We start from the raw sequence: 72,089 nt of genomic DNA, 5'->3' as shown, positions 1-72,089 counted from the left end.
TTGTCAGCCCAAGCCTGGATATTGTCCAGGTCTTGCTGCTTTTGCACATGGACTGCTTCAGTATCTGAGGAGTCACAACTGGTGCTGAACATTGTGCAATCATCAGCGAACATCCCCACTTCCGACCTTATGATGGAAGGAAAGTCATTAATGAAGCAGCTGAAAATGGTTGGGCCTAGGACACTAATTTGAGGAATGCCTGCAGTGATGTCCTGGAGCTGAGATGACTGACCTCTAACAACTATAACCATCTTCCTTTGTGCTAGTATGACTCCAACCAGTGGAGAGATTTCCCCCTGAATTACTATCACCGACAAGAGAGAGTCTAACCATTGTCCCTTGACTTCCAATGGCATTACTATTGCTGAATCCCCCACTGTCAACATGCTGGCAGTTACCATTGACCAGAAACTGAACTGGGCTAGCCATATAAATACTGTGGCTGCAAGAGCAGGTCAGAGGCTAGGAATCCTGTGACAAGATAACTCACCTCTTGGCTCCTCAAAGCGTGTCCACAATCTGCAAGGCACAAGTCAAGAGTGTGATGGAACACTTCCACCATTGACTCCAGTTTTGATAGGGCTCCTTGATGCCACACTCTTGTCAAATACTGCCTTGATGTCAAAGGCAGTCACTCTCACCTCATCTCTGGAGTTTAGATCTTTTGTTCTTGTTTGTACCAAGGCTGTAATGAGATTAGGAGCTGAGTGGCCCTGGAGGAACCCAAGCTAAGCATCAGTGAGCAGGTCATTTCTAAGCAAGTGCCACTTGATAGCACTGTTGATGATTCCTTCCATTGATTTCCTGATGATTGAGAGTAGACTGATGGGGTGGTAATTAGCTGGATTTGTCCTGCTTTTTGTGTACAGGATATGCCTGGGCAATTTTCCACATTGCTGGGTAGATGCCAGTGTTATAGCTGTACTGGAAAGCTTGGCTAGGGATGCAGCAAGTTCTGGAGCATAAGTCTTCAGTACTATTGCTGAAATATTGTCAGGGCCCATAGCCTCTGAAGTATCCAGTGCCTTCAGCCATTTCTTGATATCAGGTGGAGTGAATCAAATTGGCTGAAGACTGGCATCTATGAGTGGATCATCCACTCGGCATTTCTGGCTGAAGATTGTAGCTTCAGCCTTATCTTTTGCACTAACGTGCTGGGCTTCCCCATCATAGAGGATGGGGATATTTGTAGAGCCTCCTCCTCCAGTGAGTTGTCTAATTGTCCACCATCATTCACGAATGGATGTGGCAGGATTGCAGAGCTTAGGTCTGATCCGTTGGTTGTGAAATCGCTTAGCTCTGTTTATCACTTGCTGTTTGGCATACAGGTAGTCCTGCTTTGCAGCTTCACCAGGTTGACACCTCATTTTTAGGTGGTGCTCCTGGCATGCCCTCCTGCACTCTTCATTGAACCAGGGTTGATCCCCTGACTTGTAGAGTGGGAAATATGCCAGGCCATGAGGTTACCGATTGTGGTTGAGTGCAATTCTGCTGCTGCTGATGGCCCACAGCATCTCATGGTTGTCCAGTCTTGAGCTGCCAACCCTGATTGAAATCTATCCCATTTAGCCTGGTGGTCGTGCCACACAACACGATGGAGGGTATCCTCAATGTGAAAATGAGACTTCATCTCCACAATGACTGTGCGGTGGTAATTCCTATCGATGCTGTCATGGACAGATGCATCAGCAGCATGCAGGTTGGTGAGGATGAGGTCAAATATGTTTTTCCCTCTTGTTGATTCCCTCACCACATGCCGCAGACCCAGTCTGGCAGCTCTGTCCATTCAGACTCCGCCAGCAGTAGTGGTGCTATTGAGCCACTTTTGGTGATGGGCATTGAAGTACCTCACCCAGAGTGCATTCTGCACTCTTGCCACCCTCAGTGCTTCCTCTAAGTGGTGTTCAACATGGAGGAACACTGATTCATCAACTTGGGGAAGTGGGGGAGGTGGGGAGGGATGCAGTATGTGCTCATCAGCAGAAAGTTTCCTTGCCCATGTTTGACCTGATGCCATGAGACTCCATGGGGTCCAAAGTTAATGTTGAGCACTCCCAGGGCAACTCTCTCCCAACTGTATACCACTGTGCAGTCACTTCTGCTGGGTCTGTCCTACCGGAGATACAGGACATACCCAGGAATGGTGGTGTCTGGGACATTATCTTAAGGTATAATTCCTTAAGGTAAGAGTATGATTATGTCAGGCTGTTGCTTGACTAGTCTGTGAGACAGCTCTGCCAATTTTGGCACATGCCCCCAGATGTTAGTAAGGAAGACTTTGCAGGGTCAAAGGGGCTGAGTTTGCCGTTGTCCTATGATGAGATGCTGAGTACATTGGGTCTATTCACTCTGGAGTTTAGAAGAATGAGAGACAATCTCATTGAAATGTACTAGATTCTGAAGGTGCTTGATAGGGTATTCACTGAGAAATTGTTACCGCTGGTCAGGGAACATAAACCATGGAGGCACAGTCTCCCGATCAGTGGCCAATCATTTAGGGCTGAGGTGAGGTAAAATTACTTCACTCAAATGGTTGTGAATCTTTGAAATTTTCTGCCCCGGAGAATTGTGGATGCTCCATTATTGAACGTATTTAAGGCTGGGATAGACAAATTTTTGGCCTCTCCAGGATCAAGGGATATGGGGAATGGCAGGGAAGTAGAGTTGAAGCCCAAGATCAGCCATGATTATACTGAATGGTGGGGCAGGCTTGATGGGCCATATGGTCTACTCCTGCTCCTATTTCTTGTGTTCTTGTGGAAGCTGCTTTATGTCAGCAGCATCAATCATAAAATCATCCAGTCCTCCCATTATACTTAAATATGCCATGACACTGTTTGTTATGCAATTAATCTTTAATATTTTGAAATATTTTATTTAGTGAAAATAGGAAGGGCTACATGCCTGGTGGTTTAAGAGTACTCTATTGTATAGTGTTGGTCCATAAGGTTTAATCCTTGCCCTAACTGATCTCCACTAGGCCAATAGATGGGGTGCTACAATTCTGCTTGTGATTCAGTTTATTGGGAGTAATTTTCAATTTCACCTGGCTGGTAATGTGGCAGGGCAGATTGTCCAGTTTTTCAATCGAAGCTGTGCGCCTTTCATCCAATTGGTTTCAATGGAATAAAACTCAGTTGAGCTTTAGATTGTTTGAGTGATCCATTCAGCCACATTTCCACCAGGCAGTTAAGTTGAAAATTACTCCCAGTGACATCTTTTAGAAAAATGAATTGATGTGAATTGGAGAAGAAGGATTCAATCTTATTTGCCTGTGGGCCTTCTATGATCCTAGCCTTTTCAAATCTATTGTTGAGGCTCATCCATAAACAATAGTGACTGAAACAAAGCAACGTTGAGCTGCTGGCAACAACAGCAAGGCTCAGTGGCTAGAGGGTGAGGCCTGAAATTCGGAAAGCGAAAATAAAGCAAGAATGATCAGGTGAGAGATTGTTATGATGTTGACATTGTCCTTCACCTTTGGAATCTGGGTTCAAAGTCAGCTTTGATAAATAGACCAAAAAGTCTCCTCCAACAGGGCCCATGACAAAACAAGTTTTGGCAATTTCAACCTAGTTCCTAATAAAGATATAAACAGAAAATGTTGGAAACATGAAGCGCGTCATACACATTCCATGGATTCTCTCTCCACGGATGTTGCCTGATCTGCTGAGTATTTCCACCAGTCTCTGTTAATATTTCAAATTCTGCAATATTTTGTCTTTATTTTAGTTCCTTTTGGAGGTGAATATGAAAACAAAGCTCCCCAAAGCAGAATACAAATCTGTGGGCCGGGATTGGGATTAGACGTAGGTGGGCGTGCGATCCGCTGTTTCAGTTCCTACCCTGAGCTATTTTCAATTAGGGCAGCTCAAAATTGGATTGCCTGCCCAGAGGTGGGCAGCCAATTAAGACCAATTATTGTAAATTAAGCCCCATTCCTGCACCAACTGTGGCAATGTGGGTAATTCACATCAACTTGAGCCACGTCCAGCTCAACATGGTGGGCTCAGGACTGGAGGGGGCTTGAAAGTACTAGCAACGAACAACCTCCACTAAACACATCATGACCACTGCAGTCACCAGCCATCCCCTGGAAGCAGTGCCCCTTCAGAGTCATGGCCGAGCAATTGTGGTTTTTTTTGAAATGTAAAAATCAACTTACCTTCATCTCCCTTTCCGTGCAGCTCCCACTTTAGCCAGTGGGGCTACCAATCTCTGAGTATTGGAAAGCCTCCTATTGGCCCACCAGTGCTGGGAGTCCGACCTGCATTCCTAATTGGCTGGTGATCCCACTCCCTGGCCTTTATTTGGCTGGAGCATTGAAGATCGTAGAGGTATTTCACGCAGTGCAGTGTCAGGACCCCAGGACCAGCCCCATTTCTGGTTCTCGGCCTCTGATTGAAAATCCAGCCATGGTCTCAGAGACCCGCCTCTTGCTAGCTGATGTTTTAAATAGAGAATTCTTGGTGTTAGTCTTAAATATCTGGGGTTGCAATTAATGCTTAAAATGCTGCCAATGATTAATCTCTTTAGTGTACTTGTGCATTGTTGGGGCCACAAATATACCAACTCATCAATCAGCTGGTGCTTAAGGTAAAGCTCAGCAATGCCATGGGCTGGATTTTGCTGGATCATGGTAACTTGCAGAGATCATTATTGCCCTTTTAATATATTTATCAAAATATATTTTTATCATCATATAAATGCAAGTTATAAAACATGAACAGTGATTTGAATATTTCATTACTTGAAATATATAAAAAATACATACATACATAATATATATGATATATATATATTACATACACTTTGAGTCTGTACTGGTGATACAATGCATCTTATAATTTTTTACTGGCCATTATAGTTATGATTGCTTGAAACGGAAGTCATACAACATTCGATGTTAAATGAGAAACTTTAAAGGTGTCATTTAACAAATGACACTCCTGACACCGAGCTTCACCCGCTGGCAGCAAGTATCAGGAACCTGCATCAGCAGCATCAATCATAAAATCACCCATTCTTATCATCCCCTTAGACTTAAATATGTCAGGACTCTGTTTGTTACGGAATTAATCTTTAATATTTTTTAAACATAATATTTAAGTAATAATAGGTGGGACTACATTTCCCAGATAGCTTAATGGGTAAATACATTATTATATATCACGGAATCACAGAATTGTTACGGTGTAGAAGGAGGCCACTTAGCCCATCATGTCTGCACCAGTTCTCCAAATGAGCATTATGACTTAGTGCCATCCTCCTGCCTTTTCCCCGTAGCCTTGCACATTGTTTCTATTCAAATAATCGTCTAATGTACTCTTGAATGCCTCGATTGGATTTGCCTCCACCACACTTCCAAACAGTGCATTCTAGACTCAAACCACTCACTGAAGAAGTTTTTTTCTTATATCACATTTGTTTCTTTTGCAAATCACTTTAAATCTGTGCCCTCTTGTTCTCAATCCCTTTACAGGTGGGAATTGTTTCTCCCTATCCACTCTGTCCAGCCCCCTCATGATTCTGAACACCTCTATCAAATCTCCCCTTAGCCTTCTGCTCTCCAAGGAGCACTGTTCCAGCCTCTCCAATCTATCTTCATAGCTGAAGTTTCTTATCCCTGGAACCATTCTTGTAAACCTCTTCTGCAATCTCTCCCCATGTGTTCACATTGTTCCTATAGTGTGGTGCCCAGAACTATACACAATACTGAGGTCTAACTAGTGTCTTATATGAACTCAGCATAACCTCTGTGCTCTTGTACTCTATGCCCCTATCAATAAAGCCCAGGATATTGTATGCTTTATTAACTGCTCTCTCCACCTGCCCTGCCACCTTCAATGATCTATACGCATATACACCCAGGTCGCTCTGTTCCTGTACCCCCTTGAGAACTGTACCCCTTATTTTATATTGTCTCTCCATGTTCTTCCTACCAAAATGCATCACCTCACATTTCTCCGCATTAAACTTCATCTGCCACCTATCTGTCCATTTCACCAACTTACCTGTGTCCTTTTGAAGTTCTACACTGTCCTCCTCACAATTTACAATACTTCCAAGTTTTGTACAATTTAGTATAATACTAAATGATACAATAAGATTGGTTTGACCCTTTCCAGTGTCCTTCAACTCTGAACTTGCTACAAGTGTGCCCTGATAACAATGTGGCAAGGACAACAGGGCATCTTGGACCTTAGTAAATGATGGCTGCCGACCTCACCTCACCTGATTTTACTTTTGATTGAAGTCAATGGAAAAGAAAATCGGGTGGAGTGTATTCAGGGCGACTGATTCACTAACACATTTTGCGGTCTTGCCAAAGTTAAATTTTACCCCAATGTATCGAAATGTAAGCAGTAACAGTTTAGTATCTTTGGAACGGTTGATGTAAAACAAGTATTGGTGAAGGAGTTAATCTTTCCAATTTCTTCTCTTTCAGCAAATAAACTTTGAGAAAATAAGCGCTGAGTAAAAATTAAAGATTGCAACAGTAAGCCTGTTTATATTATGTTGATTGGACACTTCATAGACACACCTTTGTGATACAGGTCCTGTAAAACTCGGAATTTTTTTGAAGATAAAAGGTAGAAATTAATGTTGCACCCATTTTCCAGACAGAAAACAAGAGCAAAACGTACATATTTCTCATGGTAATGTCCCTTACCCCAAGGATGCCGGAAATATGTATAACCCCATGTTGGATCAGGCAATTTATCAGCTGTCCCTGGCAGTCGCCTGAACAGACATTCAGCTCCTTGCATGTGACAATGAGGAAACTAATACCTGTTTTAGGGCTTGGCTGCTAAACTGGGCCTAAAAGGCAGGTGCTGGACCTGGCTTTCTAAATGCAGCCTCTAGCATGCAGTCATCACCAAAATAGTAAATAATTATGTTTAGCTGCTAAACTGAAGCCAGAAAGAGCAGGGGATTTCTCCAATTCCTCAGCAGTCCTGAGGCCAGAGCCCCTTGTGTTGTCCTTGTGTCCCATCACTTGTGAGGTTTCGGTGAGGCAGGTGATCCAAAACTGATCCCTTGGAAATTGGTGGTTTCCCTCTGCAGAGTTGACAAGCACTGAGGATCGACCAAAGTTTTCAAATGATGCCTGAGGTCAAATTTAGGACGAGACTTGGGTGGTTGGTTAGAATTAGCGGCGTTTGCAGCTGAAAACAACGCATAACCAATTTCTAGCCCCAAATTCCAGCTCCTAGACGGCTCTGTGCCTCAGTGAGATTATGAAGCGCACACTCGCACGCATGCGTGAAGTTCGCGCTCGCCTTCCTCCCCCTGCCTGCACAGGTAACGCTGAGTGCTGCTGCTCACGTTTCATGCTGCGGTGGGCCTTAATTGGCCCGCCAGTGTGAAATCGCCTTCCAGCCTCAATCACAAGTGGTGGTCGGCTTCTTGACCACCATCCCCACTTCATCTCCGCCGAGCCTGCCTGACAATGGGCTAAATTCTGCCCGAAGAGTTTAAAAAAAATAAAGAAATTAAAAATGCTATAAACATGCCCCTGATATCTTATTATTAAAATTTTTAATTTTAAATTTTATTTTTATTTGCTTTAGGAAACCTCATCCCACCCGTGGATGAGGTTTCCTAAAAAGTGCAAATGCTGCTTGGCCTTTTCGCCTGCCAGTCAACTATAAGGTTAGATGGGCAGCACAAAATTCTATTTCATTGCTCCTTTAATGGCCTTAACAGGCTTTTTAATTGTCAGCGGGCGTGCTGCCGACTCCGGTGCGCGCCCACCGAATGAAATATCGCACGACTGCTTGTTGACGTCAGGACACTTGCCCAATGGCAACACACGTCATTTTACACTTGAGCGGGTTGGGCGCATGCCCGTCCGCCAAGCTAAAAATTTTGCTCTATGTTATTCATTACTTTTGTGTTTTAGTTCTCAATGATCTCATTCTTACAGGCCACACAATCACTGGCTTTTGTTAGTACAATATAATTTTCAAATTTAACACTTTACTATGAAATCTAAAATAGTTTTGTAACTTGCTTTTGATATATTTATAAAAAGTTATATTGAAATTAACCAATGTAAATGATGTATACTATGATGTGATCACATACCATTTGGCAGAATGGCTCATATGTGTACTATGATATATGAAAGAGAATAATGGAAACTGTATCCTTATCATTTTTCATTCACTCATGTAAAACATCTGGAGCAACAGCCTGAAATCTATCAATTAGTTATTTTGCAGTTTGACACTTTAGTATGTTGTAGATCTCTGCTGGAAGGATTAGACCGATGTATTGCCAAGCTTCTGTGATAATATGGGTTATTGTTCATATCCTGGGTCTGCTGCATTTTGTGATTTTGTTTGATCATCATTTAATTTTCAAAGTGTCTATTCTTTTTATGTAGACTTCAATATGACTTTGAGAACTGTTATGTGATGTTTTATTCTTTCCCTTGGGTTGAACTTTACTACATTTGACATAGGTTAGAATTTTTGATCGAATTGCCTGTCTGATTCAAGCATTTGATGGCTCATTTCCTATTTTTCTTGTATTTTAATGTTATGTCTGTTCTTGGGAACAAATTTCAACTTTAAAGGGGCCATAAATGGGTGTAATGGATCATCTGCCAATTAAACATGCTGTTTGTTTTGTCTTTTCATTAAAATCACTGGAAAAGTGATGAAAAATGAGCAGCCAATCCAAGACCATCTTTCTTGCACCCCTGGAAATTTTGTAATTGAAAGTATGATGGATTATGCAATATAGCCTGGTTTGAGGTGATGGCCCATTTCCATCTATAGAACTACTTCCATATTCAAGTGCCAAGAGTCACAATTTTTTTTGTGCAAGGTCTGTGAAATGGCAACATTGCATGCCTGAAGGATCTGGTAAACTGCCTTGCAGTTATTTCTTTTGTATTAAATTTCATACCATGGAGGTGAAATTCAATTTCAATAAGTGCACAAATGGATTGTAGTGGATTGGTCTGTATGCGCTCAACTTCAACAGAAAGAAAAATCAAGTGTGATATGCAACAGGGCCAATCCACTGCCACCTGTTTTCTGTCCTCATAAAGTTGAATTTCAAACATGCCAACACCAACCCTTTTAGTTGATTTTGATGGTGTTATGTGTTGAGCTATATCCCACATAGTCGAGGGCCATGAATCATATCTTGTTCTGCTGTTATTGTTGGAAGCTTCTCGTCCTCTAAAAGGAATTTGTATTCAATTTTGTAGAGTATAATAAGTTTCCTGCAGGAGGATGGTGAGCAGACTGCCAAGTTAGAGATTAAAAGATCAAGGTAATCACTGCTGCAGAGGTTCTGTTCTGTTGGTATTCATTTTTGAATTCTATTACTGCTGCCAGCATTCTCTGTTGAGATTGAAGTTCATGGAGTGGGCAATATTAAAACAGTTACCGTTGATGCGTTATGAGGGTTTCTATAGAACTGAGATATTGGGATATTTGTAGTCTTTTGTTATTGATAAGACAGAAAGTAGTCAAAAGTACTGAGACAGATACATATATCTGTAGAATATAGTGTGCCTCAGGATAAAAAAAGTACTGAATGTCAAAAAAAGAGTGCAAGAAATAAACCGCCAATCTTTCTTCCACAACCATACTTTGAATTGCACCTTAACTATTTAAATAGAGTTATAGAGGTGGGAGTTAAATTCCTATTTTAATAACAGGATAATATCCTTGTTGCCTTTAATTAAGAATGCTCCAAAAATAGTCACATTTCCAGAAACAACATCTTTCACAGTCACACGTTCCTATTTCTCATTAAGAAATGTTTTGCCCTGAGGAATTTTGAGAACCATAACCACCAGTCAAAAGTGAATCAGCTAAAACCAGTACCACACATTGGTTGAGAGATGTGCAAACATCAGCCTGTGTACATCTAAAATGCCCTGATAAAAGGAGTGGGAGAAAGAAAGAAGCAGTGCAACTTTTGAATGGCAGTGCATTTAATAACAGCCAGTTCCTCTTCTATAGTATAGCAAACAAATGAAGTCATAGTGAAACTGTGTAAGAGTTCTTTTTAACTACACAGGAGGGAACAGCAAAGAGTAGAAATGCAGTCATTATCAGAGTTTCCATTGTTGATGGGACAGACAGGTATTTCTGTAACAGTCATTGTGAGTCAAGTATGGTGCCAGTTAAAGATCAATACAGAGAGGGTGCAGGATATTCTGCAGGGGAAAAGGAGTGAGCCACAAGTTGTGGTACATATCGGTACCCATGACATAGAGATGGCAGCTATTGAGGTCCTACAGACAGATTTTCAGGAGCTAGGGAGGAAGTTAAAAAGGCAGACATCAAAAGGTAGTAATCTCTGAGCTAGTCAGAGTAGGAATAGGAAGATAAGAGAAATTAATACTTATAAGTCACCTGGTCCAGATGCTTGGCATCCCAGGTTGCTAAAGGAAGTGAGAATGCAGGTATGGAAAGGCTTGAGTTAATTAAGGAAAGCCTGTACAAATTTGTTAAAGGCAGACTGTGCTTGGCTAATCGAATTGAATTTTTTGATGAAATAACAATGAAGGTTAACAAAATGACTGCAATAGATGTTGTCTATATGGATTTCAAGCAAGCGTTTGACAAAGTACCACATTAAAGGCTGGCTAACAAAATTGATGCTCCTGGAATAGGAGGATCAGTAAAGGACAGAAAATAATGAGTCTTGATAAATAATTGTTTCTTAGACTAAAGGATGGTAGACAGTGGTGTTCCTCAAGTGTCACTGCTTTTTTGATATATATAAATAACTTGAATATTGGAATACAGAGTAGAATTTAAACGTTTGCTGATGGCTGCAAACAGTAAGGGTGCTAGAAATCAACCGCAACAAATATTGATAGTCTAAGTAGAATGGACCAGCAAGTGACAGATGGAATTTAATACCGAAAAATGTGAGGTGATGCATTTTTGGCAAAAGAGATAGGAAGACGCAATACAGAATAAATCGCATACTTCCAAAGAATGTACAGGGACAGAAAGACCTGGAGATTCACGTGCACAGATCTTTGAAGGTGGCAGGCATATTGTCAGAGTGATTAACAAAGCTTATGGGATCTTGGCCTTCATAAGGACATTGAGTACAAAAGCAGGAAAGTTATTCTGAACCTTTATAAAGCTGTGGTTAGGCTATAACCTGCTCACTGACGCTCAGTTTGGGTTCCGCCAGGGATACGCAGCTCCTGACTTCATTACAGACTTGGTGCAAACATGGACAAAAGAGCTGAACACAAAAGGTGAAGTGAGGGTAGCTGCCCTAGACATCAATGCTGCATTTGACCAAGTGTGGCATCAAGGAGTCCTAGCCAAATTGAAGTCGATGGAAAACAGTGGAAACTCTAATGGTTGGAGTCAAAGCTAGCACAAAGAAAGATGGCAGTAGTTGTTGGATGTCAATTATCTCAGTCACAGGACATCACTGCAGGAATTCTTCAGGGTAGTGTCCTAGGCCCAAACATCTTCAGCTACTTCATCAATGACCTTCCCTTCCTTGTAAGGTCAAAATGGGGCAGTTCGCTGATGATTGTACAATATCAAGAATCATTCACGACTCCTCAAATACTGAAGCAGTCCATGCCCTTATGCAGTAACACCTGAATAACATTCAGGCTTGGGCTGACAAGTGGCAAGTAACATTCATGCCACACAAGTCCAAGCAATGACCATCTCCAACAAGAAAGAATCCAAGCATCTCCCTTTAACATTCAATGACTTTACCATTGCTGAATCCCCCACTATCAACACCCTGCAGGTTACCATTGACAAGAAACTGAACTGGACCACAATGTGGCTACAAGAGCGGTCAGAGGCTGAGAATTCTGTGGCAAGTTACTCACTTCCTGATTCCCAAAGCCTGTTCACCAACTACACGACACAAGTCAGGGGTGTGATGGAATACTCCCCACTTGCCTGGATAAGTGCAAGTCCAACAACACTCTAAAAGTTTGACACCATTCAAAACAAAGTAGCCTGCTTGATTGGCACCCCAGCCACCACCATTAAACATTCACAGAATCACAGAATCAGAATCACAGAATCACAGTGTAGAAGAGACCTTTCAGCCATCGATTCTGCACTGACATATGAGAAACACCTGACCTACCTACCTAATCCCTTTTACCAGCACTTGGCTCATAGCCTTGAATGTTATGACATGCCAAGTGCTCATCCAAATACTTTTTAAAGGATGTGAGGCAACCCACCTCCACCACCCTCTGGGTAAAAAAGTTTTTCCTCACATCCCCCCTAAACCTCCTGCCCCTCACTTTGAACTTATACCCCCTTGTGACTGACCCTTCAACTAAGGGGAACAGCTGCTCCCTATCCACCCTGTCCATGCCCCTCATAATCTTGTACACCTTGATCAGGTCGCCCCTCAGTCTACTCTGCTCCAATGAAAACAACCCAAGTCTATCCAACCTCTCTTCATAACATAAATGTTTCATCCCAGGAAACATCCTGGTGAATCTCCTCTGCACCCCCTCTAGTGCAATCACATCCTTCCTATAATGTGGCGACCAGAGCTGCACACAGTATCCAGCTGTGGCCTCACTAAGGTTCTATACAACTCCAACATGACCTCCCTTCTTTTGCAATCTATACCTCGATTGATAAAGGCAAGTGTCCCTTATGCCTTTTTCACCACCCCACTAATATGCCCCTCTGCATTCACTCCCTCCACCATCAATGCGCAGTGAGCAGTGTGTACCATTTACATGATGTGCTACAGGAACTCACTAAGGCTCCTTTGACAGCACCATCCAAACCCACGACCTCTATAACCTAGAAGAACAAGGGCAGCAGATACATGGAAACAATGCCACCTGCAAGATCCCCTCCAAGTCACACACCATCCTGACTTGGAACAATATCGCCTTTCCTTCATTATCACTGGAACTCCTTCAAAATCCTGGAACTCCCTTCCTAACAGCACTATCGGTGTACCTACACCACAGGGTCTGCAGCGTTTTAATGTGGCAACTCACTACCATCTTCTTGAGGAAAAATAGGAATAGATAATAAATGCAGGCTGAGTGAGCGATGGTCACATCCTGTGAATGAATGAATTATAAAAAAAGGCTACAACTAGGATACGCTGTCCAGTTTTGGTCACCGCACTTTAGGAAGGATGTGAGGGTCCTTGAGATGGTGCAGAGGAGATTTAGCAGAATGGTTTCAGGGATGAGGGATTTTAATTACAAGTTAAGTCTGGAGAAGGTGGGTTTGCTCTCCTTGAAGCAAAGGAGATGGAGGGGAGACTTGATAGAGGCATGTAAGATTATGACAGGTTTAGATAAGGTAGACAAAGAAAAGCTGCTCCCATTAGCTGATTGTACAATGATTTGGGACTCAGAGACACAGATGTAAGGTTTGGATAAGAGATGCAGAAGATGTGAAGAAGATTTCACTCAGCAAGTGGTAGTGACCTGGAATGTGCTGAGGGTGGTAAAAGCTGACATGATGAATGATTTCAAAAGGAAATTTGATGGGCAGTTGAGGGAAATAACCTTGCAAGCTATGGGAATAGAGCATGGCAATGGGACTAATTGGATTGCATGACAGAGAGCTGGAATAGCCTCCTGCTGTGTGTAATGATTCTATGGACAGAACTTAATGCAGGCGACTACTGAAATGAAAACTGGTGGCACTCTCAGGGGTAGCAGGTAGTGCAGGAGTCCCCTGAGGTCCCACTTTCCAATCAGTTTGCCATTTTGGATACTGGTGAGGGCACTGGTTCCTTGGAGGAGTACAATCAGAGCCAACTTCATGGCAGCTCAGCTGTACATGAGGAAAGGAAGAAGAGGGGAAGAGCAGCAGTGATAGAGGATTCATTAGTTAAAAGAACAGACAGGTAGGTATTTTTGTGACCGAGATGTGACTCCAGGATGGTATGTTGCCTCCCTGGTACCAGGATCAAGGATGTCATGGAATGACTGCAGTACATACTCCTGGGGGAGGGTGAACAGCCAGGGGTTGTGGTCCACATCAGTACTATTGACTTAGGCAGGAAGAGGGATGAGGTCCTGAAAGCAGATATCAGGGAGCTAGGAAGGAGATTGAAAAGCAAGACCTCTAAAGCAGTAATCTCAGGATGCTAGTAAGCATAGAACTAGGAGAAGTGAATGATTAAACATGTGGCTGGAAAGTTGGTGTAAGAGGAAGGGCATCAGATTTCTGAGGCATTGGGATTGGGTCTGGGGAAGGCGGGACCTGTACAAGATGGACGGACTGCACTTTAGCATTAATGAGACTAACATCTTTACAGGGAGATTCACTAGTGCTGTTGGGGAACGTTTAAATTAGATTGGCAGAATTAGATTGGCAGAGGGATGGGAACCTGAGAAGGAGCTCATATTTAAGGGAAGCAAAACTGGTAAAAAGATGTAGAAAGGTAGAAAGCAGAAACAGAAGACAGATGAGGCATAGACAGCATCAGAGTCAGAATAGAGAATAATGTTCAATAAAAGCAGAGTTAAAGGCACACTGAATGCTTGTAGCATTTGCAAAAGGTTGATGATTTGAATGGACAAATTGAGGTAAATGGTATTATGATCCCAGCTGATGTTACTACTGGACAAGTCGGATCCCAGGGTGGAACGTGGCTTGATGGATCATAACTTTTATCTTTTGTGCAGAAAGATGGAGACTGGCTACTGATCAGAGTCATAGAAGTCAGCTGATGAACTTTTAACATAAGAATAAAACATTTATTAAACAAGAAAAGATGAACTATATTACAATATTCCTTCACCCACAATGATACCTTTACAGATAAATATAGATTCATAAGGATAACACAAGTTATAAAACCTACCTTATATTCTTATGTTCCTAGTAAATACACAGTCCATGTAATCCAGAGGTGACCTGTGGTCAGACACACCATGCTCTGAAACCAAGTGACAGATGCTATGAATTTCTCATCAAATCCCCCCCAGACACTTGTCACACCATGAGCCAACCAGTCTCACTGAACTCTGTCTTTCACACGAGGGTTTCCAGTCTCCACTCTCAAAGAATCTTCTCCCAAATGATGCTTTCTCTCAGATGCCTTCCGCAAGAGTCCACCCTCCAGGATTTTAAGCTCTCCTTCCGATGCTCCTCTCCCCAAGATTGCCACATACATTCAAGCTTCCATCCTCGCACTCTCTGTTAGGCTCAGCCGTACTAACAGAACACCACTGCTTCATGTGCCCATAATAAAGAGTTATAGATCTTCAGCTGTCTCCTTGGATCTGCTGGCTTCACACAAGCCTATTTTTACTTTAAGTCTGTGTCCTGCAACTTCTCCCTTTAAGCTTAGAGCCTTTCTCTGCTCCTCATTTTTACCTTTACTTGACAGGGCCTTTTCCAGATTCCTGTTCGTTCCCTTTGACTAGAAGTCTTCTCTGGAGCCCTCTTCTTCTGTTCTTTGGGGAAACCAGCTTCCTGCAGCCCCCTCCTGTCCAGCTTCTCCTGGCAGCTGGTTTCAACTTTAGTTTGGGACTTGCTATCTGTCCGTTTCCTATATTGCTTCTGCTGGCAACTTCTTTCAGCTGAACTCAAACTGCTTTCAGTTTCTTTATCTATGTGGGGTCTCTCTCTCTGTTGCTAGGCAACAGCACAGCTTTGTTTAACCTTGTTTGTTTTAACTCCCCTTCAAGAGTAATAAAATCTCATTAAAATGCAGGCATCTTCTAAAGTGAAACTAAAACTCAGGTTTCATCGAGATGGGTTTCTGGAGCAGTACACTGAGGAGCCAAACAGGGATTGGGCTATTTTGGATTTTGTGTAATGAGGAAGGGTTCATTAATAACCTTACTGTAAAGGAGCCTTTCAGAAATAGTGACCAAAATATGATAGAATTTTGTATTAAGTTTGAAAGTGATATAGTTCATTCTGAAACCAGGGTCTTAAATCTAAAGAAAAGAAGTTATGAAAATGGCTATGGTGGATTGGGAAAATACATGAAAAGATCTTTCGTAAACAAGCAACGGATAGTATTTAAAGAAATATTACAGGGTTTACAGTGGTTCTGTAAGGCACAAATACCCAAAGGGAAAGATAATTCAAGGTTAATGAAATAAGTTAAAGATTTCATTAGATCAAAGGAAGTGGCTTATAAGGATGCCAGAAAAAGTGGTAAGCCTGTGGATTGGAGCAAACTGATTAATGAATGCAAACTAGTGAGGAACATAAAGGCTGACTGTAAAAGCTTCTTTAGCTATGTGAAAAGGAAAAGATTAGCTAGGGCTAGTGTGGACTCATTACAGGTGCGGACAGGAGAATTTATAGTGGAAAACATGGAAATGGCAGAGAAAGTAAACTATTGTTTTGTGTCTTTCTTCATGGAAGAAGATACAGAACATCTCCCAGAAATACTAAGTGACCAGGGGACTTGTGAATCTGAGGAACTAAAAGAAATTAGTATCACTAAAGAGGTAATATTTGAAAAGTTAACTGGGTTGAAGGTTGATACATTTCTTGGACCAGGTGAGCTTCTTTCCAGAGTTTTGAAGGTGACTAGAGAGATAGTGGATGCATTGATGGTTATCTTTCAAAATTCTATAGATTCTGGAAACATTCCTGCAGACTGGAAAGTGGCAAATTATTTAATAAGGGAGGAAGAGGAAGAATGGAGAACTACAGACATGTTAGTTTGATTTCAGTGTTGGGGAAAATGTTAGAACCTATTATAAAGGATGTGATAACTGGATATTTAGGAAAAAAATGGTAAAATTGGGCAGAGTCAACGTAGATTTATGAAAAGGAAATCATGTTTGACAAACGTGGAGTTTTTTGAGGATATTACTTGTAGCATTGATAAAGGAGAACCAGTGGATGTGGTGTATTTGGATTCCAGAATGCTTTTGATAAGGTCCCACACAGGAGGTTAGTAAATAAAATTAGAGTGCATGGGATTGGCGATAATATACTGGTATGGATTGAGAATTGGTTAACAGACAGAAAGCAGAGAGTAAGGAGAAATGGATCCTTCTCAGGATGGCAGGCTATTATTAGTGGGATATTGCAAGGATCTGTGCTAGGTCCACAGCTGTTCACAAATGATTTGGATGTGGGGACCAATTATATTTCCAATGACACCAAGCTAGGTGAGAATACAAGTTGTGAGGAGGATGCAAGGAGGCTTCAAGAGGATTTCAACAGGCTAAGTGAATGAGCTAGAACATGGCAGATGGAATGTGAAGTTATTCACTTTGGTAGAGGAAAGCAGAAAGGCAGAATATTTCTTCAACGGTGAGACATTGGGAAGAGCAGGTGCCCAAAGGGCCCTGAGCATCCTTGTTTATGAGTCACTAAAAGTCAGCATGCAGGTGCAGCAAGCAATTTGGAAGGCAAATAGTATGATGGCCTTTATTGCAAGGCATTTTGAGTACAGGAATAAAGATGTCTTGCTGCAATTGTATAGAGCCTTGGTGAGACCACACCTGGAGTATCATGTACAGTTTTGGTCTCCTTATCTAAGGAGGATATACTTGCCATAGAAGGAGTGCAACAGAATGACAGGATTGTCTTATGAAGAGAAATTGGAGATATTGGGTCTGTATTCCATAGAATTTCAAAGGATAAGGGGTGACCTCATTGAAACACAAAATTCTTACATGGTGTGACAGGGTGGATGAAGATAGCATGTTTCCCCTGGCTGGTGAGTCTAAAATCAGGAGATATAACCTCAGGATAAAGGCCAGGCAATTTAAGACTGAGATGAGACATTTCTGGACTCAGAGAGTGGTGAATTTTTGGAATTCTCCATCCCAGAGGGCTGTGGAAGCTCCATCATTCAGCATGCTCAAAACAGCAATCAATAGATTTTTGGTAACTAATAACATCAAAGAATACGGAGATGGTGCAGGAAAGTGGTGTTGCAGCAGATAATCAGCCATGATCTAATTGAATGGCAGAACAGGCTTGATGGGGTGAATGGCCTACTTCTGTTCCTATGCTCTGCGAACCCTGAGGGAATAAAGTGCCTAATTGGCAGAGGAACTGCACTAATAGGGTTCTCAATTCCACCGGGAACATTAAATGGCAGTACCATCTAATGTTGGGCGGATATCCACTCCCGAGAGCACCGAGCTAATCGGTGGTCAGCAGCTCTCCAGTAATGACAGCGCCACTGAGAGTTATGGCCAATGCTAGTACTGCACTGGGGCCTACATCAGGGATTGTCAATGGAACCCTAGGAGAGGGGTAAGTGGAGCAGGATTGTGGTCCCAAAAGCATTATCCAATTAAACTAGCCCTCCTGCCTCCCAGCCACCTTTGGTGGGGTGGCGGAGAGGGCGAATAAAATTCTACCTTATGATTCTATAACTCCAACTGCAGGTGCTATATTAAAAGAGCAAGACATAGGCCAGGATCTTACAGCCCCAGCACGTGTCCCTCCAGCGGATGTAGCGAGCCATTGAAGTCTCTATTCTAGACCAGAATATCTCACCAGGTAGGAGTGGTTGTAAAATCCTGGCCATAAGAAAGTTGAACTTAATCTTAATAGAAGTCTGCTGAGTTATATTATGGATCATATAACAGATAAAGAGAAACAATTTTTTATTAGTCCACATCAGTACATGAGGATCTTGTACATAATCCCTGTAGTGTTAGGGTTATATCTCCTCTATACATTTACTTTTTTTAAAAAACACATCATAAGTTGGAAATGAGAGAAAGGAGTTAAGATTCCATCCTTACTGCAGCTAGTTTGGTTTTGAAAGTACTTTGCAAATGAAAGATCCAACTAGCCCAGAAGGGCTTTAACAAAGCTGATCAGCAAACCCTACCTGTTAATATCCTACAAACCTTAAAAAATGCATCATCATTGACAGATAATATAAACAGAACTTATATGGAAGATGTGAGGGACAATTTCCCTTCCCAGTTTATGAAACTGTTCTTCTATCATCACTTATAAAGCAGTACAAGCAGAAGATCATGCTAAGAATTAAACACAAAATTGATAAGACCAGGTTATACACACTAAATGGTTGGTATGCTGTGATAATGCATAATAGCACTGCTGGCACAAGGCTAGCTAGAATTTTTTAAATGCTTCAGTCATGCTTATACGCAATGCAATATTGCAATGGCAATAAGAGATTAATAATAGTTTTATCAAAGAAGTGAACAACTGCATGGACTAAGCTTCTTCAGTATACATTTTGTTGGAAAATTCAGAACTCAGCAAGGGTTCAAAGCCTCGATTCCTTCTTTGTTGAAGAATTAGCGTCGTTAGTATAGCCAACACAGCAAGAGACAGAAAGACTCCACTGAACGTCGCACCGAATATGATACCCGAGGAAATTTGAAATTCTGTGGATTCCATGAAAAAAGTTAATGTTCATGATCATAAATAAATATGTATTTTAAATTGCTGGATTGTTCATCATTTATGTAGTCATTCATTGGAGAATTTTATCTACAAATTGCATTGCATAGCACCTGTTTTTCAGGAGCTATGCGGTCTCCTAATTTCCCAAACTGAAAGTGGGAAGAGCTTATGGCTGGCCACCATATTGGCCAATAAATAACAAATAAATGCCGTTTTTTATCTAAAAATGAATTTGAATAATAAAAGGGGCCTAAAACTTGCTTTAGGTCCCTGCTGCAATCTTGGTTTACCCTGGCTGCACTTGAAACCAAACTAATGATTACCTGAAAAAAAAGTAAATTATTCACCTATAAAGCACCATTCTGCCCTCTGGTCTCCCAGCACCCTAGGATTCCCTATCTCTAGGCCCCAGCCGATCTTCGATCTCCTCCCCAGTCACAGACCACACGGCTCCTGACCACTGACCTCCCTCCTTCACTCCAATCTTCAGGCACTCTGGACTCCAAAGTCTCCCCCCTCAGTCTCTGGCTGTCAGTCGCTCCCTCAATGCTCAGAACCACACCATCTCCCCTACCTTCCCTTTCTGGAATTGCACCAAAGGAAAGTCTGTCATTTTAAAATGCCACAGCAAATCAGTTTTTTACCTGAGTTGGAAGAGTATATCTGTACTGCTGAATCAGCATGTATGTCACCCAAGATTTTTCATTTTGGCGGATAGAGGGGTGGTGATGAATGGGGTGTGATCACAGCTGGTCAATGCTAAACACAACACTGGCATCACTATTACTTATGTGGGTTACTGTAGCTGTAAATAATGGAAAAGCCCAGGGTTTCGTTAGCTCATACAAGAACAATCATTGCGAAGCATCTTGGGCTACCAATAAGGATTGCTTTCATTCAATACTAGTGAATTAATATTTCTGGGATAATAAACATTCAGGGTTGTATGTGTTTTAAAGTCTGAACAAGCTAAGTTTTGAAAAGTGATACTAGAGAGAGTAAACCCATATTTAGAGATAAAACAATTTGTACCTTTCTTCATTTCATAACCTCCCTCCTGTGAGGATTAAATGCTCTTGTTGTGGGAATGGTATATTATTTATTCATTTACCATTTAGGTAAATTATCCAGTTAAAAGTCAGACTGTCTCATGTCAACCTGGCTGGTTGCTGTGTGGGAAACTGAGTAAAAAATTCAAATAAGATCCTGCCATTAAATTTGACAGAAGCTCTACCTTTTGCACATTTCCAGGTTTTCCAGCAATTGATACTTACTCCCAAGCCATCCCCATCTCACCATGATTATTGATACCAAATAATTTACCTTTCAATAAAGACCAAATAGTGAAAAGGTCACAATGCATAACATATTTCTCTTGACTAGAAGAAGAATGAAATCATGGGGGAGAAAAAAATGTTAAAACTACCTGGTAATTCAACTGCATATGAATAGCCAAGATCAGCTGAAGATACAAACAGTTCCTCATTGGTCACAGCTGGGAAAAATGGCACCATGTTAGATTGCCTGTTATGCCCAATAGGTGCCATCTGCTCTGGCCATGAGTTAATTGACGGGTTGTTTTGTTTCATCCACTCATCAAAAACAGCATCAATAAAGGCATGTAGCACCTATTACATTAAAAAGGTAGAGAGAGTGAACAATTCTTTGGATTGTAATGTGTGATTTCACTTCACAGACTGCATGAAGGTTATAAAACAAGGCTCCTTTATTCCAATAGCAATAAAACTATATAGTTTGTCAAGGAAAAGTATATTTCCAAGAAACAACTATTTATAGAGAAAAGTTACCACTGATGCTTCAGATCTGTGTTCTAGTCAGGGCCTCGGCTCCTCAGCGTAGTGCTCACCAGATATGTTCAGGCTTGCCCTGCTTCCAGCTGTTGGCTGCAGTCCTGCTCCCTTCTCTCTCCATGTGGCTTCTCAAACTCAGGAGTGCTGCAATCAGTCTGGCTGGGTCCCAATTCCCCTTCCTGGCTCTTCAGCCACCCTCAGGGGCTTCAAACTGTCCTAGGTTCCTGTCACACAATCACCCACAAGTCCTGGCCACTTTCTCTCTCTCCTCACAGCCTCTGGCTCTGCCCCTTAGCTTGTCAAAGACACTGCTCCCTACAGGGAGGGGCCCACAGGGTCTTTCCAGTTGCCTTACTTGGCACTCTCCCCACCATCACCACCTGCTGCTGGAGGCCCCACTGCACATTGTAAGGTCACCTTCACTATACTTGAAAATCAGACAAATAGGTCAAAAGATTAGCAACAAATGGCAAAAATCATAGATACTTTATTTTACTATATAAGTTAAGATGCAGTTGGAATACTGCTAGGTAGATACATCATATAGTTAAGTTGCTCCTATGTTGCACTGGCAGTCTGAAATCAGTGGCTGTAAATCTAAATAGTTTGTAAGACCCAAGTTATGCTGCAAGCTGCACAGTGATAACTTTCACCAAGTTTTTGAATATTAACAAAATGCAAGTTAGCATCAAATCATCTGACCCATTGTGTTATCCAACATTATGTTTCTTATGAGGCAGGGAAATGACATCACCCAGTGTAGAGAGGCCTTGGCTCTGTTCCTTCTGACCTGACTGACCTTGGAAGACGCAGGAAGAGGTTCTGCCCCTTATATCTAAAACAGGTTTTTAAAACTCAGCAGGTTCTGGCAGACTCCCAGTTGAGTAACAGCAGGTGGCCAACTGAACTACGACGAAAATCCAGTGCTGAAGATTTGACCCACAAGTAACTCTCGTAGCCTATTATTCAGCATTAAAACCATCAAGATCAAGCTATTTGATTATAAACTGCCACATATGTTCAATGGCGTCCATTAGTCGACAAGGAGTTGATGCTGCAATAAGCTTGATTCAAAGTCATAGATTTGGACTGTGACCCCGCCAACTGTTTGTGAATAGAAAAGCTGAGAATGCAAGAAATAGGATTCTACTATCCAGTTTGTCTATTTTGGAGAGATATTTCTGTGCAAGATTGCAGAGCTCTGAGATTTCAGAGGGATCTGGGTGTCATAGTGCATGACTCACAAAAGGTTAGTATGCAGGTACAACAGGTAATTAGGAAAGCTACTAGAATGTTATCATTTATTGTGAGGGGAAGTGATTACAAAAGTAGGGAGGTTATGCTTCAGTTGTACAGGGCATTGGTGAGACCACATCTGGAGTATTGTATCCCGTACTGGTCTCCTTATTCAACGAAACATTAGAAGAAACATTAGAAGCGTTAGAAGAAACATAAGGTTTACTAGACTAATATGAGGAATAGGTGGGTTGTCTTATGGGGAAAGGCTGGACAGGTTAGGCTTGTATCCACTGGAATTTAGAAGAGTAAGAGGCAACTCAATTGATACCTTTAAGATTCTGAGGGGTCTTGATGGGGTGGATGTGGAGAGGACGTTTCTTCTTGCGGGAAAATCTAGGACTAGGGGTCACCGTTTAAGAATAAGGGGTTGCTTCTTTAAGACAGATGAGGAGAATTTTTTTTCTCTCAGAGGGTTGTGAGCCTTTGGAACTCTCTTCCTCGAAAGGCAGTGGAAGCAGAGGCTTTGAATATTTTTAAGGCAGAGTTAGATTCCTAATTAACAAGGGGGTAAAAGGTTATCGGGGGTAGGCAGGAATATAGGACTGAGGTTACATTCAGATCAGCTGTGATCTTTTTGAGTGGCAGAGCAGGGTCCAGGGGCTGGGTGGCCTACTCCTGCTCTTAATTCGTATGTTTGTTATATTTGTATGTTTTGTGTTGGAGGCATGTGGAATATTAGACCTAATTTTGAAGATTTACCCTGGAACTAGTTTTAAAATATATAGACCTTGTTTCTCCTCAATAATTGCTATAATATATAAGTATCATTAGCTATTACTAATCTTGAATCCTTTGTTTGTCATATTGTAAAACATGTTGTTCTTGATAAAAATGAGGCAGCAATTATGAATGACTTATAGCCTAGTTCCTCCGTACATCACCACCTTAATGTGCTGGAGAGACATGTATGTTCAGATGATCCCTTGATCTGTCGAGAGATCCTTGCTGCTAGAAGGGCCACCTATGACAGTAAGGTAAAGGGAAGGTGCCACTCAAAGTGTGGACCAAAAAGTCCTCAATAACAGAACAGGCAAAGGAAGTCTGTGTGACTCACTGGCTGCGAAGGCAAAGAAAAGGCAACAGCGGCAAGGTGGTTCTGGTCTTCATGGTTTGACACATCACCGAAACTGACCACCAACCTGTCAAGATCATGTGGACAATGACAGTACCCCAAGGTTTCCATGTTTAATTAAGTCACAGACAGGCTCCTACCAGAGTCTATCTGCCAAGTCCTGAGGCATTGGAGGATTGGTGATGGGGACAGGACTGTGAACCTGGGAGTTCCTAGTCAAAAATCTGCACACAGGTGACAGATGCTTGAAAGTCATTGGACACCTGTCTTGGGACAGAGCTGGCCTTTGGCAAAAGCATCTGTGCCTGAGCAGCCCTCTTCAAGACACCCTCTGCTCACCCCAAATGGGGAGGGACTAGAAAAGGTGCCCTAAAAAGAGGCCGTCCCCAGACTCCTGGCTGGGGAACCTGTGGGATAACCACCTTTGTAGTCAAAGAAAGTAAAAACTCTAAATTTTGCAACTTGGAATGTTAGAACACATCAATAATGTCAAGCATAACAGTCTGGAAAGTAAAACTTATATTGTATCACATGAACTACCAAGACTCCAAATTGACAATGCCTTGCTCTGTGAAACTTGCCTTCTTGGGAAGGGGCAGCTGAAGGAACAAATGGGGGAATCCACCTTCTACTGCAAAGAAAAGGCTGAGAGCGACCCGCGTGCCCATGAGGTTGGTTTTGTCATCCAGATTGGGGTACACTGCCAGAACTCCCCAGTTGTACAAATAAAAGACTCATAACACTTTACCTTCAGTTTAGTCATACCCAATAGTCCACTGTCATCAATGCTTTTGCCCTGACCCTTGACTCCAATGAAGATGTTAAGGAAAAGTTCTATTCTGACCTTGATGAAGTCCTCACTACCATCCCAAGAAAAGAAATGATAATCCTTCTGAGGGACTTTAATGCCAGGGTTGACCATGACTCCGATCTCTGGAGAAGAAACATTGAGAAGAACAGGGTGGGAAAAGCCAATGCAAATGGCAACTTCCTACTAACCAGTGTAGCCTCGTTATAACAAATGCCTCTTCCACCAGAAGGACAAATGGAGACATCCTAGATCAAAATACTGGAACCTCTGGATTATGTCATTGTTTAGGTCAAAGCTGTAAGTGATGTCTGTATCACTCAATCCGTGTGGGGGGGCTGATGCCTGTTGGACAGATCATCAACTTGTTCAATTGGTGATGAATTTCCACCTAGCACCAAGATATTGCATGGTCCAAAAGTCTAAGAGGAAGAAGATCAATGTCTCAGCCTTAAAGCAGACCGACCGAAGAGAGGAATTCCAATTTCAGCTTGCAACCAATCTGGGAAATCATCAATTGCCCAACTCAATTCCAGAACAGTGGGATCAAATAAAGTCAGCTGTACTAGACTCTTGTGTCCAGACCATTGGGTTTGAGCATCATCGTCACCAGGACTAGTTCAATTGATTGTGTATGTCTGTTGTCTGTTGTCTGTACTCTGTACTGTTAGCCAAGCCTGTGGGTATGGTTTCAGAGAAACAGAAACTGAAAGCAAACAGAAGCTTGTGGCTGCACACATTTTTAAATGCTTTTGTAATAAAGTCCTGCTCATACACAGAATCTGAGTGCACCACCTCTGCAAATCTGCAAGGCCTAAAACACAAAACTGGTGAAGAAAATGTAGGATAGTTTAAACTTCACTTCTTCACCAAGAGATCCACCCATGCCGTGGGATCAACAGATTTCAGGGTTCAAGTGTATAGATGGTCCAGATTTAGCAACAACCCGCAAGAGGGTGATATAATACCTTGTCCCAGAGCTGACGGTCAGCAAGTATTCAAGCAGCTCACAGAAGACGATAAGGCTTCTTATCGATAAGTGCTCTCAAAAAATACTTCACGCCAAAGAAAAGTGTGATGATCAAATGCTATGCATTCCACCAGGGATGCCAGGGAAATGGTTAACTCATAAAAGAGTATGTGGCAGTTTACTTCCACGTGTAAATTTGGCGCAGTAACCAATTAATTAATTTGTGGCCAGTTAATTGAAAAAAAATTAATTCCATGAATTGGGGAACACCTCATGTAGGATTATGATTTAACTTTGGGAAAAAAGCCACAACCTTGGCAGTCCAAATCAAATCTACTGTTTGATTCAAAGAGTTTACATAAAAATGCACACTTAGACTCAGGGTCACAGACACAGTTTGCCCAACCAGTTCATGTCTAAGGGTTACAGACAAAGGGACCTCAGCGGGCTCATCAGCACTTGCCCCATCATGGTCAGATCCCCTCAAAAATATGCCCAAATTGTGGAGGTACCCGTTGAGCCACAAAACCATGTCCAGCTCGAGGAAAAAAGTGTCATTCATGCTCAAAAATGAATCACTTTGCAAAGGTGCAGAACATCGAAGAAGAAGACTTTATTAGTTCAACACATGGAGGAATCTATTCCTGAGTGAAATATGACATGTGTATAACGTCACAAACAGTAAAGCACCAGGTCATTTTAAGGGAAGGTCAATCGAGATGGTGGGCATTTCAGTGTCACTTCTCATTGATGTTGGCATGTACATTTCTCTATTGAGTGACAAACTCTACAATCATTATTTTTCACAATTTTCTTTCATTTCTGCAACAGGTGCTCTTCAAGCTTACAGTGTCTCTATTATTCCAGTTTTGGGAATTATAATAAAAATGTCACCCTAGACAAGTTCATGTTCTACATAGCCAAAGGCAACATTTGGGAGTAAACCTGTTTGAATAAGCTTGGCTTCAAACTTGATGACCCCACCAGAGCACACATTGATGTGATCAACAACATTGACTATGTATAACAGTGTCCACTCTTGTTTTCCAGGTTTGTGGAGATTAAGGGGTACTGTCATGCTCCTCACATTGACATATCAATTCTGCCAGTTTCACAAAATTTATGACGGTTGCCACTTTGAATCCATGCTGAAGTATCACAGGAGCTGAAACGATTTGAAGCAGATAGTGTCATTGAGCAAATCAATGTCCATGGACATTGAATCTAGTCATTGCACAAAAATGGCAAACTTAGACCATGTGTCAGCCTTAAGGCAGCTGCAATCATTCCAATATGATCCAAAAATTATCGGCTTCATTTCATGACACCACAGTCTTCAAGAAGCTAGACATATGATGGATTTGTCTTCAGATTCCACCAGCGGCACAAAGTCAATATCTTACAACTTCTGCTACTCATGAAGATGTGTTTCAGTACCATAGAATGCCCTATGGGCTCCTAGCGCATTCCAGAAGATTGTTCTTTGAGTCTTGTCAGAAATTGAGGGGACGCTCACCTACTCAATGATGTCATTGTCCATGGAAGGGACAAAACCGAACACAGTTATCAGTAGTTATTACTCAACGTGTACAACACAATTTTATGCTCAACAAGGACAAATGCACATTTGTGGCATCAGAGATTGACTTTCTAGTGTACAGAATGACAGCAGTTGGAGTAGCACCTACACATATCAATATACATTTTTGACCTTATCTCATGTAAATGAGTTGGCATCATTCTTCAGTACCTCCAAATTTTATCATAAGTTTGTTCCTAAGTATGCAAAGATCACAGAGCCCCTTTGGGAGCTAGTGTGCAAAGATGCCCAATGGAAATGGACAATCACACAGCAAACAACTTTGACATGTTAAAGGCAAAGGTAGCATCTCTGCCAGGGCTTGTACATTTCAACTCACATGCCAAAATATATGTCAAAACAGAAGCATTAGGAAATAAAATTGGAGCCATACTCTCACAGTACATTGAAGGGAGTGAATGATAAATCACCCACATGGCACACCCATTGTTGGAATCTGAATGCAAATACTCTACTGGTCAGTGGGAGGCACTAGCCTGCAACTACACTTGTGAACAATGGCACACGTATCTCTATGGTAGAAAGATCATTCTCTGCACCCATCACCAAGCTCTGATTATATCGTTAGCCACATTAGGATCTGGCCATCGGCCTCTACACATCTACAGATGATCAGATTGTCTTCATCAGTCCAACTTTGAGGTCAAGTATCTCACAGGTTCACACAGCCGAGCTGACATGCTTAGCAATACTACTATCGCAGACAGTATTCATGATAGCAAAGCAACTTGTGACATTGCAGACTACGTGATCACAGTGATTTCAAATGCAATTTTGCTTGTTGTTCATGATCTACATAGCAAATGGCTGGAAATCGCTACAACAAATGTGATAACCATCACTTCCATCATTGACATTTTAAACAAGCATTTACAAACTGGGATTTGTCAGAGACTATTAGCACAGGCAATGGACCGCAGTTTGTTTCCAGTCAGTTCACAGAGCTTCTACAGAATTCACCATCATCTGATACTGTGATATAACCTGCAATTGAATGGTGGTGTCAAACGACTCAACAGGATGTTCAAAGACAGTCTGAGAGCCAGCATGTTAGAGGAGAAAATGTTTGAACAATCCATTCATATCCTACTTTGCACATATCGATCCACCTCACAGTCTCAGAATAGGAAGACACTGACTGAACTTATGACTGTTTGTAACCATTTTTAAGTCATCACTGCCATCCAACGAGAATGTCAAATCGAAAGCAGAAGAAATCGCAAAGCAACAAGGTTACACTTTGCCAAGCGAACATGCACAAGGAAACTGCGATTCAAAATTGGATTTTGGGTTTGCATCAAACAGCCAAATCACAACCACAAGCTCACATCATCTCTATCAGGACAAAAGCAGATCAAATGGTTCCTCAGTGCCAACAGTTATCTTTTGGATAACAACCTAAAGTGGAAAATGAGACACTTGATTGTGAGAAGACTAGGATATTTTGAGGACAATGATAGTGAGGATACATATGCAATGTTGATCATCCACTTCATCGAGCTGATCATGCAGAATACAACCTCAACTCAAGATCTCTGCGCCATTTTTAGCGACCTACATGTCTCAAAGACTATTTCTGTGCCTTGGGAAAATAGACACTCTGAACTCTAAGAAATGGTTTGATGTATTTTGTTGGTTAGGATGGTTTAGTTTAAAATAAGGTCATTTAGTTTTACAAGGGGTAAAAGGAGATGTGTTCAATTGTTCAGTGTTTGATGTGTGTGTCTGTTGACTGTTCTCTATGCTGTGTGCTGTTAGTCATGCCTGTGAGTGTGGTTATGGAGAAGTAGAAACTGAAAGCAAGCAGAAACTTGTAGCTGCACACATTTTAAAAAACTTCTGTAATAAACTTCTGTTCACAAATAGAAACTGGTGTGTGGCATCTCTGCCTATCTCTGAGGCATGAAGCACAATAGAGAATAACACCAAAACTCTTCATTGCATTCACCAACCTGACCAATGCATTTAATTCTGTAAATTGTGAGACTGTAGATTGTGCTTCAAATATTTGAATGTCAAAGAAACTTCATCATAATCCTGCAATAGCTTCATGATATGACCGCAAGTCATGAGTGGGAGATCTGAAACATTTGCCTTCAAAATTTGGACTGGGGTCAAGCAAGGACGTCTGATGCCCTGGTACTATTTACAATCTACCTAATAACTTCTAAAACAACTTGGACAAAGTCCCAGAGAGCTGAGGCGGGCCTTCTGACCAGCTCGCTTCGCCACTTGCCCACCCCCATGGCTGCCTATGATCCACTTCCAGGGTCAATGCACCTGATTCTATCCCCCCCGCACCCGCCACCCCCCCACCACCCCCCCCCCCCCCCCCTCCTCCCCACCCTCCCCTGCCGAATGAAAACGAGGTCCTTTGAACTGAGGCTGCTCTGCCAAGTTGGGGAATTTCCCAACTTGAGCTACCCGTCTTGATCGCAAAAATCTGGCCCAGACCATGAAACCCATCACATTTCTACCTCCCTTCAGCTCTGAACAAGTCATATTTGACTCGAAATGTTAACTTGGTTTATCTTTCCATAGATGCCACCAGACCTGCTGAGCATTTCCAACACATTGTTTTTATTTCAGATTTCTAACATCTGCAGTATTTTGTTTTTATGTTAGGGCCAGTAAGCCTGCCTGCATGGAGCACTGACACCCTGGTTCTGCCACTGGGAGGCAATTTCCAAGCAGCTACACAGTCCCCAATGCTCCGGGAATCCAGAGGCCGACTGGAAATTTCCTTAAATGTCCTATCATTTGTCTTAATAGACCATTAACTTGGTTAACTGGCTATCTGCCATATGCAAGTTCTTCTACCCTCTCTCCCCATCCCACCATTGGGAAAATGGCTCAGGGGTAATGGAGCTGGGGAACCAGCATGCCATCTGGTGGCACAAATTTATATGCCTGCCCACTTCCATTGCTGTCACACCGAGCTTAAAAATTCAGCCCAGAATATTTACTGTCCATTTGTATACAAACGTTCTTACATCAGAGATCACAGTGCGACTCTTATATTCAAGGTAGAACCAAATTCCAACTACAAACCACAAACAGATATAAACAAAACTATCACAGACAGTAGGATAGATTTTGCCACTAAGTGGTATTCATGCAGTGAGCCGCCTAACCATCCTAATAGAAGGCACAGTCCATTTTGTGGTTGGGCATGATTACCATACTGCTGGGGGGCTGCAGGCAGAAAACAAGCACCCTGAGGTATCCTGCTATCTCTCAGGCAGTGCAAAATTGAAAGGCCCAGAGCCTGGCCGAGCTCAGAGAAAGGTATAGGTTCAAGGGAAAAGCCAGTGAGCATGCCAAATAAAAAAACTCATTCACTTGCAGAGTTTCCCTGATGCCCACTCCAGGTAGGCAAAGAGACATTCTAACACATTTTAATATTTCAGTGAAGCTTGAACATATTTTAGACAGACCACAAAAGAACATGTTATGTTCAGCAAATCATCCAGAGATCTTGCAAAAGTGATTCCCGCCCACCCGCCCAGGTCTTGCTCACTTGCTCCATGTCAGGACCACAGGCATGCAGGGTGGAAAATACACTTCTTGAAAACAAAGGACTTCATCTAACCATTATTTTCTTCAACTTAAATGTTATGGATGACAAAAGTTCACAAATGTACACATACGCACAGATATGAAAAAAACATTCATAACTCATGGAGCATAAAGATTCTTCGTTAACCCCACTTCTTTTCTCCATCCTCTATGTGATTCTATTTTGAAAAATTGTACTATCTAATAATTCCAATCAGGCAAATAAATCTCCAACCATTTCAATTCTCATGCATACCTTAAAGTTTTGAAACTTAAGGGAATAGCGGCAAGTTTACAGTATTCTGATAGTAACATAATAAAAGTTTTACAAACATTAAACACAAATGTTAACAAGTAGCAGCATTGTGAAAGTGCACTGAAGATACACCCTTAAGGAAGAAAAATCATGCACTGTATCAAGTAACAACACAGCAACACATTTGTTGCCATTGGCAAAGCAGATATCATATGGTCTTAGATGGAGCTATGGTAGGATGGTTATATAGGAGGCAGAACCATTCAATTATTTTAGGCGAGCTAAATACATACCACAAAAAGTGGATCATTTGCTGCAGAGTGTGCAAATGCATTTGTTCCATTCAAAAAAGAATGAACCAGGTTATGAAGACTCGGAATTTCACTAGTGCCAGTTTCACCATCTGGTGTATCAAATCCCTCAAGGGCATTTCTGAAAGAAAAATCAGGAGTTACAGTTCTATAGGGGTATACAAAGATTGACAAATTTAAAGACAGTGGGAATTCCCATTAATTTGAGGAGTGCTTAAATTGAACAATTTAAAATAGGTGAGTTTGCTCAGAATTTTATTTTCAGCAATGAAGGGGGAGAAGAGAAAGAGGGACTATGTAAAACAATGAGTTCAACATTACAAAAGTACTGTGGCACAATAGGGCTTAGTTTTGCAAATCAAAACCTTAAAAATTGGTTTCAAGTAGCACACGTTTTCATTCATGTCATAAGCAGTTTTCATAATGCATTAATTGGATTCCTACAATGTGCCTAAAAAAAAACACAATACTAGGTATCTAAATTAAGCTCTGAGTAGGAAGATTAATATTTTGTCAGTCTTGAAAAACATTATTGTGCAAATTGTATTGAAATAATCTGAGAATTCGCCTCTTTGAACCACATATTATGTGTAAATCTTGGGGCTGATGATTTAGCTGCAGTTGCCTGAATTCTAATCAAAGTAACCAATCCATCACTTACTGGTAATTTCCTTTAATGTTACCCCTTCACCTTTAATCCTTTCCCTCAACTGGTCAAGATTCATTGCATCAGAACTGTTTTATTTTATGATATTTATTCAGCAAAATCTTATCTCCACAGAGCTCAATGAGAAACAGCCTCAAAAAGGCATTTCAGAAAAAAAACTAATAGTTTATGACATTATATCCCTTTGAGCACTCTGCTAGCATCAAAGGATTCAATACTTATATCATCCTTCTGCATTGCAAATGACACCATGCAAGTAAAGCCACATCAAATTCCACTGAATATTAGGAAATAAGTTCAGGGGACGTGGCATAGTGCTAATGTTACTGGACAAGAGGCTCCGACTAATAGTCTGGGGATTTTCCCCTCTCTCTCTTTCAACTGTTTCCCATGTTACATGGGGTGGCCACAATCCAGTTGATCTCGCTTCTCCATTAATATCGACCATCACTTTTGGATTTGGTGGGTGGCTTTACAGCCGACTGCCCTTCCTGCCACTAAGCCTCCCAGTTTAGACTCTGGGGATAACAGTTCAAATCCCACCATGGCAGCTGATGGAATTTAAATTCAATTAATTAATAAATGTGGAATTTATGAAATATAAGTAATGGTGACTATAAAACTACCAGATTGTTGTAAAAACACATCTGGTTCACTTTGGGCAGAAAATCTGTTGTCCTTACCTAATCTGTCCTGCATGTGATTCCAGACCCACAGCTATGTGATTCTTTTAACTGCCTCTGAAATGACCTATCAGGTCACATCGATGTACCAAACCACTGCAGAAGAGTCGAAAAAGAATAAAACTGGATGGATAACCAAGCATCAATCTAGGAACTGGAAACGAGAAAAACACACCCTTTCCAGGCTATCCTGCAAAGTCATCCTTGCTAACATCTGGAGCCTTATGCCAAAATTGGAGAGCTGTCCCACAGATTAGTCAAGCAACAGCTGGACATTGTCATACTCAGTTCAATCGTACCTTACAGCCAATGTTCCAGACTTCTCCATCACACTCCCTGAACATGTCCTGTCCCACTAGCAAAGTGGTATACACTCAGGAGTGAGTTTCCCTGAGAGTCCTCAACATTGAGTGTGGACTCCATGAAGTCTCATGGCATCAGGTCAAACATGGGCAAAGAAACCTCCTGCTGATTACCATTTTTCACTGTCCCTCAGCTGATGCATCAATATATTTCCATTTTGAATAAGACTTGGAAGAAGCACTGAGGATAGCAAGTGTACAGAAAGGACTCTGGGAGGGGGACTTGAATGTCTGTCACCACGGGTGACTTGATAGCACCACTATTGACCAAACCAGTTGAGTCCTGTAGGGCATTTCTACCAGTCTGGCTTGCAGCAGGCAATGAGGGAATCAACAAGAGGAAAAAAACCTGCTTGACCTCATCCTCACCATTCTACGTGTTGTAGATGCATCTGTCTGTGACAGTATTGGGAGGAGTGACCACTGCACTCCTTATAGAGAAAAAGTTATCTTCACACTGAGGATATCGTCTATCGTGTCATGTGGCAGTACCATCGTGCTAAATGAGATAGATTCAGAACAGGTCTAGCAGCTCAAAACTGGGTATCCATGAGGCACTGTGGGCCTTCAGCACCATGGCCTGGCATATTCTTCACTCCACCATTGAGCCAAGGGATCAACCCAATTCAATGAAAACAGTAGGGGAGCATGCCAGGATCAGCACCAAGCATGTCTAAACATGTAGGTCCAACATGCTAAACAGTGGAAGCAGCATGCGATAGACAGAGCTTAGCAATTCCACAACTGAAGGACCAAATCAAAACTCTGCTTGCCCACATCTAGTCATGAATGGTGGTGGGCAATTGAACAATTAACTGGAGGAGGAGGCTTCATAAAGTTCACCATCCTCTGCGATGGGGGAGCCCAGCATGTTCGTGCAAAAGACAAGGCTGGAGCATTTGCAACCATCTTCAGCCAGAAGTGCCGAGTGGATGATCCATCTTGGCCTTGTACTGAGGTCCCAAGAATCACAGATGCTAGTCTCCAACCAATTCAACTCACTCCATGTGCTATCAAGAAGTGGCTGAAGGCACTGGATACAGCAAAAGCTTAAGCTCTGACAATATTCCGGCAGTGGAACTGCAGTATTGTGCTCTAGGACAGCAGTTCCCAACCAGTGTGCTGTGGCATAATTTTGGGGACTCCAATGAACCTTGGGCCTTCCATGTATGCACCAGCTAGGAACATGCGCAGTTCAGATTCTTTACATTCATCAGGCACAGGGCAGGCCGCTTACACCTGCGCAGAGAGAGAGAAAAATTAAGAAGGACGTGAAAACCAGGGTCAGGTGATTGGGTGTGGAGCACCTTCACCAGCCAATGTCCCAAAGCAAATCCCTGCAGCCACTTACCTAACTGCTAGAGATGCCTGCAAAGGTGCATGCAGGTATGATCCATTACACAGCATTGCTAAACTATTGGACAGCATTTACACTTAGTGGTGGCTTTTATTTCTGTGGTAACTAGAAAGAGAAACTAATAAGAATTGCCAGAATGTGATGATCAGTGAGAATGGAAAGCTATTAGTGTGGGGCTATTGGGGAATGGGGAGGCATGGTTGAGGTTACTGATATCACTCATGATTAATATGAACATGTGGACTTCTGGTAGAAAGGGGTTTATAGCCTCCCTTCCTCTTTCGCCTCATGCTCCCATTTCTTAGCTTCTCACCTTGTGGTTGTGCATCATGCACCATACCACAACCAAATTCAATACTGCTCAGATGAGCACTGCAGGGCTCTTCTAAAATGGTCCAGACAGCAGAAGGTATTGCTCAAACTCACTAATAACCTGCTGCATAATGTTGCTTGTGGCAGCATGGCTTTCATTGTAGGCCCGCTTTACACATTTGGATGGGCTCCTAACCAGCATCAGCAGCCATGTCATGAGGCAATAGCCCTTGCCACTTAGTAGCCAGGCTTTGACTGGCCATGATGGTTCAAATACTGGTGGACCAAAGGACTTCTGCAGAATGAAGGAATCATGGCTGCTGCCAGGATGAAGCACATTCAGCTGCATGATGCGCTGCATGTGGTCGCATACTAGATGCATACTGAGGGCTCAGATGAGGAGCACACAAGGCAATATACACACTGTCAGTTGCATTCTGCACCTTCCGGAAGCTGGCAATCAGTGCAAAACCTCATGATCCAACAGAGGTCGCTGATGAGAAGTGACTGAAGCATTCTGGGAGAAGTCACCGCAGCCACCGCGACTCAGGAGGGAATCAAGGAGGACCCACTATCAAAGAACGGAATAGCTCCAAACATTACATTGCTGTAGTGTTTCCATCCCTCTCTCCTCCTCAAACCTAAAAAAAAAGAGGAAGAGGCAGTGCCTTCAGGAGTGCACCAGACCTGCGAGGGACACTCTTCTGAAAGTGGATTTTAAAGAAAAAGCAGCTGATTAGTGAGTAAATCCTGGGAGCAGACTTGGAGGGAAGAGCACCGGAGCGGTGAGTATAAATCTAGCTTACCTCGGGATTCACGGCCTTGTCTCCAGGGAGCAGACTCAGAGGGAGGAGCACCGGAGTGGTGACCTCGGGGCACAGAGTAAATGAAGCCAAAACTGAAAAAGTGACATCACAGGAAAGCTGTGACCTGATTGGTTGGTAGGAAATCTACACCAAATTTGAAAAAAAAAACACTGCAAAGCTAATTAATAAATTAATTATCTAAGCCGAGATGGCTGGGCAGGTGATGTGCTGTAGCTGTATGATGTGGGAGCTGGCAGATCCCTTGCGAACCACAGTGACCACATCTGAAGCAAGTGTTGGTGGCTGGAGGAACTCCGGCTCAGAATTGATGAGCTGGAGTCTGAGCTCCAGACGCTGCGACACATCCAGGAGCGAGAGAGTTACCTGAACGCTTTGTTTCAGGAGGCAGTCACACCGAGTAGATTAAGTACCTCAAGTTCGGTCAGTGTCAGGGTCAGCAGGGTGTGAGGCAGGTAGAGGGATCCTGTGTTCAAGAACAGAGGAGCCTTAGCTCTTGACCTTGTCCAACAGGTACGATGTACTTGCTCCCTGTGTGGATGAGGAACAGGTCTGTAGGGAGGATGAGCCAGCTGACCACGGCACCGTGGCAGAGGAGGCCATTCAAGAGGGGGGAGCAAAAAGACAAGTAGTAGTTGTAGAGGATTCTATGATTAGGGGAATTGATAGCATCCTTTGTAAGCAGGATCGAGAGTCCCGCATGGTATGTTGCCTGCCCAGTGCCTGGTGAAAGACATCTCTGACCGGCTTGAAAGGATTTTGGAGAGGGAGGAGGAGGATCCAATTGTTGTGGTCCACGTCGGGACTAGGAAAGAGGACCTGTTTGGGGACTATCAGGAACTAGGAACTAAATTAAAGAACAAGTCCTTAAGGGTTATAATCTCCGGATTACTTCCCGAGCCACGTACAAATTGGCATAGGGACGCCAGAATAAGGGAAGTAAACATGTGGCTAAAGGAGTGGTGTGGGAAAGAGGGGTTCCATTTCGTGGGGCACTGGCATCAGTATTGGAACAGGAGGGATCTGTACTGTTGGGACAGTCTCCACCTGAACCAATCTGGGACCAATGTTCTAGTGAAAAGGGTAAATAGGGTGGTCAACAGGACTTTAAACCGGGGGTTGGGGGGGAGGTAAAGCTCCAAGAAGTATGACTAATGGGAAACAAAGCAGCAGGTTAGCGTGTGGGGGGTGGATTCAACTTCATGGAAAATTATGAAAAAACTGAAAAGAAAGGAGAGCCCAGGAGAGGCTATTAAAGTCTCCAGAACACAAAATAGGACAGAATGTTTGTAAAGGGCTAGAATCTAATTTCAAGCACATCAAATAAAGGGACGACAATGAGAAAGGGACGGGAAATACAGGACTGAAGGTGTTGTATCTGAACGCACGTAGAATACGAAATAAGGTAAATGAGCTTGTGGCACAGATTGAAATTGGCAAGTATGATGTGGTGGGCACGGAGACATGGCTACGATGGGATCAGGACTGACATCCAAGGATATACATTCTATTGAAAAGATAGGCAGGTTGGCAGAGGGGGTGGGGTTGCTTTGTTAGTAAGAAATGAAACTAAATCGATAGCAAGAAATGACGTAGGGTCAGATGATGTAGAATCTGTGTGGGTACAGTTGAGGAACCGCAAAGGTAAAAAAACCATAATAGGAGTTATGTACAGGACTCCGAACAGTAGTCAGGATGTGGGGCACAAGATACACCAGGAGATAGAAAAGGCGTGTAAGAAAGGCAAGGTTACAGTGATTATGGAGGATTTCATTATGCAGGTAGACTGGGAAAATCAGGTTGGTAGTGGATCCCAAGAAAAGGAATTTGTGGAATGTCTACGAGATGGCTTTTTGGAGCAGCTTGTGGTGGAGTCTACTAGGAAACAGGCAATTCTAGATTTAGTGATGTGTAATGAGTCAGATTTGATAAGGAAGCTTAAGGTGAAGGAACCCTTAGGAGGAAGTGACCATAATATGATAGGATTTATCCTGCAATTTGAGAGGAAGAAGCTGGAATCAGAGGTAACGGTATTACAGTTGAATAAAAGCAACTGCAGAGGCATGAGGGAGGAGCTGGCCAGAATTGACTGGGAGATGAGCCTAGCAGGAAAGACAGTGGAACAGCAATGGCAGGAGTTTTGGGGAGTAATTTGGGAGACACAGCAAAAATTTATCCCTAGGAAGAAGAAGCATACTAAAGGGAGGACGAGGCAACCATGGCTGACAAGGGAAGTCAGAGACAGCATAAAAGCTAAAGAGAAAGCATACAATGTGGTGAAAAGCAGTGGGAAACCAGGGGATTGGGAAGCCTACAAAGACCAACAGAGGATAACTAAAAAAGAAATAAGGAGAGAGAAGATTAAATAAGCGGGTAAACTAGCTAGTAATATAAAAGAAGATTGCAAGAGCTTTTTCGATATATAAAGAGTAAGAGAGAGGCAAAAGTGGACATTGGGCTGCTGGAAAATGATGCTGGAGAAGTAGTAGTGGAGAACAAAGAAATGGCAGAGGAACTGAATAGGTACTTTGCGTCAGTCTTCATGGTGGAAGACACGAGTAACATCCCCAAAGTTCAAGAGAGTTAGGGGGCAGAGGTGACTATGGTGGCCATTACCAAGGAGACAGTGCTAGGAAAACTGAAAGGTCTGAAGGTGGATAAATCACCTGGATTACACCCCAGAGTTCTGAAGGAGATAGCTGAAGAGATAGTGGAGGTGTTAGTGATCTTTCAGGAATCACTCGAGTCAGGGAAGGTCCCAGAGGACTGGAAAATCGCTAATGTAACCCCCCTGTTTCAGAAGGGAGTGAGGCAAATGACAGGAAATTACAGGCTGATTAGCCTGACCTCAGTCATTGGTAAGAGTTTAGAGTCCATTATTAAGCATGAGATTTCAGAATACTTGGAAGTGCGTGGTAAAATAAGGCACGGTCAGCATGGTTTCATCAAAGGGAGGTCATGCCTGACAAATCTGTTAGAATTCTTTGAGGAGACAATGAGTAGGTTAGACAAAGGAGAGCCAATGGATGTTATCCACTTGGACTTCCAGAAGGCCTTTGACAAGGTGCCACACAGGAGGCTCCTCAGTAAGATAAGAGCCCATGGTGTTAGAGGTAAGGTACTAGCATAGATAGAAGATTGGCTGTCTGGCAGGAGGCAGAGAGTGGGGATAAGGGGGTCCTTCTCAGGATGGCGACCGGTGACTAGTGGAGTTCCACAGGGGTCAGTGTTGGGACCACAACTTTTCACTTTATACATTAATGATCTGGATGAAGGAACTGAGGGCATCCTGGCTAAGTATGCAGATGATACGAAGATAGGTGGAGGGACAGGTAGTGTTGAGGAGGTGGGGAGGCTGCAGAAGGATTTGGACAGGTTAGGAGAATGGGCAAAGAAGTGGCAGATGGAATACAGCATGGGCAAGTGTGAGGTCATGCACTTTGGCAGGAAGAATAGAGGCATGGACTATTTTCTAAATGGGGAGAGAATTCAGAAGTCTGGAGTCCTTGGGAGTCCTAGTCCAGGATTCTCTTAAGGTTAACTTGCAGATTGAGTTGGTAGTTAGGAAGGCAAATGCAATGCAGGCATTTATTTCAAGAGGACTAGAATATAAAAGCAGCAATGTGCTGCTGAGGCTTTATAAGGCTCTGGTCAGACCACATTTAGAAAATTGTGAGCAATTTTGAGCCCTGTATCTCAGGAAGGATGTGCTGGCCCTGGAGAGGATCTAGAGGAGGTTCACAAGACCAATCCCAGGAATGAAAGGCTTAACATATGAGGAACGTTTGAGGACTCTATACTCGATGGAGTTTAGAAAGATCTGATTGAAACTTACAGAATACTGAAAGGCCTGGATAGAGTGGATGTGGGGAGATGTTTCCATTAGTAGGAGAGACTAGGACCCGAGGGCACAGCCTCAGAGTAAAGGGAAGACCTTTTAGAACAGAGATGAGGAGAAACTTCTTTAGCCAGAGAGTGGTGAATCTGTGGAATTTATTGCCACAGAAGGCTGTGGAGGCCAGGTCATTGAGTGTCTTTAAAACCGAGATAGATAGGTTCTTGATTGGTAAGGGGATCAAAGGTTACGGGGAGAAGGCAGGAGAATGGGGTTGAGAAACTTATCAGTCATGATTGAATGGTGGAATAGACTCGATGGGCCACATGGCCTAATTTCTACTCCTATGTCTTTTGGTCTTATGGTCTCACTCCACCTGCTTGTTGCTGGCAGGAGTGAATATGCTGAATATGTTTCTCATTGTACAGAGAAGCTCAGTGATCTCCCTTATACATTAGTGCACTGCAAACTATCAGATGTTACTTCTATCTCCACCAACAGCCTGGAAAGAACCAGATGCATAAAAATTAAAAGCCATGATCACCTTGACAACCACAGGCAATGCTATCCTTGCCCTGCATGGAAGTTGTAGTTTTTAAAAATCTTTCATGGCATGTAGGCATTACTGACTAGACCAGCATATATTGCCCATCCCTAATTGCCCTTGAGAAGGTGGTGGTGAGCTGCCTTCTTGAACTGCTTCAGTCCATATTGTGTAGGTACATCCATAGTGCTGTTAGGAAGGGAGTTCCAGGATTTGGACCCAGAGAAGGTGAAGGAACAGCAATATAGTTCAAAGTCAAGCTTGGAGAGGAACTTGCAGGTGGTGGTGTTCCATGCATATGCTGCCCTTGTCCATCTAGGTGGTAAAGGTCACAGGTTTGGAAGGTATTGTTGAAGGAAATATGACTACAGTAGTTAACAAGTTAACAGATTTCAGGCATGGCCTTTTCTGTGAAGCAACTCGTACTCAATTGCAAATACTCTCAAACATTGGTACTGCATAAAGTTGATGTAAGAGAATTGTTCTCCGAATATTTCTGTGGAAATGTTCTCCTCCTGAGAACCCTCCACCTCGTCCCTCATCTAGCAGCTTGACCTCCTCTATGTGACCTCTCTTCTTTCTCCAAATACAGCATACCATCAACAGATGCTTTTCTTCAAGTCATGGGCCTGAATTTTCTGGTCAGCATGTGGGGGTGGGCCCTGCTCGCCGACATGTAAAATGACATGCAGTGACATCGGGCGCGCGTCCCAATGTCACCGTGTGTCATTCCAATCTTCAGTTTGGCAGGCATGCACCCGGAGTCGGCTGCATGCCCACCGAACTGTAAAAGGCCTATTAAGGCCAGTTAACAACCACTCGAAACAAATAATATGGCTGCCTGTCCAACCTTAAGGTTGGGGGGCAGGCGAAGAGCCCAGGCGGCCTTTGCATTTATCTTGAAACCTCATCCAAAGGTGGGATGAGGCTTCATGAAGGCTTTTTAAATTAAATAAAAATTTTTATTAAAATTCATTGACATATCCCGGCACATGTGACATTGTCACATGAGGGGACATGTCTTGAATATTTTTTTTTCCTTATTTCAATTCTTCATAATCAAAGTAATCTCCCTGAGACAGCTCTGTGCCTCAGGGAGATTTCTGCGCTCTTTCATGCTCATGCGTGAAAAAGCACAGGCCCCAACTCTCCCTCCTCCCCCCGCACAGGAAGTGCTCAGTGCTTCCGGATGCGCTTCACACTGGGCAGGCATTAATTGGCCCGCCCATGTAAAACGGTGATGCGCAGCCGGCGATCGGCTGTGCACCAGTCCGTGCCTGCTCCCGCCCAGCCCACCCGACGGGGAGAAAATTCTCTCCATGCTCAATTTCCAATGGAAGCCCCACCAGATCAGCCATGTCTGAAAGCAACACATTTCAGCATAAGATTTTAAATGATAGAATAGGTACTAGAAGACCTGCTCAAATGCTCCCACTTTATTACTTAATTAAATTTTGGCAGAGTATAGAAGCCTTCCAAGGAAGTGTACAAGTATATCAGCAGCAAGAAGGAATAGCCCACTAACTATGTATTTAATGATCTCTTTGAACAGTGCCGGTCAAGGCATTCCTACATTCTATTTAAGGGTGTGTTCAGCTATGTGAGGTGGCTGGAGTATGTGTTAAAAATGGAAGCGGTGACTTCAAATCAACAATGCATACTGATTAGCTTCATGATCTCACTGTTCTATAGACTGCCTGCAGTCATTTGAAGGGCATGCAGAAACCCCTTTATCAAGATGGAGTTGTGCGCACATCCCATTCGCAAGTGTAAATGTAAATTTTAGATCACAATATTTTTTAAAACAGGCACTACACAACTAAATTTAACTCCTCAAAATGTTCCCTGAACTGGAATTTTCATGGGAATTCTCCTGACTGATATTTGCTGAGGTGCATGATAAACTCTTGAGTATTTTCAGCATTACTTAAGCAATGCTTTTTCCATAAAGTTTTCATTCATAGTAAAACAAATTAATGGTTACTTCCCTCTTCAAGTGAAAGTTTACTTACCTGAAGCTGAAACTAGAATTCTGGAAATAGGGTGCGGTATCAAATTCTTTAAGAGACATGCAATGGCGTACATCCTCCATGCTTGGCAGCCGAGCGCTATTCTTTTCCATAAAGCCCCTCCTGATTGGACCTTCATTTGTTCCATTACAGAGAGTGACCAAGCGGTTATAATCATCCAAACTGCAAATTTTAAATGAAAATCACAATAATATTGAATATTAGAATTTCAATAGCAATGAGGCAATCTTTACATCAGTGGGGCTTGTAAGTGCCACTGATGTAAAGATTGTGAGAACTGCATAATGCCCAGTATGTAGATCTTTATTCTTTTTGGGGACATCTGTATAAAACAAGAATAAGACACAATGAGGAAAGGATAAACTTAGATTTTTCTTTGGTAGCTGCATTTAAACTAGACAGCGAATCAATTTTGATCAATATTTGTCTTGGGTCTATAATGCAAATTATTGCATTAACTGACTGAATTAATTGTTATTTACAATAACTGCATTGATATTGGTAATGGTAGCAAGGTCATTGCATAGCTTGAAAATGATGCTATAAAAGAATTCACAAACGTTATAATAAAATTGAATCCTACTGCAGAGCTGTGCTTTGAAAGAGTGTGGGTCATAGAGTCAGTTACATGGGGCAGAATTTTGCCGTCGGCGAGCAGGGGGTGGGACCTGACGTCACCCCGCCCCATTTAAATTTTCAAGAAGGTGAGCCCGCTGACCTGTCAATGGCCAATCGAAATCATTGACAGGACCATTTAACCAATTAAAGGAACTGCCCATCCAACCTTAAGGTTGGCGGGCAGGCCAGGAGCCACGGCGGCAAATAGAGAAAATATGAAACTTCATCCACCGGCGGGATGAGGTTTCTTGCGGGGTTTTAAAAATTGTAATTAAGTTATTCTGTAAATTATAAACATGTCCCAACTCATGTGACATTGTCATATGAGGGGGACATGTAATGGAATTTTTTTTTCTATTTTTAATATTTTTTAAAGTCCTGGTGATCTCCCTGAGGCTGCACATAGCCTCAGGGAGATGTATGCTCTTTCGTGTGCATGCGTGAAAGAGTGCACTCTCGCTTTTAGGGATTCCCCCCACCCGCACAGGGAGCGCATAGTGCTTCCCGCCAGAAGTCATGCTAGGTGGGCCTTAATTGGTCTGCCCACGTAAAATGGCGGTGCAGCCCGCTTCACTGGTGATTGGATCAGGCCCTCCTGCCCGACAGGCAGAAAATTCTGCCCATGATGTTATAGTGCTATCACTGATCACAACATACTTACAGCATAACCCTACAATAGCAACAAAGGATCTGCAAATTTACCATTATTCAAACATATAGATTTGGTCTGGATGGGAAGTTATGTGGACAATTGAATTTATAGAACAAGTCTGCACCCCATTTAAGATGGGACTGTGGATAGAAGGAATTAATGGTATCAGAAAGTCATCTAAGCAAAGCATATTCTGAGTGGTAATGGACTTACAGATCACCGAGCAAGAAAGAAATAATTTGCATTTATATCATGCTTTTCAAAACCATAAGATATCCCAACCTCTTTACAACGAACAAAATACTTTTTAAGTTTAGTCAGTGTTTCAATGTAGGGATTGCAGTAATGTTTAATTCAGAACTCAAATGCAATTTGCAGTTTTTAATCACTAACCTATTGCATACAATCTCCCACCGTGAGAACCTGGAACTCTGATTTATTAATGTTGGGTTATCAAGGCGCATAGATCCCAACAAAGGAGATGTGCAGACATCACAGTCATTTCTTCCTGTGGCAAAATTCCAATATGGAAGTGCAAATGATTCATTTCCTATGAGTTTCTGAGAGACAGAAATTGGATTATGCTTCAGTGTCAAAAATATACACTAGGTCAAACACACAGTGGTTCAGTGATGTGGCATATTTGTGGTTAAGCATACTGTGCCATGAAATGATATGAAATAAACTCTTAGTTTGCAATTTCACAATTTGAGCTGAGCTAATAGGCTAAAGTTATAGGCACTGGATCAAAAATGAAAGAGAGTACTTTGGAGGAACATCTTCATCACATTTGTGTAAGAACAGATTAATTACAAAACATCTTTTTTTCAACCAAACTGAAACAGTATTTGGATGGAAGACATGAAGAAATGGGTCCTTAGAAAATCATGGACAGATTTTTATGGTCTCCTGCTGGTGGGTTTGCAGGTGGAGGGCTCATAATATTCCGTGGGTAGCCCTCCGAACCCCCCTCCTGCCCATACCCAGCCTGCCTGCAATTTTATGTGGAGCGGGTGAGGCCTAGGATGGACCACCTGCTCACTCCCCAATTGCTGCTCTTAAATGGCTCCACCCACCAATTTTGAGGCTTACAGGAGGAGTTCAGGGACAGGGGGAAGCCGACAGGTCACCCTGCTGGGGCCTTGGGTGAGGGCCTCTGTCAAGGGCCCCCATTCCATATCAGAAACCCCATCCCCCCCACAAAATTTGTATCTTGCTGGTACTCCCTAATACCCCCCACCCCCACCTCTCCATCAGGACCCATCCCCTCTCCCCACATCCCCAGGCTTCACCTTACCTCACCGCCATGAGACCCACTCCTCCCCCCAACACTTAACTGCTCCGGGATTTAGAACTAGTTACTTGCGAGGAAATAAGACCTCACCCTGTATATTTTTTATAAAATATATCGATATGCTCATTGCTATCTCTCAAAATTTAAAACTGGACACAACCTAAAATGGCTGGATCTATGTCTGTCTGTGACCCTTGAACAAAAGAAGCTACCTGGCAGCATCAAAGAAACTCGTACAGCATTATCTGTGAAAAACCACATGGTGGGCTGCACAGACCAAATTCTAAGAGAGCTACACAAAGTCCATCTGCAATTCATTACTCCAGCTGGCCAACAGGAGTCTACTTGTCTGCTAAGACAAAGGACTTTCCTTTCAATTCTTAATGGTTGAGACATTCAACAGTCTCAGGGATGCAGATAAGGGATATATGCCCATTGTCATTAGTGTGAAGAGGTGGGAGTCATGTGACATGGACTCTGGTTTGTGGAACCAGTATATTGCCTTGCTGTACTGCAAATTCTCTGTCTGCCATTTTACCATGTAACTAGCAGCATCACAGACAAGGAGCTCTGGCCTAGGTTGGACACCTGGCCTCATCAACACTGCTTCTGCTGGAATTTCTGTACCATCACTTAAAAGACAGATTCATCTCTGTATGCCCATCTCATTGTGTGAATTCAACACCACTAGAAAAGTGAATTAAACAGCATTGGTTTTCAACTCACCAACCTCCGTGAAAGAATACCTCATTGGACTTTAAATTCTGGACTCTGGAATTCTCGCGAAACAATTTTTTTTTCTTGGTGATCTCTTCACTGTAAATCTTCCTTTTTGCTATTCCCTTTTCATAGTATAAATGCAAAGGAGGCAACTTTGCAACCCTCTTCCTGCGATTTGAGTGTGTGCAAATTAGCTATTCTTTTGAGTTCATCCTATCTCAATTTTTCTGTGGGGCTATTAATAGAAAATTGGATCACACCAAAATTGAGTGGTTGGGATATAAACTGCTGCTTATAAAAGGGGAAGCAAATCAAAAACACCTTTATTTTTATAGATGGGTGAAGAGAGGAGAAATTAGTGCTGTTTAAATTAATCCCCATCCTGTTCATAACAGGACTGATTGTAGTCCAAGCCCTGGCCACTGCTGGTGCTGGTGTTGTTGGGAAAACATAGCTGCTTTTTTTTTTAATCATTCACAGGATGTGGGCTTTGCTGGCTGGGCCAGCATTTATTGCCCATCTCTAGTTGCCTTTGAGAAGGTGGTGGTGAGCTGCCTTTTTGAACCGCTGCAGTCCATGTGCTAAAGGTACACACACAATGCTGTTAGGGAGTTCCAGGATTTTGACCCAACGACAGTGAAGGAACAGCGATATATTTCCGAGTCAGGATGGTGAGTGACTTGAAGGGGAACTTCCAGGTGGTGGTGTTCTCATCTATCTGCTACCCTTGTCCCTTTAGATGGTAGTGGTCATGGGTTTGGAAGATGTGATCGAAGGGGCTTTGGTGAATTCCTGCAGTGCATCTTGTAGATGGTACAAATTGCTGCTACTGTGCATCGGTGGTGGAGGGAGTGAATCTTTGTGGATGTGGTGCCAATCAAGTGGATTGCTTTGTCCTGGATGGTGTCCATCTTCTTGAGCGTTGTGGGAGCTGCACTCATCCAGGCAAGTGGGGAGTATTCCATTACACTTCTGCCTTGTATCTTCTAGACGCTGGATTGGCTTTCGGGAGTCAGGAGGTGAGTTACTCATCACATGATTCCTAGCCTCTGACCTGCTCTTGCAGCCACGGTATTCATATGGCTAGTCCAGTTCAGTTTCTAGTCAATAATAACCCCCAAGATGTTGATAGTGAGGGATTTAGTGATGGTAATGCCATTGAACATCAAGGGACGATGGTTGGATTCTCTCTTGTTGGAGATGGTCATTGCCTGATATTTATGTGGCGCAAATATTATTTGCCACTTGTCAGCCCAAGCCTGGATATTGTCCAGGTCTTGCTGCATTTGGACATGGACTGCTTCAGTATCTGAGGCGTCGTGAATGGTGCTGAACATTGTGCAATCATCAGTGAACATCCTCACTTCTGACCTTATGATGGAAGGAAAGTCATTGATGAAGCAGCTGAAGATGATTGGGCCTAGGACACTACCCTGAGGAACTCCTAGCATGATGTCTTGGAGCTGAGATGACAGACTTCCAACAACCACAAACATCTTCCTTTCTGGTAGGTATGACTCCAAACAGGCTCCAGTTTTGCTGGGGCTCCTTGATGCCATGCTTGGTCAAATGCTGCCTTGATGTCAAGGACAGTCACTCTCACCTCACCTCGGGAATTCAGCTCTTTTGTCCATGTTTAAACTAAGGCTGTAATGAGGTCAGGAGATGAATGGCTCCGGCGGAACATAAACTGGGCATCGGTGAGCAGGTTATTGCTAAGCAAGTGCTGCTTGATAGCACTGTTGATGAACCCTTCCATTACTTTACTGAGAGTAAACTGATGGGGTGGTAATTGGCCGGGTTGGACTTGTCCTGCATTTTTGTACAGGACGTACCTGGGCAATTTTCCACATAGCTGGGTAGATGCCAGTGTTGTAGCTGTACTGGAACAGCTTGGCTAGAGACATGGCAAGTTCTGGAGCACAAGTCTTCAGTACTATTGCTGGAATATTGTCAGGGCCCATAGCCTTTGCAGTATCCAGTACCTTCAGCCATTTTTTGATATCACATGGAGTGAATCAAATTGGCTGAAGTCTGGCATCTGTGATGCTGGGGACCTCTGGGGGAGACCGAGATGGATCACCCACTCGGCACTTCTGGCTGAAGACTGTTGCGAATGTTTCAGCCTTATCTTTTGCACTGATGTGCTGGGCTCCTCCATCATAGTGGATGGGGATATTTGTGGAGCCTCCTCCTCCAATGAGTTGTTTAGTTGTCCACCACCATTCAAGGCTGGATGCGGCAGGACTGCAGAACTTAGATCTGATTCGTTGGTTGTGGGATCGCTTAGCTCTAACTATCACTTGCTGTTTATGTTGTTTGGCACGCAAGTAGAACTGTGTTATAGCTTCACCAGGTTGACACCTCATTTTTAGGCATGCCTAGTGTTGCTCCTGGCATGCCCTCCTGCACCCTTCATTGAACCAGAGTGTCTTGGGCTACAGGAAGATATAGACGAGATGGTCAAATGGGCAGATAAGTGGTAGATGGAATTTAACCCTGAAAAGTGTGAGATGATACACTTTGGAAGGAGTAATTTGACAAGAAAGTATTCAATGAATGGCATGACACTAGGAAGTTCTGAGTGTGTCCATAGATCTCTGAAAGGGGAGGCGCATGTTGGTGGGGTGGTGAAAAAGGCATATGGGACATTTGCCTTTATCAATCGAGGTATAGTTTACGGAAGTAGGGAGATCATGTTGGAGTTGTATAGAACCTTGGTGAGGCCACAGCTGGAGCACTGTGTGCAGTTCTGGTCGCCACATTATAGGAAGGATGTGATTGCACTGGAGTGGAGGGCAGAGGAGATTCACCAGGATGTTTCCTGGAATGAAACATTTAAGTTATGAAGAGAGGTTGGGTAGACTTGGGTTGTTTTCATTGGAGCAGAGAAGACTGAGGGGCAACTTGATCGAGGTGTACAAGATTATGAGGGGCATGGACAGGGTGGATAGGGAGCAGCTGTTCCCCTCAGTTGAAGGGTCAGTCACGGGGAGACACAAGTTCAAGGTGAGGGGCAGGAGGTTTAGAGGGGGATGTGAGGAAAAACTTTTTTACCCAGAGGATGGTGACGGTCTGGAATGTGCTGCCTGTGAGGGTGGTGGAAGCAGGTTGCCTCACATCCTTTAAAAAGTAACTGGATGAGCACTTGGCACGTCATAACATTCAAGGCTATGGGCCAAGTGCTGGTAAATGGGCTTAAGTAGGTAGGTCAGGTGTTTCTCATGTGTTGGTGCAGACTCGATGGGCCGAAGGACCTCTTCTGCACTCTGTGATTCTGTGATCCCCAGGCTTGATGGTAATGGTAGAGTGGGGGAATATGCCGGGACATGAGGTTACAGATTGTGTTCGAGCACAATTCTGCTGCTGCTGATGGCCCACAGCGCCTCATGGATACCCAGTCTTGAGTTGCTAGATCGGTTCAAAATCTATCCCATTTAGCACGGTGGTAGTGCTACACAACACAATGTGAAGGCGGGACTTCGTCTCCACAATGACTGTGCGGTGGTCACTCCTACCGATACTGTCATGGACAGATGCATCCCTTGGCCAATCAGATTGGCTGTTAGCTCTCTGAGTTCGGACTTACACATAAGAAAGAAGTGAAAATCCCATCTCCAGCCTATTAATGCTCCTCAGAGTATTAACTGGCTGCGGAGCTGCAGTGATTGGTGGGGATGCATTCTCCATGAACTCTTCTGGTGGTCGAGTGGAAAACCCCACAATCCTGCCCCATTAATTCATAAAATTTTTGGAGATATAGAACAAGGCATATTAAGAATCCTCAAAGGTAGAGGGGTGTACAAATTGTAACATTATTTTCTGAACTCATGTCCACCCTCCCCTCTTTTTATTTCCCATCTGTTAAACCCATTTGAAAGTTAAAACAATTCACCACAATCATTGAGCTAAGCAAGATTATGGCACTGCCCAACCTGTAAATCTCTTTCCAGCAACATTAAATGGTATCGATGCCAGGTAAGAAAAGCAGGACCTTGGTGAGAAAAATCAATAGCTTTAAATGCACGACCAGGTCCTGTAACAATAAAGAAAAATGTAAGAAACAACATATTAACTAAATTTATCAAACGAAAAAGAAAATTAGTAAATCACTATGGTGACTGCAACAGTATATCGAAGCCAATTGTACACAAAGGACTCAGCAAAATATCCTTCAGCAAGATCCACATATTTATAAAAATATGATCATTTTGACTTTTATTTAAAGTATAATTTACAGGGCTAATGAAAAGAGTACTCCTTCAACAAAAACACAGTCTTGAAAGATCAATCTTGTTTAAGATGCATTATACGTTATCTAGGATTTGAGGGAGCAAACAGTGCGACTGCATTCATTGGTTTTCAGTCATACTATCAAAATGGGCCTTCTGAAATGGCAAGTGTGCCTTAGGAATGAATATAACAATGTTTTTAATGTTATCCAAATCCTTTGGAGTTGAGATTGAATGTTGAAATCTATTTCATGCTGTATATTAATGAGACAGCATTAAACTGAATAATCATCTAGCTTCATAAGTTTCTGACTTTAAACTATAACAGGAAATGCATGAAAAATGAAGAGTTAAATTGAACCGCAAAAATTTCCTGGTTGGTGTGCAAGGGCGGGACCCGCTTGCTGACGCGTAAAATGACGCGAGGTGATGTCGGGCGGAACTCCTGATGTCACCCCGCGTTATTACAATTTTCAGGGTGGCAGGGACGCAGCCGAATCAGCTGTGCGCCTGCCCGTCAATGGACAATTGATGCCATTTAAAAAGTAATTGCACTAATTAAAGGACCTGCCTGTCCAACCTTCAGGTTGGCGGGAAGGCCGGGAGCCCTGGCGGGCATCAGAAAAAGCATGAAACCTCATCCACGGGCGGGATGACGTTTCATGTAGGTTTTTAAAAAGTTAATAAATGTTTAATTAAAAGCGATGGACATATCCCAACTCATGTGACAGTGTCCCCACCTGCCCGCATAGGGAGCGCATAGAGCTTTTTGGCAGACGTCACGCTGGGCGAGCCTTAATTGGCCCGCCCACGTAAAATGGCAGCGTGCCCCCGATTGGGGGTGCTGATCGGAGCCGTGCCTGCATGCGCCCGCTCCTGAACGTCCCCACCAATGGGGGGACAATTCTGCCCCTGATTATTACCATTGTTTATGGAGCTTGCAAAACCTATGGAAATTTAGCCTGCCCTCATGGAAACATTTTTAAACCATGGGCGGAATCATCCCAGATTTGCACAAAGTGTGGTAGCAGTGGGGGGGTAAAACAACATTTTACCAGTCGGCCACAATAGCAGCTTTTCATGCCATATCATCCAAAACCTGCCACATTAATTATGCATTCCCGGGAAACACGCCATTTCCATGTCAGCAGGCTCCCATTCACCCACCATGCCATCACCTTGCCACTTCAGCATGCCGGGCGCTATATTTATTGTCCAGCTGCGTGCACACCTCTCACTGCTGCCAGCCCACGACTGCTGCAAAAAGACTGCAGCCTCCAGGTTCAATGACGCATCCCTGAAGTGCCTTTAAAGCGCATGGGATTGTGGGTAGTGTATTGGGATGGATAGAAAACTGGTTGGCAGACAGGAAACAAAGAGTAGGAATAAACGGGCCTTTTTCCAAATGGCAGGCAGTGACTAGTGGGGTACCGCAGGGATCAGTGCTGGGACCCCAGCTATTCACAATATATATTAATGATTTATATGAGGGAACTTAATGTAATATCTACAAATTTGCAGTTGACACAAAGCTGGGTGGGAGGGTGAGTTGTGAGGAGGATGCAGAGATGCTTCAGTGTGATTTGGACAAGCTGAGTGAGTGGGCAAATGCATGGCAGATGCAGTATAATGTGGATAAATGTGAGGTTATCCAATTCGGTAGCAAAAACAGGAAGGCAGATTATTATCTGAATGGCTATAAATTGAGAGAGGGGAATGTGCAATGAGTCCTCGTACACCAGTCGCTGAAGGTAAGCGTGCAGGTGCAGCAGGTGGTAAAGAAGGCAAATGGTATGTTGGCCTTCATAGCCAGAGGATTCGAGTACAGGAGCAGGAATGTCTTGCTGCAATTATACAGGGCTTTGGTGAGACCACACCTGGGATATTGTGTGCAGTTTTGGTCTCCTTATCTGAGGAAGGATGTTTTTGCTACAGAGGGAATGCAGCAAAGGTTTACCAGACTGATTCCTGGGATGGCGGGATTGACATATGAGGAGAGATTGAGTCGGTTAGGATTATATGCACTGGAGTTCAGAAGAATGAGGGGGGATCTCATAGAGACCTATAAAATGCAAACAGGACTAGACAGGGTACTTGCAGGAAGGATGGTGGGGGAGTCTAGAACCAGGAGTTACAGTCTGAGGATATGGGGTAGACCACTTAGGACTGAGATGAGGAGAAATTTCTTCACCCAGACAGTGGTGAGCCTGTGGAATTCATTACCACAGAAAGTAGTTGAGGCCAAAACATTGTATGTTTTCAAGAAGGAGTTAGATATAGTTCTTGGGGTGAAAGTGATCAAAGGATATGGGGGGAAAGCGGGAGCAGACTATTGAGTTCGATGATCAGTCATGATCATAATGAATGGTGGAACAGGCTCGAAGGGCCAAATGGCCTACTCCTGCTCCTATTTTTTATATTTCTATGTAGGCACAGTGGAGGCTCGCCTTGATGTCCTGTACTCCTGTTCTGGCCACAGGATGGGTAGCAACCTCACTAATCCGGCTTGGGAGGCTGTGGCAGCAGTGGTCAGCCCTGCAAAAGAAGACAGCCACCCAGTGCAGCAACAGGATGAATGGTCTCATCTGTTCCACCAGGGTAATTCACTCTCCTCTTCACTCTCAACTCACACACTCACAATCCCATCACATATTCACAGGAATTTCACAGCTCAAGGGACAACACCACTAACTCTCACACACAGCCCCACATCTCCAACATCTTCATTCCCTCTCGCACTCACATCCTCATCCTGTACATGGCTCCGTGCACCACACAAACATTCCACGCAGTGCCATGTGTCCTGCTCACACTCGCTCTATCTGTTTTCATGCAGGAGAAGCTGGCTCACAACAGCAGGAAGAGTCCCAGACCAGGGAGTGAGGGTGGTGGGGGTGGCGGGGGGGTTGTGTGCGGGGTGGGTGGGTAGAGTGGCCCTCACTCACTTTGAGGAGTGTTCCATCACGCTGACTAGTGAGGACATGGACCATGCTTGTGGTGATGGTGATGTCAGTGGTGAACACCCTCATAAGGATCCTGCACCACATCATCCCTCTCTCAACACAAATGTGAGTGTTCTCTCTCTCACATGCTTTTGACTCTGCTGCCATGCACTACTTATCTCTACATTGGTACACACGGAACTCTGGCAAGTGACTGACACCCTCAGCCAGCCAGTCCCTCAGCTCCATCCACGTCCTCACCTCCAGCCAAGAGGACACCTCCTCCATTGAAGAGCTGGAAATAAGCAGCCTGGAAGACCTGTCACAGCACTTACCCACACCCTGCAGCAGCACAGAGACACACAGCTCAGTTCTTCCTCCAGCTTTACTCCTTCTCCTTTCCTGGCTCCTTCCTCCCTCCCCTCTGCACACTCCTTTCCTCCCCAGACTCCATCCTCCTCTCTGCACTCCTTTCTTCCCCCAGACTCCCTCCCCTCTCCACATTCCTTCCTTCCCCTGGGCTCCTTCCTCTATCTGCACTCCTTCCCCCCTCCGAACTCCTTCCCTTATACCTTCCAGCCCCTTTACACCTACCTCCCCAGTTGCTATCTTCTCTCATTACCCCCTCCTCCTGTATTCCCTCCCACCTACCAACCTCACCCCCTGTCACCTACATTCCCCCCTCCCAACCTCACCCCCGACACCTTCATTCCTCCTCCAGACTTCACCCCCCCCCAACACCTGTTCCTCCCCCAGCCAATCCTAGGCCTTCCTCTCCACCCCCTCGACCATCATCCGTTGTGAGCATCAACGGTGACTTTCCAACTTCCATGAACTGTTTCACAGCAGAACCTCATCCATGAGAATCCACCCAGCAGTCATAGACATTCCTCCAGGATCCCGTTGCTGTCAGGCCCCAGCATCTTCTGCTCCTCGGATGTCCGCAATGTGAGCAAGACCCTAGCAGTGAGTCCCGACTTTTGTACGTCACAGTTGTCAAGATGGGTTCTGCACCGTCGTGTTTTCCTGCCGATGTAGGCGGATGATCCAGTAAGTTGTGGGGGGTGTGGTGAGTCCGGTGGGCTGGCCTTATAATGATATGCTTATGTATTACAATAAGGTTCCCGACGTCCAATGGCGGGTATCGCAGCCCACCATCAACGGGCAGAGTGGACAATCACAAACTGGTTTCATGATGTCGTGAAACCAATTTTTGGTCTTCTTGCCATATTGTCCGCTCATGCCACTGAACACGTCCGATGCCAGCAGGCACGGAAAATTCCAGCCCATATGTGGGAATTCTATTTGCATGTTATCCCAACGAGTTTTCTGTCAGATTACTTTCTTGTTACAAATATAGTAACATTCAAATCGGGTTTTAGAATTGAAAATCAGTTTACCAGCTTTATTAACTAACAAGATTTTAACATTTCTATTAAATGGCTGTTAGTATTTACATCTTGAAACCTTAGATAGAATGAACAAGGATTACAAAAGACTAATGTGTCTTCAATGTATTATTTTCTAATATATCAAGAGAATTGGATCTAACACACTTTTTATTTGTCACATTTGCTTCCTGTAAATCTAACTTCTTTGCCATCACTTTGTTGTTTGATTTAAGTTAAATAATGGCAAATCAGTACTGAAGGGGTAAAGAATGTACAAGCCAAAAACAAGGAAAGTGGCCTGAAAACTACATGAAATTATTGAAGACAGTTTTTGAAACTGGGGTGGCACAGTGGCGCAGTGGTTAGCGCTGCTGCCTAACAGCTCCAGTGACGTGGGTTTGGTCCTGACCCCAGGTGTCTGTCTGTGTGGAGTTTGCACATTCTCCCCGTGTCCGCATGGGTTTCCGCTGGGTAGTCTGGTTTCCTCCCACCTTCCAAAGACATGCTGGTTAGGTGGATTGGCTACAGTTAAATTGTCCTTTAGTGTGAATGTATTCCCTGTCATGTCCTGGGTGTACCCCATCTAGTACCCATTGCCTTTCAAGATAGGCTCCAACTCCCCATGACCCTGAATTGGATAAAGCGATTCTAGTAAAGTGAGTGAGTGAAGTGAGTTTTGGAAAATGAATTGAATGTCAAGTGTATTGTGATTTTAAATTGAATTTTAATTACATTTTTTAATAAAAATCTATTAACTTAGTTTTCACTTGGGAAAGCAAGTCAAGCTGAGAGATAGAGAAAGAGAGACGTCGTTCAATCATTTACATTTATCTAATGTTCGTGCAAGATTTGCTTATGCAGCTGATGTCGGCAAATGAAACATTAACTATTTGTTCTTGAATCTAAAATGCAAGAAGCTGTTGCATAAAAACAAAGCATTCTAAGAAGGTAAGAAGTGACTAAACTGTTGAACTTGAATCTGTACTGACTCACGGGGAATTCAAACTTGTTTCACAAACACTTTTTGTGTCTGAACGGTGCAAGTAACAATTTAATGTAATTTTGGGCAGAATATTGCCGTCTGTGTGCGGGGGCGGGTCCGACACGCCGACATGTAAAATGACGCGTGATGCCACTGGGTGTGCGTCCTGATGTCATCTCACATCATTTCGATATTTCATGTGGTGGGCACGCAGCAGTGCTGGCTGCGCACCCGCTGAACTGTCAACAGCCTATTAAAGCCATTAAAAAAGTAATTAAAGTTGTTGACAATGCTGCCCAGCCAACCTTAAGGTTGGCGGGCAGGCAAAGAGCCCAAGCGGCCTTCGTGTTTTTCAGGAAACCACATCCACGGGCGGAATGAAGTTTCCTGAAGGTTAAATAAAATAAATAAATAACTTTTTCTTAATTCACAAGCATGTCCCAGCTCATGTGATGCTGTCAAATGAAGGAACATGTCTAAATAATTTTTCACTTTATTTATAAAAACATTTCATTATGTACTTAATCTCCCTGAGGCAGCTCCGTGCCTCAAGGAGATTGCTGCACTCTTTCATGTGTATGCGTGAAAGGGCACAGGCCCCGATTCTCCCTCCTCCCACCACTCGCACAGGTAGCGCTGAGTGCTACGGAATGCGTATTATGCTGGGTGGGCCTTAATTGGCCCGCCCACATAAAATGGTGGCACGCAGCCGATCGCTCCCAGCCCAGCCAACATGGGTAAAATTCAGCCCTATGAGAATTTAACAAAACTCCACTTGAAAGAAATGGGGTGGGCGGGGGTAGTTAGTAGAATTTATCATTAACAGAGAATGACTGAGCACTTGGACAAATGCAAACTGATCAGAGACAGCAGTGCCGATTCACCAAAACAATACTTAATCAAACAGCTATTTTATTAAGACAAGTTTCATTAAACTTGGTTTGTAATCTACTGAGTATGGAAGATTGAGGAATATATAGTTGAGGCATTTAGACTGATAAAAAGATTCAGTAGAGCAGATGCAGAGAAACTATTTTCTCTGGTGGGGAAATCCAGAACAAAGGGACATAATCTCAAAATTAGAGCAGGACCATTCGGGAGCAAAATCAGGAAGCACTTATTCACGCAAAGCGTAGTAGAAATATGGAAGTCTCTGGCCCAAAAGACTGTAGATTCTGGGTCAGTTGAAACTTTCAACACTAAGATTGATGGATTTTTGTTAAGTAAGAGTATCAGTGGATATCGAACAAAGGCAAATCAATGGAGTTAAGATACTGATCAGGCATGCTCTAGTTGAATGACAGGACTGGCACAAGGGCTGAATGGCCCATTCATATACTTATGTTTGCAGAGAAGTAATTAATAGCAAAAACATAGAGTTCCGGAAAGGTTAGGGAGGAGATATCCTTTAACTGTCACACAGCAAACAAGAGTGATGTAAATACATTCACACAGCATGTTCATTGTCACAATACAGCAACATAGGTAAACATGTAAGTATTCTACTAGGAGATGCAAAATAATTACTCATTTCACACTACAGCTAAATTCTTACCAAATTTACTTCAAAATAAAATTGATAATATAGACAGGAGCTCTAGAAACTAAGCTATACTTGATAACCGTTAATTTTAAAAAGTACAACTAACCCAGTAGTGTGTCTCTTGTGGAGTAGTAATGAAGCCACACAAAATAATTGTATATCGTGACATTTGCTACCTGTGGTTGAGTTCCTTTAGGCCCAAGTAAACTCAGCCAGTGCTGAGTAGCAATTACATAATCTGGGTGGATTGTAGTTTTGGCTTGGTCCAATGCATCCAAGAACTGCTGTTGCTCCATTGGGGTCACTGAAAGGATATTTTTTCTAATCACTGGTGTTTTTCTCAGCTCACAGTTTTGGCCAGTCCATCCAAATTTGCACTCAGCACAGTTATACCCGGCATAATTTCCTATTTTAGTGAAGAGAAAATGTTTACAAGTTACAGAGAATGATCACTTCATATTAGTTATTATGATTTTTTAAATATAAACTGTCATTACAGATCTCATTCAACTGGGAGGACACACCATCATGGATACTGCAGCTGCCAACACTGCTCAACATCATCCCACCCGTTTAATATAGGGCACTGAATTCATTTGTTGTCTCTATTGCTCCCAAACTTAATAATGCATTTCTGCTTATTCAGCAGAATCAACTTTCAATTTTCATTCTGCTGAAAATACCATTCTTAGTGAACACTGAAATGAGTCTTTCTTTTCTTCTGCTAATCAGCCCGGTGCTAATGTAAGCCCTTTGCTGTTCTGAATGCTCCCAATCTATTCATCAATGAAATCTCATTTATTCCTGATTAGCCCAGAAATTCTGTTCATTTCCTAGACCTTTTCCTTACCTGCAATCCCTGTCCTCATGCCATATTCCTTTTACTTTGCCAGTTCCTCTAACTACTATCTCGTATTCACTTCTTGATTACCCTGTAGAAAATCATATTTTGTAAAACAATCCCACTAAAACAATCTCATCATCTGTTTATCTCTCCACAGATACTATCTGACGTGCTGAATATTTCCAGCATTTTCTGTTTCTATTTCAGATTTCCAGCATCTGCAGTATTTTGCATTGGTGCCATCCAGTTCTAATCTTAAAAAAGAAATTTCCTCCATTCCTTCATTCCTCTTGAACCTCATGACTAATAGGTCTATCAAATCTTCTAGTCCCTAAACTCCAGTAAGGCTCCTGAACTGATGGTTTCCCACTCATAGTCAGATTTAGACCTGGGCTTTACAGCATCTGTGCCCCTTGAAGAAAATTTTTGCATCTGCAGAGCGAGTTATATATAGGATTCCCAGATCATCTTATTCGCTTAAGCATTGATACTGGCATCAGTGTAAAACTCATGTAAATATGTAAGCATTTGAACTATTTGGAAAATTCTGTGCTGCCTTTAGAAACAGTTCAGCCTGCACTCTTCAGCAATGGTCTTGAAAACCCACAAAAGAAAGGAACAGTGCTTGTTTTTTTTCCAGTTCACTCTTGAATAATTTCACTAGCTATCTTGGCAATAATTTTGTTGTGTTTGTACAGAATCATTATAATATAAGCACCATCTGTGCCCAGAGGGTAGCAGGCCAGGGCCCATACTATGAAGTGCCTTCGAAAATTTTATTATGTTAAAGCTGCTATATAAATGCAAAGTATTGTTGTTGGTAATATCTGGTGAGCTGTATCATTCTAGAATCATGTTGGACTCTCCTCTCCAACCTATGCTGCTTTTCCTACTCTATCTCTAAAAAGGTTTTTAACTCTTACCCCATGCCACTGCCTTAACATTAGAATTTTCTGAAATCAGGGAAGCTGCTAACTGCTCAAAAGTCTAGTGAAAACATAAATCTGAAGATCACAGAACCATATAGAACCACAGAATAATATAACACAAAAGGAGGCCATTTGGCCCATAGCTCTTCACCAGCTCTTTCTAAGAGCCATCTAGTTAGCCCCACTCCACTTGTCTTTCCCTATATCCCTGCAATTTTTTTCTCCTTCAAGCATTTAACCAATTCCCTTTTGAAAGCTGCCATTGAATCTGTATCCACCATTTTATCAGGTAGCACATCCCAAATCCTAATCACTCATTGCATAAAAAAGGTTTGCTTCATGTCATCCCTGGATCTTTAAATCTGTGCCCTCTTGCTGTCAAACCTTATATCATAGAAAAAGTTTCTCTTTACTTACTCTATCCAACTCCTCCATGATTTTAAACACCTCTATCAAATCTTTTCTTAGCTTTCTCTGCTCTAAGGTGAACAACCCCCAGCTTTTCCTGTCTATTCACATTAATCCCTCATTTGTGGACCAATTCTAGTAAATCTCTTCTGTACCCCCTTCAAAGCCTTCCATCCTTCCGAAAGTGTGGTGTGCAGAATCGGACACAGGTGGAGCTGAACTAATGGGGTGAATTTTTCCTTTGGCGAGTTGGCTGGGTGGGAGCAGGCAATGGCAGGCCTGGAGCCGATCATCACCCGCAATCGGCTATGTGCAGCCATTTTACACAGGCGGGAAAATTAAGGCTTACCCAGCTTAATGCGCAGCTGGTAATGCTCAGCGCTACCTGTGCGGGCAGGGGGAGGAGGGAGGGTCGGGGCCTGAGCTCTTTCGCACATGCATGCGAAAGAGTGCAGCAATCTCCCTGAGGCACAGAGCTGCATCAGGGCGATTAAGTAGATAATAAAACTTTTTTTAAAAATAAAGTAGAAAATTATTTAAACATGTCGCCTCATGTGACAGTGTCACATGAGCTGGGACATGTTTGTGAAGTTAGCAAAATGTATTTAATTATTTTATAAAACCTTCAGGAAATCTCATCCTGCCCCCGGATGAGGCTTCCTGAAAAACACGAAGGCCACTTGGGCTCTTTGCCTGCCCGCCAAAATTAAGGTTAGATGGGCAGCGTTGGTAATAAGTTAAATTACTTTTTTAACGGCCTTAATAGGCCGTTGACAGTTTGGTGGGCGCGCAGTCATCTCTGGCACGCGTCCGCTGAACGAAATTGCGAAATGACGTGCAACACCGTCGGGACGCATGCCCAACATCATTGCAGGTCATTTTACACATAGGCGTGTAGGGCCCACTCCCACATGCCGACAGGAAGATTCAGCCCAAAGTTTTATAAAGGTTTAGCATAACTTCCTTGCTTTTGCATTCTGTTCCTCTATTTATAAAGCCCTGAATCTCTGCTTTGTTCATGTATCTTGCCAATGTCAAAGATTTGTTCACAAGCATCCCAGGGGCAGAATATTACGCTTTGTGTGCAGGCACGTGCCTGAGACGCCTGAGCACAAGATGATGTCAGGCATGCAGCCCGACGTCATCGCACACTCGTGATATTCCATTCGAGGGGTGAGCACCAGTGTCAGCTGCACGCCCACCTATAATTGAAAGGCCTATTAAGGCCATTAACAAGCTAATTAAATTCAAATCTACTCTGACTGTCCAAGCGGCTTTTACATTTTTTAGGAAACCTCATCCACGAGCAGGATAAAGCTTCCTAAAGCAGATAAACATTAAATAAAAATTTTATTTTGGAATTAAAAACATGTCCCATCTCATGTGACAGAGTCACATGAAGGGACATGTTTTATTAAATTTTTACTGTATATATTAATTATTTAAACAGCGCTTCAATCTTCCTGATGCATGGAGCTGCTCACCTGCTCCTCCCCCTCTCCCACACAGGTAGCACTCAGCACTGCTGCTCGCGGTCCACGCAGGGCAGTCCATCACTGGCCTGCCCATGTGACATCGCGGTGCAGAGCCAATTGCGGGTGGGCATCAGCTTCCTGACTGCCCCCACCCACCCCCGCCGAGCACCTCCGCCAAGGGCAATATCTTGCCCCAGGTTTCTGTCTCCTTGCACCCCCTTTGTTATTGTACCATTTAGCTTGAATTGTTTCTCCTTATATTTCTACCAAAATGTATCATTTCATCCCTCTGTGCTGAATTTCATCTCCCATGTGTCCACCCATTCAACCAGTCTATGTCCTCTCGAAGTCTATTACTATCTTAGTTACTGTTTACTATGCTTCCAAATTTTGTACCATCTGCAGATTTTGAAATGATTCTAGTACTGATCCACTGTATATCTCCCTCCAGTCTGAAAAACAAACATTCATCATAACCTTTGGTACTGTGCTCATCTCTGGTCTCTATTATAAAAAGGCTAGAGGTATTGGAGAAGCTACAAAAAGGATTCACAATGATCATACCATAACTTAAAGGATATATTAATCACGAGGGACAGAACACGATAGAGCTCTTTAGAAAATAGAAAAATGGGAGTGGTCTGATAGAAGACTTTAAGATAATGAAAGAGTTATCGTGGAAAAATGTGGGAAAATACTTATACTTGTGATGGAATCCACAACTAGATGCCAAAAATATAAGATAGTCACTAACAAATCCAATGAGGAATTGTGAGAAATTTCTCCACCCAAAAAGTGGTGAGAGTGTACAATATGCTACCATTATTGAGTGGATTAACATGGATGCACTTAAGGGAAAGCTAGGTAAGCTCACGAGGAAGAAAGGAATAGAAGAATATTCTGAAGAAGTGAATTGAAGTAGCGTGAAAGGAAACACCAATGGAGCATAAATGCTGGCATTGAACAGATTGTCCAAAAGGCCTGTTTCTGGGCTGTACACTTGATACAACTGTATATGTCTGGCACTTAATGCTGATTCATGTGATTTCAATAAATACTATAGATTGGAAATAAAGTGTTCAGTTTAGGTAAATTCAAACACATATTATAGCACAATAATAAAATCAAATTGAAAGATGGAAGGGTTAATAAAAGGTTTAGATCCATTACTTGAACATAAGCAGAAATAAGAAAGCCCCATTACCAGTACACTTGCAGGTCCGATTAAAGAATTTCAATGGCCACCTCTCCCGATCATCCACGTTTCGCAGGTTGTACGGTCCACTCCAGGGTTTCTCACTGACTTGCACATCAGCACATTTTCCTCGATTAAGTTCAGCCCCACAGAGCACTGTTGGATCTGAGCCCTGGGATGGGCAGCACTGTTTGGAGAGCAGGGCAGAGACAGTGGTGCATGCACGGGGAAATTGAGCATCAGCCAGCTCAAAAACCCCTAGCACAGTCCACAGCCACAAAGATGTCCACATCCTACCAAAATACAATTAACTCACTTAAAGATTACGAAGAATTCACCCGTTACTACCAGACCCTTTCAAATGGAGGACACTTGTGTGAAATCAAGTTGTATGCTTCAACAAAACTAAATCCTTGCAGTGTGTGCATACGCATGGATTGCTAATAAAGCCTCACTTGAAGGGATAATAACTGAATGGATCTTAGGATTTTCACATGACTTGTGGCCTTTTTAACCTGCAGCATTTTTTCACTGGGCAGAGGTCTTATAACCCTTCTGATAATTTTACATTGAAATTCTAATTGCAAGGGAATTCAATGATATTGATGCAATGCAAATAAAGGAACAGTGGTTATTGTCTAAGTTATGATGCTGTTTGTGTTGGATGTGATGTATTCCCGTGACATCTGCACTCCACTGCTGATCGAAGTCACAGGTCAGGGGTTTTCTGTCAAAGTAGTCTTGTTAAGTTGTAGCAGTATGTCCTGCAGATTCAACAATGCAGGCTAAGTGCACTGCTGTTGGAGCAATGGATATTGAGTTTGGTCATGTGGCTGCCCTTTCCAGGATGATGCCAAGTTCCTCAGAGTAGAGTTTCTATTTTTGGTGCAGATTAAGTCATTGGTGCAGAGGTAACTCATGCCCCCTATTCCTGAGAACATCAAGATGGCATGCACCAGGTATGGTTGTTCAATCTTTGGTTTTGAAGTGAAGACTTGTCTGTGTCTAACTCAGCACAGAGGATATTAGCGGGCAAAGATAGCAGATAGAATGAAGCAGAGGTGGAGAGTGTGGTACTTGTGTTCTCAAACGGTGCAGGGGGTTGGGCTTGGAGAGAGTGGGCCTCCTACTTGGGTCCTGAAGCAGCAGCACAGCAAGGCACTGGCACGTTTGGAGGCAGGGGGACTAGGCGTTTGAAGGGAGCCAGGCTCAGGCCTAGAGGGCAGGGTCCATTGTTGCAGTGGTCTGATCCTGTGTGTCCAAGCAAAGCAGCTGTACCACACATGGCAGGTTAACAGTCAGGGAAGGGACCTTTAGTTTGAAGCAGGGCAGGTGCTGTGGCAAGGTCACAGTGTTAGTGTTCATCGACATGGCTGCTCAGAAAGTACGACCTTGATGCAGGTCAGTTGCTGCTAGGAAACTTTTACCTAAGCAAGAGATCAGGTTGTTGTGGGTGAAGGGCACTGTGGGATGGGGTGGTTCATGGGATGGTCATGTACTCACACTGGGCAACTGCAGCTGATGTAGAATTGAAATCCATGTCAACAGAGGTGCTCATACCTTTGTCTCTTTTTTTATCTTTGTCTGCTGTCGTCACACAGTTCACTTAATGGATTTACAAGCTCATACCTCAATCTTTTTGCAACCTTGGGCAGTGGAGGTAGGGATTCGCCAGTGGAAGGCCTTGGCTGCACAACAACATAAGCCACAAGGCCATCACCCAGCACCAGCCAAAGGGAAAGGAGATCAGGAGGGACCCAACCAGGGCCGTCTTCATCATGTCAGCATGTGTTCAGAATGCGCACCAAGGTCAGGATTTTTCCTATGGCAGGCGGGCTGTGCAGTAGTGGGCAGGGGTGGATGCGGAGCCGATCGCCACCCGCGCTTGGCTCTGCACCACCATTTTATGTGGGTGGGCCAATTAAGGCCTGCCCAGCATAAATCGCAGCTCCTGAGATCAGCGGGAAGGGGCGGATGGAGGCGGGAGGCCAATGTCCACCAGGTCCAATAGCAACCCGGCGGTCTCTTCAAAACTGGCGCAGGCTGCCATTCTAAGGCTGCCACTAATATCGGTCAGGAGCATGACGGATAATGTCCTCGGAGAGCAAGCCAGGTGGGAGGGCAGGTCGGCAGTGCCTCACTGCCCTCATTGAGGAGGTGGCAGCACGCTGCGAGATCCTGGTGCCAAGGGATGGGAGGAGAAGGCCCCGTCATATAACAAAACGTGCCTGGGAGGAGGTGGCAGAAAGGGCCAGCTCCCATGATGTGGTGAGACGCACCTGGGTGCAGTGCCGCAAGCGGTTTAATGACCTCTTGCAGTCAGGAAGGGTGAGTACTGTGTTGGCATGGGTCACTTAGCACAACAGTTAGGTTGCACCCCTCCCCACCCCCCACCAACTAGAATATTGTTTTTGTATTCATTAATTCACAGGATGTGCCCTTCGCTGGGTGGGCCAGCATTTATTGCCCATCACGAGTTGTATGTGAGAAGGTGGTGGTGAGCTGCCTTCTGGATCCGCTGCATGTGGCGCAGGAACACCCACAGTTCTGTTTGGGGGCGAGTTCCAGGTGGTGGTGTTCCCATCTATCTGCTGCCCTTGTCCTTCTAAGTGGTAGTGTTCATGGGTTTGGAAGGTCTTAGAGTGTGAGTGGCAAATGGGATGGAGGTAGCATCTGGGCAAGGGTGTCAGCCCTGGCTGTTTGGATTGAGGGCATGGCGGCTCCAGGATCATGAATCGGCTGAGCTGATCAAAGGTTTTCCTCGGGGGTGGCAAGGCTGCAATGGCATGCAGGTACAGGGTGGACAAATCAATGCTCCTCTCTCCTTTCAGCAGAGGGCAACCCCACCTTCTCATCATGACTAGATACAAGCAAGAGGCACTGGAGCTGGAGAGGCACCATGCACCCAGGTCAACCAGCCACCGTGAGTTTGAGGTGCCACTGGGAGATAAGAATGCCATGCACTGAGGTCACAATGTCAGTGCAAACATTCCACTGTTGACTGTATATTGATTTCAGCATCCAACATGGATTGCCCACTGATAATGGAAGGAGGAGTGCATCCTGATCTGGATGCTAGGCATGCACATTAACTGTGTAACGACTTCAACTAATCAAATGTCCTTGTTCTTCCTTTCAGTCTCACCGGGGCATGCCTGGATTCAGGAGGCAAAGGGACAGCTGCTGACCCCCAAGAGCAGAGAAGACATTAACGCACCAACATTACACCCTCTCAGCCAGATACCAGCACCTCGGTGAGGATACAATTGTCAGCTAGTACCTCGGTGCACAGCGGTGAGGGCACTTCACACTCGCTTGAGGTGCAGGCGGAGGCAGAGAGTGCCCAGGGTGCCAACAGTCAGAGGAATGCTGGAGACCAGGAACATGCTCAGTCGGTGGCTGATGATGTGCCTCTGGAGTCGTCCCTGAGGCAGCAGATGCTGGAAGTCCAGGAGGGTATGCGGGAGGGAATGCGTGCCATGGTCTCTGTGATGGAGGAGCCCATGTGAAGCATGAGCAATGCAATGACCCTCATGGCCAAGCGCAATGCCCCCTCCTTGGAGAGAGTGGCGACTCTTATGGAGAGGCTCCTCCAGGAGAACAAGCAAAGTTTCCTGGGGATGTGCTCGGACCTGCAATCCCTCAGAGCAGCAATGACCTCAGGTGATCAGTATCAGTGTGGAAGATGGATTGGGCACCCAGTATCCCAGCTAGGTGCCCAACCATCAATGGTGAGCAGAAAGGCCAAAGAGACCTCACTGTGTTGCACGAGCTGCTTGTCGTCTCTTTGAGCTCCTCTCAGGGTGCTCCAGATGACGGCAATAGCTCCTCTGGATGCAGAATCTGCATCCTATGGTCACACACTATCTGCACGTTCATGGAGTGGAATCCCTTCATGTTGGCGAAGGCTCCCGGCTCACCTACTAGCACCTTGATGGCCACATGTGTGCAAGTCAATTGCACCCTTGATGCCGGGTAACCCAGCAATCACAGCAAAGCCTCTGGCTCACTCTGGGAGATCACTCACCGACCCCTTGAAAGAGCCGGAGGCATAGAAGTTGAGGGCAACCATGACCTTCAGTGCCACTGGCATGGGGTGTCCACCCACACAGTTGGAGCTAATCTCGGACCCAATCATCTGACATATATAGTTGACTGTTTCCCTTGAGAGACAGAGCCTCCTTCGGCACTGTACCTCAGACATATTGAGGTAGCTGCTTTGCCACCTGTATACCCTGGCAGCAGGATAGTGGCGTCTTCTGCGGCCCCTTCCACCCTGGACTTCTTGTTGGCCCTGCGCCCTTGTACCTGCGCCTGTTCTCCCAAAGGTGGCTCCCCTGGAGGCTGAATATGGACTCCTGGCCTCCTTCCCCTTCTGGCCCTCTCTTCCTCCCAGAGGAGGTGCCTCCAGCGAAAAGCACAATCCTCATTCCCAGAGTAAGGCAATGTTGTCTGTTATGATTCCTCCAGAGTCCTGAACTGAAGCCTGTTCTTTCTGTCAAAGCAGCTCTGAAGAGAAATGAAGTTGTCCTGTTCACACAAGCAAGTAGCAGTAAGTAAAAAACCAAAGTTCTAACAACTCGCATTAGCGAGCCCACTCACCCTTCGTATCCTGCCCGTGGTTGAGCTTTTAAAAAATGTGGCCTACCCGCCTGCCCGTTGCGCCTGTGCAATGCACTGAAAATCGCATGGACTGTGAAAAATCACCTTCAATTGCTGCCTCAAGGGCTTTAACTGGCCTGTTAATTAATGGCAGAGCTCATAGCATGCCTGCCTTCCAAAGTATCAAGATGCATACGGTGGCATCGGGACACACACTCGATGTCATCGCGCGTCATTTTACATGTCAGCCTGCCCCTGCACACTGACAGGAAAATTCTGCTCCAACTACCTCCCGATGTCCGAAAAGCAACGTGAGAGATGACTAAGGCTTTCTTGGAAGGAGGTTACTGACCTGTGTGTGCTCCTACAACAAGATTGCCCTTTATCTGAAGGACATTAATGAACCCGTTGGGTTTTTGAACAACCCAGCAGCTTTTGTGGTTATTCCTTTTCCAGATTTATTGAAATCAGTGCCATAATATTGCCTGTACTCAGGACTTCCAGGTGGCTCATCCAGCATCTTAACCATTAGGCTACCTTAAATTTTTGATTCTCTGGTTCCATTGGTGGTGAAATAAATTATGCAGTCCTCCTGAATAACACATCAGTCACCTTCTTGATGCTGTGTGGCAAAGTTCATCAGATGCTGGAAGGGTCCAGTTGCAATGAAACTTAAGGCAATGATAACCTTGACTGGCACAGACCATGCTAATCAGTGGGCTGCATTTGTTCAGGAATATTTGGCATACTTCATCAATAACATCAGGGGTGCGTGGAGGAGGGAATAAACGCGCAGCTTTGAGGTTCAGAAACTTTTAAGAAATCTTTGTGATCAGTAAATCCAAGGCAGTTGACATCTGCCTGTAGGAAACAGACACATTCAACAAAACCCCCCTCTCAGAGTTTCTAATTTAACCTCTCCATCTATGATCTTCCTCCTCTTCTTAACAAGGCAAATAATCATTACCTTTGGAAATTCATGTGTCCAGTCCAAAGATATACTATAGAACAAAACCAGCAGCAAATGTCCTGACAGAACCTCCAAAGTACCAAACAGAAATGAAGCTAAAGTAACAGCAACTTCATTTGCTACAAACAAAATGACCTTCTCCAAGCAGTATTCATCACATGAATAGCTCCTACTGTCAACTATGATGTGGGGAAATGTGAGCTTATCCACTATGGTAGCAGGAATAGAAAAACTGACTTTTTAAATGGTGAGATACCTTTAAATATTGGTGTTCAGAGGGATTTGGGTGTCCTTGTAACAAGAAACACAGAAAGTTAATGTGAAGATACAGCAAGCAATTGGGAAGGTAAAAGATATTTTGGCCTGTATTGCAAGGGGGTTTGAATACAAGAATGAGGAAGTATTGCTGCAGCTGTGAAACCACACCTGAAGTACTGTGTACAGTTTTTGTCCTTATATGAAGGATATACTTGTCTTAGAGCAGGTTCTCTAGAAAGGCTCACTAGATTGATTCCTGGAAGGTTTTTTACATTCAAGACTGCGATTGATAGCTATTGAACTGTAAGAAAATCAAGGGATATGAAGATCAGGCAAGAAACTCGAGCTTCAATGCTGCTGTGCTGCAGTCTAAGTGCCACATTAGACTTCAAAGCATGAGATTAAATGATAGGTATTGTAGGTTTTACTTCTATTGTATTATTACAGAACCTCTATTGACTTTACAAATTTAGCCCTTAAATTACCTGAAATTGAAATTGGGATCAGCAGAACCCATTGATTGGATGCTACAGGGGCTGATTGGAACCAAAATAGCATCCAATGCTTCCATGAAACTTATGCTGCAAGTCGGCCAAGCTGCATTTTGGTGAAGGTGTTTAGTGCGCATGCAGTTAAGGTCTGCCAGAAGCATACAGAGATAGCAAATCATGGTGTTGCTGATTTGATGCCAGCACTGTCATTTTGGAGCTCAACACTCCAGCAAAAACCCACTCTTAAGCTGATATTGAAGAACATGTGGTAAGCGGCAAGAAGGACTCCCTCCCAGCTCTATTTAAAACGATCATCGCTACATACTGCTAATTGGTTTACTTTGGCTATTGATATGATTCTACAAGTGCTTTCCTTAGTTGTTCCAAGTTGCAAAAATTTACAATGAGTTGTGTGACAAGTACTGAAAGGCTTTTTCCAGGCTTCAAAGGCTTCTGTACAAACCAACTGCTGCCAGAAATAGATGTATTCATTAACATTTCCTCAGGAATACAGCTTGACTAGTTGAATGTACAGGGGTCACTCAGAGCAGGACAGGTTGCTGGAACAGAGAAGAGTAGGAGGGCAAGAAGGACTCTTAGCAGGAGGCAACGGTTGAGATTTTGCCAGCCCATTGGAGGAAGGCTGGGAGGTGGGAAAATAGTAGCAAAAGGTGTCAGGAGGGAAGACTGATGTGTTTACACAAGGGGATATTCCCATGGGCAGACAGGCTCAAGAAGAGACCTAGCTTGAAGATGGTGGGAAGGTAATTAAGCCTGTTCAACAAGCAATTAATTGGAATTTTACCAGCTTGTTTGCATTTTCCGAGTAGTGAATGAGAACAATGGTGCTTCAGAGCATCGGCAGCTATAAGGAAGTGAAGCTTAATGGAAGTTCATTCTTGGCTACAGTCAGCAGCCATTATGAGAGTTGGCATGGCTTGCCAGCTGCCAGGGCAGTTGATACTGAGTAGACAGCGACAGCAGCAATTTGAAGGCATGTCAAATTTGCTTAACAGAGCAGAGGCATTCTGGCTGAGTGTCCCTTTTGACATGGCACTTGTGTGTACAGAGTAAGGGGGAGGTGGGAGGCCCTGAAAACTCCTTGCATCAATTTGCAATTGGCCTCATGGCCTTGAGACCTCCAGTAAGGAGGAACATCAAAGAACTGCAGCCACAGCAGGACAGTAGCACCAGGATCATGAGGCTGGAAAAGAGGCAAGAAGGAAGAGGTGTAGAGCAGCACACAATTAGTTTCTTGTGTGCGGAAGATTGTACCTCCAGAGAGGCTTTACCATCAGACACTCAGATTCTTACAAATTTGGATAAACAGTGTGCCTTGTTGGTGGAGGGAGTGAATGTTTGTGGATATGGCGCTTAACTGGCAGCACATCCACAAACATTCACTTCCTCCAACACCGATACACAGAAGCAGTAGTGTATACCTTCTACAAGATGCACTGCAGGAATTCACCAAGGCTCCTTAGGTAGCACCTGCCAAACCCATGATCACCACCATCTAGAAGGACAAGGGCAGCAAAAAGATGGGAATGCCACCACCTAAAAGTTCCCCTCCAAATCACTCACCACCCTGACTTGGAAATATATCGCCGTTCCTTCACTGTTGCTGGGTCAAAATCCTGGAACTCCCTCCCTAACAGCACTGTGGGTGTACCTACACCACACGGACTGCAGTAGTTCAAGAAGACAGCTCACCACCACCTTCTCAAGGACAATTAGGGATGGGCAATAAATGCTGGCCCAGCCAGCAAAGCACACATCTCGTGAATGAATAATAAAAAACACAGACTATGCCGCTTCAAGGATGTGATCACCGAACCATTAGGGAGGAGCTGAGTCTTGTGGGAAGCGGTGCCTGGATTTCTGAAGGTCACTGCGTCAATGAATTTCTATGGCTCAAGATCATTCTAGGGATCATCTAGGGATATCTGCGGATCTCAAAGTCTGTACCTCATTGCTGCATCAATGCAATGTTTAAGAGGAAGGCCAATTCGTGTGCATTTGCACAAACCTGGACAGGCAGGCTGAGAGGGCTGTAGGATTCAAGACCATCATTGCATTTCCCCAGATTGCAAAGTGTCATCAACTAGATGCATGTGGTCATCAAGGCTCCGGAGACCAGGCAGCAGCAGAAACTGGAAGGGCCCCGCTCACTCAATGTACAACTGGTCTGCAACCAGCGTAAATGAATGATTCAGATCTGTGCAAAGTTCCTGTGAAGCTGTCACAACACCCACATACTAAGGTAGGTCCAGACACCCAACCTCCTCAGGCCTCCCGTGTGCCTTTAATGATGGATGCTGATGATTAGGGCTACCCACTGATGAGATGGGTAATCATACGCATGGGGAACCTGAGCACAGATGCAGAGGAGAGATACAACATTTGCCACAACAAAACCTGAGTAACAATTAAGCAGGCCAAAGGACTACTGAAGGTGTGATTAAGATGCCTTGATGGATCTGGTGGAGCCTTAATATGCCCCAGAAAGAGTCTTGTGTGTGGTCATGATGTTCAGTGCGCTGCATAACTGGTGCTACAGAGGAGAGAATCTTTGAATAATGAGGATATCCAGGAGTGCAATGCCTCCTCTGAGGATGAGGAAATGGAGGGAGACTGTGAGGGGGTCTGTGACCACACCTGGAATACTGTGAACAATTTTGGTTCCCTTATCTAAGGAATGATATGCTGCCATTGGAGGCAGTCCAGAGAAGTTTCACTAGGTTGATCCCGGGTATGGGGAGATTTTCTTATGAGGAGAGGTTTAGCAGGTTGGGCCTGTACTCATTGGAGTTTAGAAGAATGAGAGGCGACCTTATTGAAACATATAAGATTCTTAGTGGGCTTGACAGGGTAGATGCCGAGAAGTTGCTTCCCCTCATGGGAGAGTCTAGGACCAGAGGGCATAATCTCAGAGTAAGGGGTCACCTATTTAACATAAAGATGCAGAGGAATTTCTTCTCTCAGAGGGTAGTGAATCTGTGGAATTATTTACCGCATAGGGCTGTGGAGGCTTGGTCGTTAACTATATTCAAGGCTGAGATAGACAGATGTTTAATCAGTAAGGGAATCAAGGTGAAGTCTTTTCAAAATTCCCACATTTTTCATATCACCAACAAGGATATGACTTTTGGACTTTAATGGCAGAGGACCCAACTGCTGAGTTAAGTGTAGAACCCTGCAGCCCATGAAGGCCTGGGACTGGACATGCCCGGGCATCTTGATTGCAGTGTGGATTGTTGCCTGTAGCCAGACAATGAGAAGAGACAGAATATGCATTCTTCCCTTTAAAACAATCAACCCAGAGAAAAACTTCATCTTACACGAAACTAAAGCCCATCAAAATCTTGCATAGATAATCGCTACTAACTACTGAGGCAGGAAGGCCGCAATCAATGCAATTATGCGAACCCATCAATACTCCACATATACAATGACTTTCAGTTCAAGACTAGGTAAGGGGACAGTAAGACAACGATAAACATCATGCGAGCCCATTAAAAACAATGAGACAACAATTACCTGAGGAAGCCCACCAAAATCAGACAAAGAACTAATCTTGATTTGTACTGAGATAAGAAATTTTAAAAAAAAGTATAACTGGGCCACCAGTTACAAAAGGGAGGAGATCTGGAGGGTGAGCAGTTTTTGGAGTGCTTGAAGCAGAGTTTAAACAGGCAGAGGGAGCTGAGCCAAGCAGAGGGAGGAGATCTGGAGGTTTGCAGGCCCGCAGGCAACATCACGGCAAGGGGCACGGGGTGGCAGGCTCAACCAAAGACCACAAGGCCGCAACCGTAGCCCTCCACAAAGATCGACCACCCAGAACCGCGCCCTCCACCCAACTGAAGAACCTTCACAGATTCCACAGACCAGGACCACATGGGAACAACAGGCCCCAGAGGACACAAAGAGCGTACCCCAAAACTGCAACCGGCTTACCTGGCTGGATTTCGAACTGTCAAGGAACTCGGGTTGGTGAGCATGAACCCTGATCTCTCCTAGTTCAATTTAGTTAGGTTTTGGGGGTGGCACAAGGGTAAGGGGATTAGTAGTGTGATTTTCCCTTGTTATGCCATGTGTTCCCCATTCTTAACTTAAGTACACTTAAGTGTTCTTTGTAGGTCTGTATAATCTTAGTGTAATCGTAATGTTATAAGTTCATTTGTGACTTCAGTAAACCCAGTTTTTTTTTCTTGCACCAAAACCAGTTGTCTGCTGCACTTTGTCACAACTCTCAAATAAGTCCAAGGTCTAGAACCCAGGGAGTGGGAGCGATTCGGACCACTCAGAAGTCAGAGGTGAAGATGATGCACACACCACCACCCCCTACAAAGGGTTATGGGGAAAAAGCAGGAAAGTGGAGTTCAGGATTATCAAATCAGCCCTGATTTCATTGAATGGCAGAACAGGCTCAATGGGCCGAATGACCTATGTCTGCTCCTACATCTTATGGTCTTATGGACAGGCATTGCAGGCTGAAGACCAATAAGGACCTCAGCAGCAATGAGATAAACAAAAGGGAGGCTTGCAACTCACTAATACATGAGCCTTCCTTACATATCCATTCAACCAAATATATCCACCTTCTGCAGCAACGTTGGTGACATTTTGTGAGCTGCCAGCAACAGCTTCCCACTTGGTGGTAAGAACCTTGCCAGAAGCCCCAATCCAAGAATATGTGTTGGGATCATAGCAGTGTCAGGAAGGTTGCTGGCCTTACAGCTGGCACAAAAAACAGTCAAGAAGAGGAAAATCTAGGTGAATGCTTCAGGTGTTGCTCCTGCATTTGGTGCTTACTCATGAATTTTGCTTATTCATCTGAGTTGTGCAGTGCTATAGGAAACCCGCACCATTGCCCCTTCCCCAAAAGGAATTCCTATTCTTAGCAT

At 43.7% G+C, this 72,089-nt stretch overlaps 1 protein-coding gene across 1 annotated transcript; it reads right to left on the bottom strand.

The window, feature by feature from the left end:
- Positions 1-19,145: 19,145 nt before the first annotated feature.
- Positions 19,146-61,153, bottom strand: dct (dopachrome tautomerase). The gene is made up of 8 exons (XM_041198730.1): positions 60,871-61,153; positions 56,117-56,416; positions 48,856-48,956; positions 43,300-43,466; positions 41,619-41,798; positions 31,005-31,143; positions 20,764-20,965; positions 19,146-19,318 (listed from the first exon to the last, which is right to left on the bottom strand). Exons 1-8 carry the CDS (start codon positions 61,151-61,153, stop codon positions 19,146-19,148), a joined length of 1,545 nt encoding a protein of 514 aa, XP_041054664.1.
- Positions 61,154-72,089: the final 10,936 nt, after the last annotated feature.

Source organism: Carcharodon carcharias, chromosome 11 (genome assembly GCF_017639515.1).
Source record: "Carcharodon carcharias isolate sCarCar2 chromosome 11, sCarCar2.pri, whole genome shotgun sequence".
Taxonomy (NCBI): Eukaryota; Metazoa; Chordata; class Chondrichthyes; order Lamniformes; family Lamnidae; genus Carcharodon; species Carcharodon carcharias.
The sequence above is the reverse complement of the archived record's forward strand: the minus strand, read 5'-3'. Positions and strand labels throughout refer to the sequence as shown.

Excerpts from the sequence above, each read along its gene's own strand:
- dct (XM_041198730.1), bottom strand. The coding sequence starts at position 61,153 with ATGTGGACATCTTTGTGGCTGTGGACTGTGCTAGGGGTTTTTGAGCTG. Across the intron at positions 48,957-56,116 it reads CACAAGAGACACACTACTGG|GACCTGGTCGTGCATTTAAA; the intron begins GTTAGTTGTACT and ends TTATTGTTACAG. Across the intron at positions 19,319-20,763 it reads ATATGCAGTTGAATTACCAG|AATTTCAAATTTCCTCGGGT; the intron begins GTAGTTTTAACA and ends TGGAATCCACAG.